This window comes from Coffea arabica, chromosome 1e (assembly GCF_036785885.1).
Source record: "Coffea arabica cultivar ET-39 chromosome 1e, Coffea Arabica ET-39 HiFi, whole genome shotgun sequence".
NCBI classification, from domain to species: Eukaryota; Viridiplantae; Streptophyta; class Magnoliopsida; order Gentianales; family Rubiaceae; genus Coffea; species Coffea arabica.
This window is the reverse complement of record NC_092311.1, coordinates 3,934,669-4,006,757: the sequence shown is the minus strand read 5'-3', so window position 1 is coordinate 4,006,757 and position 72,089 is coordinate 3,934,669. Positions and strand designations below refer to the sequence as shown.

General features: G+C 35.3%; 6 protein-coding genes across 9 annotated transcripts in view; all 6 read right to left on the bottom strand.

Annotated features, from left to right (window-relative positions):
• The window catches only part of LOC113698007 (epi-neemfruitin B 7-O-acetyltransferse L7AT-like), a 6,773-nt gene extending 4,120 nt beyond the window's left edge, over positions 1-2,653 (bottom strand). For 2 of the 4 annotated variants that reach the window (XM_072051673.1, XM_072051670.1), the window contains exon 1: positions 2,114-2,653. The gene's annotated coding sequence lies outside the window, so the exon portion shown is untranslated. The other 2 variants (XM_072051671.1, XM_027217670.2) reach the window with 2 other exon arrangements.
• A 10,654-nt stretch (positions 2,654-13,307) lies between these two features.
• Positions 13,308-21,332, bottom strand: LOC113697953 (putative disease resistance protein RGA4). The gene is made up of 9 exons (XM_027217591.2): positions 17,856-21,332; positions 17,123-17,263; positions 16,491-16,747; positions 16,153-16,379; positions 15,908-15,977; positions 15,762-15,827; positions 15,457-15,581; positions 14,733-14,778; positions 13,308-13,731 (listed from the first exon to the last, which is right to left on the bottom strand). The coding sequence occupies exons 1-2, from the start codon at positions 21,330-21,332 to the stop codon at positions 17,219-17,221; spliced, it is 3,522 nt and encodes a 1,173-aa protein (XP_027073392.1). The 3' UTR covers positions 13,308-13,731; positions 14,733-14,778; positions 15,457-15,581; positions 15,762-15,827; positions 15,908-15,977; positions 16,153-16,379; positions 16,491-16,747; positions 17,123-17,218.
• A 14,148-nt stretch (positions 21,333-35,480) lies between these two features.
• On the bottom strand, positions 35,481-41,959 carry LOC113697948 (putative disease resistance protein RGA4). The gene is made up of 2 exons (XM_027217579.2): positions 41,784-41,959; positions 35,481-39,181 (listed from the first exon to the last, which is right to left on the bottom strand). The coding sequence occupies exon 2, from the start codon at positions 39,139-39,141 to the stop codon at positions 37,054-37,056; it is 2,088 nt and encodes a 695-aa protein (XP_027073380.1). The 5' UTR covers positions 39,142-39,181; positions 41,784-41,959; the 3' UTR covers positions 35,481-37,053.
• Positions 35,569-36,909, bottom strand: LOC140015578 (protein SUPPRESSOR OF npr1-1, CONSTITUTIVE 1-like). The gene has a single exon (XM_072068271.1). It carries the CDS (start codon positions 36,907-36,909, stop codon positions 35,569-35,571), a length of 1,341 nt encoding a protein of 446 aa, XP_071924372.1.
• A 10,264-nt stretch (positions 41,960-52,223) lies between the features above and the next one.
• Positions 52,224-57,706, bottom strand: LOC113688065 (putative disease resistance protein RGA1). The gene is made up of 3 exons (XM_072051751.1): positions 53,983-57,706; positions 53,222-53,363; positions 52,224-52,416 (listed from the first exon to the last, which is right to left on the bottom strand). Exon 1 carries the CDS (start codon positions 57,468-57,470, stop codon positions 56,145-56,147), a length of 1,326 nt encoding a protein of 441 aa, XP_071907852.1. The 5' UTR covers positions 57,471-57,706; the 3' UTR covers positions 52,224-52,416; positions 53,222-53,363; positions 53,983-56,144.
• LOC113688071 (putative disease resistance protein RGA3) lies at positions 54,957-55,994 on the bottom strand. Its single transcript, XM_027205713.1, has one exon. The coding sequence runs from the start codon at positions 55,992-55,994 to the stop codon at positions 54,957-54,959; it is 1,038 nt and encodes a 345-aa protein (XP_027061514.1).
• Positions 57,707-72,089: the final 14,383 nt, after the last annotated feature.

The window sequence follows — 72,089 nt, the reverse complement described above, 5'->3', positions numbered from 1 at the left end:
AAAAGTTAAAAAAAGAATTATTTTTCTTTAACCCTAAAGACTAATTATTTAATGCCACAACCACTCACTTTTATCTCTTTTTTTTTTCTTATCAAGTTTGCATTTTTATTTTCAATTCTCTTAACTTCTTTCAAACTCCAAACTTCCTTTTTAAAATTGCAATCTCTAAATTTCAAAAACGTAAATTAAAATTTAAGTTCACAATGTCTAAATTCTCATAGACGCGAATTTTGTATAATTTTAAAATATTGTGGTATTTTTCGGTTGGATTTAAAATTATTTTTTGGTAGATATAATTGAAATTGAAATGAAATTTATTTGTTTCAACTTATAATTTAAAATTTATTTTTGAAAATTTAAGTTATTCAAAAATAATAAACTTTACATCATATAAAGTTTTAAATTAGTCCATAGCATATCTTATTTTGTGCATATATATATATAAATTAATTTTTTAAAAATTCATTGAACTAGGGTTGAACCGGTCCGACAGATTGAACCTTAATCCGAACATTTCACCAGTTTAATTAACTGTCCGAGTTTTAAAACATTGGTTTTAAAACTGCATGATACTAGTTTTGGTCAATGGCTTGTGACGCTGACGGCCATTCTTCTTTTTTTTTTTTCATGCTGACGGCCTTTAGTTAATTTAAGAAATTCCGTTTACTAGTACTCCACTATATATTATGTTTTAGATATTATCTGATCATAAAACAAATAAAAGCGTGACCGTACTCCAAAAAAAATTAAATAAATAAAAGCGTGACCTTTCAACTTGGTCGCGTATTCGTAATAAGATGCCCGGTGGCTGCTTCCTCGAAAATGCATCTTCATAATTTGCTCTTTTTTTTCACCACTTGTCATTACTTTACATAATGAAAATTCTTCTTTATTACTAAGGTAACTAAGGCTAGACGTTAACAAGGAAATGACAAATGGACAGCGACTTCTTCATCTCGTGAAGCAAGTACTTCTTGGTTACTTCAGTAATTAAGAAACTAACTGAGAATGAATTATGTAAATCTTGTTGGTAAACTAAAACCAAGCTTAAGAGTTTCCATCTACTTGTCTAGTGATTTTATTGGACTCAATCTTTTATCAATTTTCGTATTTAGTAATGGGTAATTTAGTGGCTTATTAATTATTTCTTATTCTGCAAATTTGGTTGTAGGTTTTGAATAAGACATTAGTTAGAACTTCTTTTTTATGTCCGGTAGAAAAGTGTCCTCCGTCACTCGTCTGCCCTGGTGACTTGCCATGTGATTACCATCGACTTTCAATACTCACCGGGTAACAGAGCTTCTTCTTTGCTTGAAGCATCTTCAAGAAATAAAGAAATGAAAGTAGTTTTCTGATTGATCATTTTTTAATCTCAATTATTAGGTAATCCTCTTTATTAATTATAAAAGGTGCTTTTTTTCCGTAAAAAATGTTAGGTTTATAAATAGAGAATTGTATCTCACATTAGTTTCAGAAATGGAAAAAAAAAAGGTCACTTAATATGTAAGGGCTAGAGCTTAACAATTTAAATTTTTGTGTCAAGATGGGATTTTTGACTTATGTATTGGGCCTTTTTAATGGGTTCTTTTGGATATTTCCTCTAACAAGTGAATTCTTGGACAAGTGAACGCTTAAATTTTCTTCATAATACAGATCAAATAATGTATTTCCACAGCAATTGGATGCACTTCGCTGGAACTTGCTTGGTTTTATCTTGTTTTTCCAAAAAAAAAAAAAAAAAAAAGACTATCTCTGATCTCTGCATTCGAATGAAATTACAATTGTGTGAGTCAGTGACTTCAATTACCACTTGATTTATATGTTGCTCAATAAAATAAGCAAACCTCAACAAAGAGCGGTGGTATACCAGATTAAGGGCCTGGAAGCAGTGTGATAACCGCACATGACACTTCGGTTCTTAAATTCTAAATTAGGATACTTTAATCTTTTAACTATACCATGATTCTTAATTTAGTCTCTAAACTCTAAATTTAAAAACCACATATACAAGGATCTCTACCACAAGGTCCACTCGAAACCAAAGCTTAGCTTACATCTATACCCAAAACCAAATCAAATCAAATAAAGAAAACTTAAAAGATGCAATAGTTACCTTGATTAAGAGATAGAGGAAGGTCTCCTAGCTCTTGAGAAGCACTTGCTTGAGCTTGATTTCCCAAGTGTGATCGTTTGTGAGAGAATGAAAAGAACGAAGAAAGCAAGGGTTTTTGCTAGGAGAAAGGGAAGAAGAAAAGATCGAGAAATTTCAATTTGGTAAAATGACGAATAATGATTTCCCGCTAACTCTTTTATACTCTCACCAATCTAATTTTTTCTTTCTTTCTTTTGCACTCCAAGCTTCAAGTTTCCACCACTTCCATGTCAACCCCCCAAAAGTTCCCAACTCCACCTCCCAAGTCCTCAAGGAGAAGTGACTAGTGGTAGGCAGCACTTCTTTTTTTTTTTTGTTCTCTAGGAATAAAATTAGCTGTGAAGAAAAGGTCTGAACTATTATAATACAACATGGCTTGGGTGCAATAAACCAAAGCAAGTCAGTACGACACACTATAAATTACGAGCACCTCTCCTTATAAAAGAAGACAAAAGGGAAAACAAGGGCTGGGTGGGTCAGCAGATAGATCGTGAAGAAGGTCGGTTTAAGAGGGTTCTCCACTTGCAATATTGAATGATGATAGCTTTCAATTCTCAAATTGGATGTAATTATGGAAGTGGAAATCTTCAGCTTCCCTATTGCCAGGTTAAAATAACAAGAAGGTTCTCTTGGTCACATCAATTCTTTAATGTGTTTTATCTACAAAAAACAATGAAATTGGATGTTGTCTGCATCAGTTTTTTCTAGCGTCATCTTTAATTAATTTCATCCCCTTCTCTCCTCTCCTTCAACCCCCCAACCCCTTACTTCGGAAGTGTAAATTAGAAACTGAAAATTTATTTAGATGAATATTGTAGTACCTTCGGTAATATAATATGTGTGATAAAAAAATTATGAGAAAATAAAATCACCTTGACTAAAACAAGTCCAGATCAAAACAACAAAGGCTAAATATAGAAAGAGCAGTGAATGAGAAGGTTTGAAGTCATGCATATGCGATAAAATAGCTTACTTAAACGCAGCAAATATTTGAATGAATATGAAACGTTTAATACTAGTAGGTTAAACATCATTGGACGTCGACATTATTACAAGCCTGAAACATCCAATAAATTGCTAACTTGAAAGTCAAACTGTGACATCAACATGGGCGCTACCAATTTACTACTGTTAAATACAAGTTTGCTGTAGTTAATAGCATTCAAATAAGTTGTACCCCGAAAGAAACCAAAACTTGAAACTGTTTAACTCACATATACTAATGCATGAAAATGTAACTGCAATCAAGGACTTGTTTAGGATAGCTGACTTTATGGAAAAGTTAAAAGTTAGGTACTAAGGTGAAAGGCACCGATCAAGTCGTCAAATTGAGTTCATGCACCATTTTAGGTAACTTCTTACAACAGTTTTTGCAAGAAAAAAGAAAGAAAAATAGTACTAGCATTTTTTTTAATTTTATGAATTTCTTCTTTTTCTTTTTTAGAATAATGAGCCATTATCATGAAATTGGATTTGATGCAGGCAGAATAGCGAATGACTCAAGACTAGAAGAATGGACATTTTGTTTGCACGCCCTCGTGTTAGGTTATTCACTGCAAATGATTTAGAGAAGTACAATATAATTACATATGGACAACCCTTGTGGCTTGCCATGTGATTACACATGGACTTTAGATGCTCATCGGCCAATGTTGCTTCACCTTTGCTTGAAGCATCTTCTCGTGCAATTTAAAATAAAGAAATGAAAGTGGCTGTCTGATTGCTCATTTTTTTAAAAGGCCAAAAACCCAAAAAAAAAAAAAAAGTAGGGACTTATTCTGGATCGCTGGCAAATGTGAAAACCGCTATAGAGGCCAAGAACAAAGAATAATGAAGTGTCCATCTACCAATGCGAGTGGACAGATTGGACGCCCCGCAACAACTTCCTCCAAATCATAATTTGCGTCTCTTTATTTTTGAATTTGTTATTATTTACACCAGAAAGCATCTTCTTGATTCCATCGATAAACAGTAATTAAGAAATGAAATAATGAAGTGAAAATGGCTAATGACATCTTCAGACCAATTTTTTAGTCAATTATTCAAGTGGAAATCGCTTGATTAATTAAGGCATTAATATAGAGGCAATGCTTTCTTCTCACGTACTTAAAGAATAAAGAAATGAAAGTGGTTGATCATTTGGTCATCTCATTAATTAGTCAACGAATAGCAATATTTCGTTTTTGGTACTATATCTTTCAATACGAAAGCACAGTTTGCAGTAGTGTATGGTAATCCCTGTAGATAAATTTACCATATTATTATTTTTTCGATTATCAAGTAAATCTCATAAGATGGTGTGTTTTGGTGTTCAGATATTTGGAATTACAAATTAAAGATAATATCTATTTTCTAATTTGGGTTTTCGAATTGAAGGATTCAACGTTTCAGCCACAAATATCAAAGGAAAAAAAAACCGTATAGAAGAAGCTCAAAATAAAAGCATTGCGCCAAACTCAAAGGGGTGAGTACATGTTTTAGACATTGCCAGGATAATGTATAAAACTGTATTTTATCAGTTTATTCTTTTTCATTTTTTTTATTACCTCCCAAGCTTCCCCACAGCCCTCTCACGCTGAACTGCCTAACCCAGACTTTGATCGCTAAATCTAAATAATAGAAAGAACGGTAAGGGTCCTTTCTTAATCACTCCATCGGGCCAACCACAATGGTTTGATCCTTTTCATCTCTCTATATTAATTTAGTCCTCTTGGCCAAGTCTACATCGGCATTAGATCCTTGGTGGCTAGTTCCTTGAAATGTATTTCTTAATTCGCTTTTTTTTTCTTTTCGTTAATCTGTTATTGTTAATTAAGTGATTGAGACAAGAAACCAAGAAATGAGAGGGGGTCAGGACTTCGTCATTTCATCAGACAACTTCTTGATTACTTTAGCGGGTGTGGAAAAGTTTGTAAAATTAATTTGAAGAGATAAGGAAAGAATTTATTCCGCATGATTCGTGCTGAGTGGGAAATTGTCAATGTTTTTAAGTGCTTGGTAGTCTAGAGTTAAATTTTTGAAGAGTCAAAAGAGGGCTTTGTTATGTGTTTACTATTTTGTTCTTTGTTCAATTTTCCGATGTAACTTTCTTGGATCAGTGCTTCTCACAGGCCGCCATAAAGACCTGTTGGACAGATTGGATTCCCCGTAATTGCTTCCTTTGCAGTTCTCAACCTTTTTCAGTGGCGTTACTGGACGAATTGGACGCCCGGTGGTTACTTCCTCCAAATTGCATCTTCTTGCCTTTGTATTTTTTTTTTTAGTTTTATTCTTATTGTTACTTTATTATTTGCAGTTACAAATCATCTTCTTGATTACTGAAAGAATGGATTGTGACTATTTTGATAGGTGTCGAACCTGTATAATAATGAAAAACCTATTCAAATGAGATACAAATTTTTGCGTATAGGATGAGTAGAGTCAAATCCACAGGGATTAGAGATAACTCGTTTCTTTAAGAATTTAAGGTATGGGGGATTTTATAAAAATGAAAATAATTAAATTACTCCAATAAAAAGAACTAAATAACACTTCGCTAAAATTAAATCAATAATAAATAAACTTCAATCAAGAAATAACTTCGGAAATGGTTCGCTTAATTGATCATTGATGCAATGATAATTTCATTTACTCACTGATAAAAAAGTTATGACTGTCAAATATGCGATGACAAACAATTTCTCCTAATTGTGTCACTGATCAAGGTACGACTGTTAATTACTTTCTTAATCAAGAAATAGCCTTAGATACGATTGCTAGAGTTCAATTTTCCAATTATTTTAAGAATTAGAGAAATTCCATTCTAATCAAATAACAAGCTACGAGGATTATTTTAAGTTAACCTATATGTTCCTCTGATACAAACCTAATCAAACTAGCCACCACTAATTTAAAACAATTAAATAATTACGGATTTAACTGGTCTAAATGGTTTTAGGTTATTAGATTAAATTAAATATTAGGCCTTTGATATTCAAATAACAAAATAACGATAAAAATTAAATCAAAGAGCATACGAATATCAGTAAATAAAAAGAAATGAATATAATTAATTCGATATCACATTTTTAAATGAACCAAATCCTCCGTTACTCCTTGATTGGAAAAAAAAAATTTAGCTTATTGTTAAGGGAAAAGACACACGTAAAATAATTGAATTTATTGCTGCCATTCTCCCCAACAAATACGATAAAAAAGAAAAGAAAAGAAAAGAAAAAGATGTCTCCCCTCGTTTCTTGGTTGAAAGAAAAAGATGTCTCCCCTCCGTTACTCTTTAGGTTGTGTTTGGATTGCATTTTCCGTCATTTTTCATGGAAAAATTACTGTAGCGATTTGATATATGTGAGGGAAAAAGGTGATAGGAAAATGTGATCACGGAAAACGACAATATTTTCCGACGGAAACAAACAATCCAAGCATATAATGATGCTAATTTTCCGGACTTTGTTTCCTATCTCCACTAAAAGTTTCTCTCATCAAAGAAATCAAATTCCTACTAGGTAGTGGACTCTTTCCAAAAAGTCGAGATAGGCCAACTAGACCGATGTCCTAATAGAAGTAGGAGACTACTTATTTGGTGAAGAGACGGACTTCCACAGCTTCAATTTAATATTGGAATTCACGTGTCAAATTCCGAGTTTTCAGACATGCAGAATTAGACCTTGACGTGCCCTTGGTGAATTGCGCAAAAATATAGTAAAATCCATGTTTTTAATCTTTTTTGGCTCCGGATCCCTGCAACCAATACGATTATCAAATATAAGTAGAATCTACCAATTAATGCAATATTTGGTCAAAATTAAAAAAAAAATAATCATGAATTTTATGACAAAAATATAACATATCAACTTCCTCCATACCTAAACTATGCATGTTCTCAAGCATCTCACAGCAAAAACACAATCAAGATAGCAAGTAACTCACAGCATATCATACTAATATAAACATCCTACCCTTCCAACAATTTCTTCAAAATTCGAATGAACCAAACTCAACAAACCTTACAAAGGTTTGAACATGCACACTCGCCACTCAATAGTGTATAGGGTATCATATAACTTTCAAATACACACCACGGAGTGATATTACCATAAGTTTGTTCATATATCACATTTTCACCATCAAAAGTGAATTCTATACAAGAATCGAAAGGACTTTTATAAGATTCTAACGGGGCTGGGGTAAAGGACAGGATATAAAGGTAAATTGAGGCATAAACATGTCAAGGGAATGTCAAGAATTCATCACAGGAAAATTTCTCAAATTCAATCTTCCAAGGCTTAGCATCCACCTTCATCAATTTCGATAAATGTAAATATTTTTCAGCAATTTGCTTCTATTACTTCAACACTTATGCACAAAAGCTTGCATCTCTCCATTTTCTTTCTTTTGTGCTTTTCCATCTTTTTTTCTTTTTTTTCAACTCTCTCTCTCTCTCTCTCTCTCTCTCTCTTACTTTTCATGATTCCTCAGCATATTCAAACACTTGTGGACCATCTCACTTGCTCTATTGCCTTGCAACTATACACCCAGCTTTCATGCCATCAAATTTAGACATCCCTTTAACACAATGTTCGAAAAAAAATCAAAACAAAAGGTCTTAGGGGCAACAATTTTGGTTATTAGACAAAGAAAAGGGATAAAGGCTCAAATGGTCTCACTAATGGTAAACAAATGAGGGGCTAGTCCTTTAAGAAAGTCAAAAGGGATTAAATCCTAGGTACCCTTGTCACTTTCATGCATCAAATTCAACAAAATTGTGATTTCGATATGTTAGGGTGGTTATCTAAATTTAACCACTGGTGAAAACCATCACCTTTAAACCCAAGATTTGTATGGCGATTATTAAGAAATACATTAACTGTAAAAATAGCGGAAGTGTACCTGAATCCATATTGATAAATTTGACACTTGAATCCCTAGAGATTTTGGGGTGGTCTTCCAGGTCAACAGGTATTCACCGATCCTTTGAGAGAGGCCTTTAGTTTCTCTCTAGTATCTTTCCCGACGATGAGATATCAGGGAAGAGATATTTTGTGGTATTAGGAAGTACGACAACTAAAATGATACCTGTGACCTGGGGACCATAACCCTATTTATAAGTAACATTCCTGTTACCTTTTGGAGCCCTATTTCAGCCCATCATTAAAATAGGAGCCCATAAGTTTCTACACATTAAAGGGCCCACATCCTATTAGATACATTAAACCCAAACTATATTTGATCACTTTAATTGGGTTTAACCTTAATTGACAGTTTGCAATACATAATTATTCACATATAAGTCCAATGTTGGATTAAGGATCCAACACGATATGCACATAATACCAAGTTCTAGAATGACAAAATCATGTGCCACAACCACTCAACAAATGAAATTAGAGCAAACACAAATGAAATGCTCATTAATAGACCCAACAAACTCACAAAGTGGTTAAACTTTGTCAAATTCAACACATTTATCATTCAAATCTGATAGGGTGCGATTTTATCATTTATTTTATTATTAATTTTCCCTATTACTTGACCTGATGTGGATTTATTATTGGATTCTACTCACTTTTCATAATTTGCAGTTATTTCAGGGAGTAGATCGAAAACACCACAATCAATGCTAATTTGACAGTTATCGGGAAAGAATTCAAATAGAAGGCTTGCAGGGGCATTTTTAGAACAAAGAGACGCAAGCCCTTTTTGGTCATTTGGCCGAAGTCTTCTTTTCCGTGGGAGCCGCCGCACAAAGGAAGACAATTAGATAGGAATTGGATTGAGTAGCGGGGGATCATTATCTCCATCAGCTTAGTGTTCCTTTTGGTTTTTCTTTCTCACGCATGGCAGGACTGCTTAGTAGTTTCAGCTTTGACTTTTCTTTTGGGCACTACTAAGCTTAGTTTTTAATGTTTTCCTTGGAGGCTTCTTAGTAGTTTTTGTCTCCTGGGATGTCAGGAGCAATTAGGGACAATTGAATGATTTTCCCGTGGCTTTTCTCCCAAACACAGAAGATGGCCGCAGCTTTTGCTTCAGTTTCGTATGTTTTGTTCTCGTTAAACATGAACTAATTTCTCCACTCTAGTCAAGGAGCAACGGAGGCTTTGGTTCGCCTAAACTTGTGAGATTGATTTAATTTTATCTTTTTCTTTTATTTATTGGTATTCGCATATCCCTTAATTGCAGTGTTCATGATTATTTAATTAATTGATTGTCTTGGATCCGGATAATTAGTTAACTTGATAATCTATTGTCAATTAAGGTATTAAATCCGTAATTGTTTAATTACCTTGAAATAGTGACAACTGGCACGATTAGATTCGTGTCAGGGGGATACGCGGGCTAATATGAAATAACCCTGGTAGTGCATTATTTGGTTAGAATAGGGCTATTCTAATATGTAAGACAATTGGGGAATTAAATCTTATGGGCGTACCTAAGGTTATTTCTCAATTAGAGTAGTGGTTAACGGGCGTACCTTAATCACCGGCACAGTAAGAAGGGGTTGACTGTCATCGCTTGTTTGGCAGTTATAACCTATTTATTAATAAATAATTAGAATTGCTTGTGCATCGATGATCAATTGGGTGAACCATTGCTGAAGTTATTTCTTGGCTAGATCCTTAATTATCACTCATTTGATTTTGGTAAATTATTATTTAATTTCTAGTTGGCTGTTTTATTTTTATTATTTTACTTTTAGTTGAATTGCTTAAATTATCACCCCTGATATAAAAATACCCCTCTTGTCACTGTGAATTTGGAAAGAAGCAATTACACCCAGTCCCTGTGGATTCGACCCTACTTACCACTATCTACAGAAATTACTTCTAGTTTGAGCAGGTTTTTATTATTGCACAGGCCGACACCTTGTCAAAATCCATTGCCAAGAAAAATAAAATGCTCAACTAGCATAAATTTGCTATTCATTCTCACATCTTGATTGCATACATTCATCTTAACCACCATACACTACTAGCAAAAAGAAAAGAAAAAGTGAACAATTAGTGCCTAACTAGCAGTCCAAACTCCTTCCCCACACCTAAATCTTACATTGTCCCCAATGTAAAAAATAAATAATAAAATAAAAAGAAAGGCGATAACGACACTTCTTTGAATGTGAAGGAGGCAACGCATGACTATGGATTAGAAGCAAAAGTTATACCATTTGAACTTTTTTTGTCGTGAAATATTTGTTGTAAAATTCCTGTTGAATGGAACCAGATCAAAATTCATTTATTGATGGCTTTTGGAATTTAATTCAAAAAAAAAAATCAAAACATTCCTTTGGATAGCTTTTAAGAATTAAATGAAAATAGCAAAAGAAATTTTTTGAAGAGTAATCTTACGTATTATGTTTTGTAATCTTAAGAAAAAGATCTCACACTATAAACCTTTACAATATTCATCACTCTCGCATAAAAACCCCACACTTTCCCACTTTCATTTTGAGTCAGAGAAAAACAAAATGAACAAATGGCTGCAACAATGGAAAACCTTTGTTATTGTGTTTCCTTTTTTTTTTTTTTTGTGATTTGTGTTAACTATTTAGATTTTTTTTTTATTACAAACAACCAAACAATGAAACATTTAAGATGAATTGCCATAACCATTTGCAATAAAAATAGTTACATTTGATATTGAGAAACTTTCAAACTAGTATGTGCAGAAACTTCATACTTTACAAAATTATGATTCACTAATTTAGTACGCTGCTATCGTAGAACACAATATCCAAGCTCACTATGATAATATTAGGCAATTTCATGATGGATTTATCAAAATTTAAGTACTATAAGGATTGAGTTAAGAGTTGGATAAATGTAGATTCTCTATTGGAGATCAGAGATTTGTCAATTGATTGTTGGATGCAAGTTTCAAACTGTTATAATTTTCAATCATTATTATATTAACAAGTAAAGGTAATTAATAATATGAAGAACTTGTATGAAATTTTGACAAACCACCCTGTTGTTTATTCTTATACTTCCTTCATATTAAATCAAATATTTCCATATTAAAATTTTAAAGTGTTTGTATCTATGTTTGTATACATAGATAATTTCATTATGAATTTATGCAATCATATAAAATATCTATTTCATTTGAAACTCAATTGATGACCAAATAAAATGCCAAAAAAAAGAAAAATAAAATTTACTGTTCAATCAACTTAACATTTTAAAGGGATATTTAATTGATTGCTTAGTTATCAACATGAATGAAAATTAGACATGATTAGATGAATTGTGCCAAATTTGACCAAGTATGTAAAAGAGAAGAAATATGTTATAAATTAGTAGTATGTATAAATAAAAAAAAAGAAATAAAAAGAAGAAGACAAGTTTATATCAACATATTTAGTATGTATAATACAATTTCAACCCTTTTTATGTCCAATTTCGTCATAAAATCCCCGAAGATACCATTTGAAACTTAAGGGCTATAATGACTGAAATTTCAAACTTTGGGAACTAAAATGAAAAGCCAAAATATTTGACTAATAGAAATTTGATATTTACCGCTACGAATGGTTGAATTTCGATAAATTATCCTAAATTTGCTCAAAATTAGAAATTTTCGAGACTACATTTGTTTTTATCAAAATATTATAGACTAGTTTGGCATACTAACTAAACATCGGAACTAAAACTGCATTTTTCTCTAAAAATTATGTAAGAAAATAATTGACAGCTATGTTTTTTCATCTGCACTAAGTACGTTTCACTCTTTAGCCTCTTTATGAAACAATCTGCCCATTCCTTTTCTTATAAACTAATTCTAAAAATTTCTCTATTTTATTGTCAACTATTTCACTCCAGTAGCTTTACAACACAGTCGAATTGTCAGCAGGCAAACCAACATCTTGCCCTGGCTATTCATTTGGTTCAACAATTGCATAGGTACAACTCAGAGCACCTAAACAACCTCATCAGGCCTCAAAATTGCATTAGCTTGGCTGCATAAAAGCCCCATTTTAAGCATATTGAATGCCTCTAGTATTGTAAAATCTCCTCCTACACAAAGGTCAATCATTTTGGCAACTCTAAGCAATTGTACCTGCATCCAACAATCAGCCATTTTTATTTTTATTTTTTTTGGTTAACGGCACTTGTCTATCCGACACCTACTTCTAGTCTAGCCTATTTTAAGGGAGAGTGCCCAATTGAGCCTATGAAAAGCCGATGGGACTAAACCACCATTGGACCAGACGAATGCACTACACTATTCAAATTCTAATACCAAAATAGGGCTTAACTCTATTTCTTAGATCAACTTCGACACTGAATTTAATTCTAAAACAACTAAAATTGGCTTGGTTTATTTTTTTTTCTACAAGTTGATATTAGACCCATGAAGCATTTATTTGGGGAAAATGTACAATAAAACAGAATACACGGGCTTAAAGTTAATTAATCCCAAAGTGCTCAGAATGGAACCAAAATACCCAAATTGGCCACTGGTCTCGGCCATGCAAGCGAATAGTTCCTTGATACTTGTTCCATAGTGCTTATACTTCGTATAGCTGTATAAACACATATGCATATTGCATTCGGAAGACTTCTTACGGCGTAAGAGAGCAATTTTCTGTCAACATCAACTAGTTATAAATACAAATTCATACAATTTGGCACGAGAAGCTATTGCTTGCTGCATGTTCCAACATAGCCTACGAGACATTCTTTGTCTACGACGTTGACGTAGATGACATTTCGACTAGGAGGCATAAATGGTAACACAAACTTCTTTACTTGCCCATCTCCGTATATATCCAAGTTATCAAACACTCAATTGATTTAATCTTAGCTTTAATAAGATCAGAGGACGTTCTTTTATTTTATTATCATTCTTTGCTACATCAAGAATCTTTTCCATTTCTTCCTTCTACTCTGTTTTACAAAATTTTATCAGGAATCTTTCTCATTTCCTGCCTATATTCTATTTTGTATAATTCTATTTGCAATTTAAAAGGAACTATTTGCACCGTCACAATAGTTCTAATAACTCTCTCAAAATTCTAATTTTCTTTGTTCTTTGATTCGTTGAATATTTACATGCTGTTATAGACTTATTTGTCATTCGTTGTTCAATCGCCCCATGCTATTATAGTAATGACACACTGCTTCCAGTCAAATCAAACAAATAATCTACTAGAAACAGAGACAGATGCAGTGCAAAGCATCTTTGATAAATCTTGCCTAATGCATATTGGCTCACTGACAAAAGTTTTTACCTCATCCAAAAAAAGAAGCTTTCTCACCAATCATCCTAACACATTCCTAATTGGTCAAGTGTTCCCAGGAATGTACATTATTCAAAAGAAGGGAAAAAAAATGCAAAAGTGAGAAATCAAGTTTCAGCCATGAAATCAGGTATATCAATTAGCTTTTGCCGCATCAACTGCATTAACTTTCTAGTATCAAATTCACTGACAAGGCCTTGCTGCTGATCTCCAAACTTTCAATCTTGATGGTGCCAGGAACAGGACATATCGTCACCTTGATGATGAACCCATGCTAAGGCAATCAAGGATGTAGTACAACAGCTTGTTATTGCGCTCAACATACTCCCTCTGGAACCTTGGACGGGGTCTGCAAAAGGTAGCATATAAGTACTTGTCAGCGTCAAAATCCTGGGGACAAATTGTGTCAAATGCAGATATGCTTTTTCAATATCTAGAAAAAGAAAAGACATGACTCATGCAATCTTTCATTACTATTCTTTACAACCTCCGGACATCAATCTATCCACATACCAGGTAAAAGCAAAGAAAAAAGACAAAAAATTGTAATTTGCTGATAAGAACAATATATACAATACGTATCAGCGTGCTGTCACATGGTCACAAAAGAAATAACAACAGAGCTTAATGACAAATCTAAAATGAACTTTGCTGCTTCCCAAATCAAAACCAAACAAAGTTTCTAAGTGACAAAATGAGATTAGAATGCAGAGGATACTATGCTAGGTCCAATGTCAGATCCAAATCTCCGCTTTTGTATGTTTCCACCTCTGAGACGAGAAAGTTTCCCCATTTGATAGTGTGTGGGGCAAGATAGCAGAATGCATATTATTTTGTAGACAAAGATAGAAAAATCAACCAGGAAGAAAAGAAAATACTTTTTTTTTTAAATTTCTACCTTGTGTAGTAGCCTTTGGTAGCTCAAACTAAAGACAACAATATGGCAGGAACCAAAAATAGAAAAGACGTAAATTTTTCTCTAGTACCAGGCTACTAGCCAATAACTAATCTTCCGGACATCCTTTACTAACAAAGACTTGGCTTTAATGTAGTTTAGAAAAAGAGACTTGAGAGCAAGTTCAAACAATAATACAAAATTATCTCAGAACCGTACACACATAATCAAGAGAAACTTATCTGCATTATCTATTAAGTCTAATGAAACCATGAACTCACTGATTTGCAACTCTAGAAAGCATTTTATGGGCAACAAGACCCAAATTACAGCTTGCAAGCAAATAAGAACCACATGTGAATAATCCTTTTCCCGGATGACTGAATGGTAAAATTCATATGCCAAGTAACAACCTCATTGGAAATTGAAGCATGGTCAGGAGAGAAAATCAGAACCTGTGCCTTAATAGTAGCCTTCGATAGCTTCAACTGCTTTCATAACCTGAAATATCCCATCACAGAACTTATAAAAATCAGAAGCTGATACATTAACCGATTTCACAATTTTGGTTCAAAATAATCGAATGACAAAACATTGTCTTTCATAAAAAAAAAAAATGTACACAGTTAAAAATTCATATAAAAAATATACAGAAAATAAGAAAATGGAAAGTAAGGAGGGCAGAGTTATGAAATCACTGTCGATCTTGGTAAGCTATGGTGGTTGTGTAGCTTTCAAGACCCTTAGTATCTGAGCCATCATAACAGAACATTGTTACTCGGTGTTGTTTAATCAGCCTTTTCTCCTGTTTTTTGCTTCACACTTCCTTCAATTGATTGCCTTGGAACCACTTGTTCTCTAGTTACCCATTTTACCCAAGCATAAGACCTAAGTTTCACAATAAAATTTTCCCCAGAAGAAAAACAGAAATTCAGTTTAAAATTAAGAGATTTATATCTTTTTATTCCCAAAATACACCAGTCCTAAATAAAATTTAAGACACAAAAATTTTTTAAGTGTACTGAATTTCAAAAGCATATGTAATTCATCCATGAGCTCCGTTCAATTTGGTGAGCACAAACTGTAAAACATTACATTACAAGAAATTAACATTCAATGAACTGGAAAAAAAAAAAAGAACTTTCCAATGTAGTTCGGTAGTTAGACCATAGAGATAACCTAATATAAAGTAATATTCACGCCAAAAGAAAGGGAAAGGATGTTTAAGGATTGGAAGGCGCGCAACTTTAGCTTCTACTGCCATTACTTTCACTGAATGAGAAATTTAGGACCGATGAGGCAACCTGAACAAAGACAAGCAGGAAAAACACAGTAGTTAACAAATGGCAAACACAAAAGATGGCAGCCTAAGCAAAACCAAAAGCAACAAAACATATATCAGAAAACACACGCATAAATACAAACCAAGTGCTGTGAAATAACCAAGGCAGGAAAACAAACTGAAGAAGTCAGAGTAAACTTACGGCCGCAAAGAAATTAGCATCATAACCCTGAAGAACACCCAAACAAGCCCACCCAGTGTAAAAATCCTGGAAAAAAGAGAAGATGAATCTATCAGAAGCCCAAAAGTAATCAAACAGTCATGAGATGTGAAAATAAGGGAACCAACCAGGAGAAATCCTGTGGTGATTGCAATGGATTAATCGAAATCTTGGACCCGGTAGTTGAAAGGGAAGCAGCTAAAAGAGGCGAAAGAAATAACGAAAAATGATTTCTGGAAGAGGAAAAGTAACAAGAGTTCTATGATCTCTCCATTAAATGATTAATTTTTTTTTTAAAAAAAAAAGATGAAAATGTCATAAATTTGGTCACCAGATGCACTTTTACTTCCAAATAAAGCTGAAGAAAACGTACTATCAGGATGTACTTATCACATCATTCTGATGCATCCAACTCTTCGCCTGAAATCCCTTCTGAACCAATAGACCAACTCCAGTTTGATTGAAATAAGCATTGTATGTTGATAGCTCTCCAGTGTCAGCTTCCATGCTTCCCCCCTCCCCCTCCCCCCAATTTATTCTTCCTCCATATCACACTTTGCAGGCCTGCTACTAGCCATTTTCAGTTCAGCAATCAGCATGCTACACGACAGGAAAAAAAAGTTTTGGTAATTGATTTACTAAATACATATCAAGAATGCAGATTAAAAAACTACCAAAACTTCCCTGAAGATGAACAAGCTAAATTGTTACCTTCCTTTCTCCAGTCTGAGTAGGAGAAGATGAAAACCTTATGTTTGAGAAACTTGGGGAGAACCAACTATTTATGAAGCCTCCATCAAAGCTAATGATATCTAATGAGATTAATAAAGATCATTGATAATTGCCTTCATCTTCAAACCCTGTCTGGTCAATGAAAATAACTTCTGTCCCTTGGTATTCTAGTAAGAAATGAAACAACAAACGATGCTGTCCTTTGTCCAATAACATAAGCTATGCCTCCTAAGACTCTGGAAAGCATCACAATGGTACATTTCAGTATGCCTCCAATTATAATAAACAATGAAAGCAAAGAAAACTTATGGTCTGGTAACTAGTCAAGAAAATCGGAAAAGACCAGATTCTGTCCCAATCAAAAGACATGTTTAGCACCAAGTAAATATAAAAATCTTAAAGAGCAAAAGATAAGCTGTAGGCATAGGGTAAAAGTTCACAAACAGATAAAAGTACAGGAAAATGCCCTGTTTTTAGGCCAATTACATGACCCAAGCATACTAAAAAGCAAACTTGCACCAATTCCTTGTACTTTTACTAAATTGGATGGAGGTAAGAAAAGAGTTCTTGGGGAGAGAAATGCTGCATTATCACTTTTCTGCACAACATACCTCCTGACCTCTTCTTTTTCTTCAACAACGATGGGAAACACCATGAAGCTGATGTTTGAGCACCATGAATGCTTTTTCATTCATCGTCCCTGCCTGCTAGTTCATTGTCGTCGATTCTTCTTCTTCGCTCTCACTGCTTGCCTGCATGGTAATTGTGACGTATAAACTTCTGAAACTTGTGAAACATAACAAACAACCATCCAAAATTATTGTAACTTGAACATCAAATTGTATCTTGATTTTTCTTCGCAAATGTTTCTTGATTAGCTTTAATGTTGTCCATTCAGACTGGCAATATCGGTGATAGAAAAATGATGAATGCTCCCATGCACATCTAGCATTGCACATGCAATGGAACATTTGCTAACACATTCAAACAAAGAGGCTAATTGTGTATGCACCGTTGCTAATAATTTCATGCTTGGCCAAATAGAAGGTAACAAGTTGAGTTTTTAAGATGTTCAAAATCTTTCAATGGCGAGATGCAGAGAAAATCCAGAATTTTGGCCTCTTCCAATTTGCTCAAAACCAGGCTTTGTTAAAACTAATCTTTGAAGAGAAACCAAGGTTTGCCCAAAAGAAGAGAATTAATTACGGAGAATAACTTTGCAGGAAAGAGATGGAGAAAAAGAGTACAAGAGACTGAAGAGCAAATATATGTCAATGAGATGCAGATACAAAAAATTTATACACATATATATATGAGTGTGAACTTTAGATAGGAAAATCTTACAAAATAAGTTGAAATCTCCTCCTCCAAGTAGATGCCTCTTTGGGAAGTGTATCGTTGTCTTAGTAGAGGACATTCATGAACTTCAACACTTGTTAACTTGGTGAGGCGTCTCATGGCGGCCTCGGATGGTAAAAACTTGTTTTCGCAATTCGATAGCGATAGGGTTTCAAGGGACACAAGGTTTCCAATCCAATCCGGTAGCACTTCTATTCCTCCAAAGTTGAAGAGACTTAGTGAAGTGAGGGTAGTCAAGTATTGAAGCTGGTGTGGCAGGGACTCCGTGTGAGGCATCCCTTCTAATCGAAGCTCACGGAGTGTTGATATAGATCTTAAACCAAACCAATCAAAATCATCGACTGAGGAGTCATCTGAGGAGAAGGGACTGTTGATGCTCAATCTTCTTAAGCTGGCGGCAAAAGCAAATCCTTTGAACCTGTGAGGGATCAATTTGGGACATCTGAATAAGTTGAATTCCTCGAGAGAAGGCGTCTCCTGCAAATTAAGCGAAAATGATACCAGATTGGGGCACCACTTCACCAACAGGGACCGCAGAGACCGGCATGACTGGAACATTTTGTCGGATATAGTGGTCAACCCTGCGCAATTATAAATACTCAATTCCTCAAGGCATGGTAGGGGGCATTTCTGTCCATTTACTCCTAAACTAATTAATCTTGGGCAACTTGCGATGGTCAATCGCTGCAAACTCGATCCAAACAGATCCAGATCCGGCAGCTCCCTAAGATTGTCGCAAGAGTCGATACTCAACACCTCAACAGAAGCAGTGCCGTAACCCGTTTTTATACTTGTTAGATTATCACAATTCTCCACGTGTAGACTTTTACACGAGCATGGAAGAGTGATCAGCTGGGGGCAACTTTCAATGCGAAAATTCCTCAGCACGGGAAAGACATCTGCTTCTGCTTCACCTATTGTTGACCTCACTTGGTCTGCATCCTTCCACTCTGCCAAATTCTCCATATACCTTACACGGACTTCTTCAAGGGCAGGAAAGAATTTTCGCCTTCTACTGCTACTCCCTGATGCTCGTGATCTGCCCTCCTCCTCATTAGCAGTAATACCGTAGAATTCATCTCCAATAAATCGAATGTTGTCCAATCCCTCCAAATAGAGACGTTTGAGGGATGGGAGTTCACTGCATCTCTTGCAGTCTTCTATCCGCAATGTCTCCAATTTTGGCAAATTGATAAGCCATTGTGGAAATTTATTACCCATAAAAGAACGAATTCCCAACTCTTGCAAATTTGGGTGAGGTTGGAGACCTTCCAACACATCCTCCTCGCGGTTATCGCTTTCCCGATCCCCAATCTCCCATTCAAACGCCAAGCGAGACAGATCTGGCTTTTCGAACAATTTTGCTTGTTTAGCTGCTTCTTTGCCCTTCACTAGTCCAAGATTTCTTATAATCAACGATCCTTTCAGATATTTCAAGGTCCCAAGCTCTTCGATGCCACAACCCTTCTCCTGACTTACATTAAAGAACCATAGAGTTTGAAGACAAGTCAATCGTCCCATCTGCTCCGGCATTTTCAATGCTGCATCATCATGGTAGTAGTTTAGATGTCGCAAGCTGATCAAATCGCTCATCCGTTTTGGAAAACCTCCTCCAAGTGCATAATCATTAATCGTTAGTGTCTGCAAATTATATAACTTGCAAAGAGATTCCGGCAAACTTCTGATTCCAGAAGATTTAATGTCGAGCAACCGCAGACGTAGTAGTTTGCCAATAGAGCTCGGCAGAAACTTGGCATGATATCCAGACAATTTGAGAACATGCAAGTGCTTGAACCTTGACAACATGTCAGCAGATATGCCACCCTCTAGATGGAGAAATAACGAGCGGATTGATGCTGCTTTATTCCTTCTGACATTTTCTGCCATTTCTTCATATGAGTGTAATGCAAGGTAGCGATCCTGGCTGCTGGTTTTAGGATTGAGAACTGATTTTGCAAAATCATGCACGAGATCATGCATTTTATAATATGTTCTCCAAGACTCTTCTACTTTTTCCAATAAGGAATTTTGTAACAAAATCCTCAAATACTCGCCTCCTATTTCCTCCATCAATCTTTGGTTTTGGCGATCTGGTTGAACAAAACCTTCCGCCATCCAATGCTGAATTAGTTCATCTTCTCGCAATTCAGTGTCCTGGGGAAAAATTGAACAATATGCAAAACATTTTTTAACTGATGCAGGTGACAAATGATCAAAACTCACCTTAAGTATTTGATCAATCTCATCTTGATCTTCATCAGTTTGACTCTCCTTCACGATAGATTTCCACTCCTCTTTCTCCTTGTTAACCAACAAACCTCCAATTAACTTTGCTGCCAATGGTAAGCCATCACATTTTCTTAAAATCTGATTCTTTATTGCTTCCAATTCTGTTGGTGCTTCTTCCCCTGCAATTACCATTTCTTTCAGGATAGACCAGCACTCATTGTCTGGTAGCTTTCCTAAGAAATAAGGACCATCATTCATCTTCAGAGGTCTAGACACAGCATTTGCCACTGGTACCAGACGAGTGGTGACAAGACACCAGCTTCCTTTGGCTTCATTGAGTCCCATCAAAGTGTTGAAATAATCATTCCACAATCCTTGGTCATGATCCCACACATCATCAAGAACAAGGAAATATCTTTGTCCCTTGAGCTTTGCTCCAATTTTTTTAACGATAACATCCCTGTCATCCACTTTAACTTCTTCTCCTGTCAATTGTACTAAAATGAGCTTGAACAGCTCCATTATCTTAATTTGATCTTTAGCCACACAAACCCAAATTTTTTGGCCAAAGTGCCCATCTATTTTTGGATTATTGTAGATTGATTTCGCCAGAGTTGTTTTTCCCAAACCTCCTGAGCCTGTTATGGGAATAACAGAAAGAACCTTTTCAGATGGGCTCGATAACATGTCCACAATCTTTGATTCATCGTCAACTCTTCCTACAACATTTGGAACGAGAATAGAGTCGGTTTGTCTGCTTGTTGTGGCACCTGTAGCAGCAGGGAGTGCGGCTTCAATTTGGAACCGGAAGACCAGTCCCACATCATTTGCTTGCCGATTGATCCTTTCTAGGTTCAAGTTGATGTCCCTGATCTTTGAAGCCAACCTTGAACGAGAACCAATTGTATTAAAGTGCGAGAAGAAGAAGCATACCTTTTTCTTGAGTTGATTTCTATACTTCACCTCCCGACGAAGATTTTCATAGTTGAGCTCGTCCAGCACATCCTCCGCTTTAAAAAGCTCTCCTTCAAGCTGCTCGAGCCAATTTTTCACCCCGAGGATATGCATTTTCCTGTCCGCATCAGCCAGGATACCTCGGATGGTTTCTGCAGTGTGGCATAGTCTCTCCAACTCCTCTCCGAATCCAAGAACCAAACTAACACGATCAGCGGCAAGGGAAATAACCGTCTCCAATGCAACCTGAATAGTAGCGCTAATAGCTGCATCGGCCATTTTTTTTCGTGCTTGGGATTGAAATTAGAAGAAAAGAATCAATTAAGGTGGTGATCAGGATGGATTTTGGAATGAGATAAGAAGGAATTCTTCAGCTTCAGCAGCTAAAAGCAGAAATGTTTGGAGAAGAAAAGAATTTGAAGTGCTTCTAAGGTAAGACTTCTAGAGCTACTGCTTTATTCTATAGTGCGAGCCTCAAGCATTGAAAATTAAACTAAACTGTAGTAGTAATTCTATTAGGTAAAGGAACCTGTGTTACAAACAAACAGGGAATCTTCTTTTTGGACCAGCTACTTTGCTTCTTGGCTGGTTAAGAATAAAGACATAAGTGGATGGTTTATAGCTTTGTGTCTCAATAAACAAACTTGTGATCTCAAATTACTTGAACGTGTATTTTCTGAACGAAATAATCGTCAGATATTTGCTTCTATTGTAAAATCTTCAGACTTGATCCTTTTAAACTTTATAAAACCAAGGATTTTGTATCCACTTTCATGGGGAATTGAAGTCCCATTTTCGACCTACAATCCAATTCTCTTTCCTTCTTAAATTTTTTTTTTTTTTTTTTTTTATCAATGAAGTCTGGGGATTAGTAACTTGAAAGATGCATTTGCTTCAATCTTCACATCAAAAGGACATCCACAGTTACATATCCCTTGTTTTTGTCAAACTGTTTCACTTATGAAATTTGATAAGGGGTAACCATAATGTGACTCTCATTTGCATATTGATTACAGCACAAATTCATGCTTATTTCGTACATACAAATGTAATTTGCTGCATTCACACTAACCAGTGAGATATTTATGGGTAACAAGAAATAATGAGCCGTCAATTCGTGTAGAGCAGTGCTTCGTTGGCATAGCTGGATGCTTTAGGTTCCAAAGGAATAAAGGTGCTTGGCTTGTTGCTGGGGTCTTCACCTTTTTCTCATTGATGCTTTTCCAAAGTGAATCTTATTAGGCATAGCTGCATGAGGCAAATTAAGGAAAATATTAACCACAATGTGACCTTTATTTACATATTGATGACAGCACAAAGTCGTGCTTAAATTGTACATTTGTTGCATTGAAGGTGTACAATCAGTGAGATAGTTCACGTAGATGCATGTTTACTTCTAATATTAACAAAAAATAACAAGAATCGTGTGATGGACTATAAAAGCCCTCAATCCGTGTTCAGAAGCGCAGGTGATTTGCTTTTGCCATTGAAGTTGCTTTGCATTTTCACCTGAATTTTCTTAATCAGTGTTGTTGATGGGGCCTTCATCTTTACTGATTGAATGCTGGAACCCTTTCATCGGAATATATCTGAATGAATTGTTGGAAAAGAGGGACAATGACCTATGACCACAATCAAATTGGAAAAAGACTAAATGGGAATTCACCTTGGAGGTACCGCTTCAATGAAGCAAAAGAAAGAAACAGAGAGAGATAGGAAAGAAGGATCATATGCAGAGTAGCTACACATTGAGTGATAAGCTTCAACTCCAACTCGAGAAATATTCATCTGCCACCCTGGAAAGTATGTACTTTTGGGATCATATCAGAAGCAGCAGCCCAATTAGATCCATGCAATATTGTAAGCTAAACAGAAGGAAGGGGTCAGTACAAACAAAAAAGAAACATCATCCTACTTGAACCGATCGATAAAGCTTTTCAATGCCTTGGTTCAATCTTTTAGTAAATTGTCTCACCAATGTACCCACAACACCATTTAGACATTTGGCGTTGATTTGGTATGGTGGAGAAAGGAACAAAAATATGCTACTATGTTGCAGCCACTGATTAAGCACAAGCAAAGTACCATCTGATTACGAGTCACCAGTCGTAACCTTTCAACAGTGATTTCACAGCCTTGGTGATAAACTAAGAATTGTTCAAACCAACAATCATATATTCTACAACGATAGAATATACTCAGTATTGAACTTCAATGCACATGATCGAGTTCATAATGAGAGTAATATATTGAACATTTTAGTCCACAACCAAAGGCGTACAAACGTGAATGATGTACGCGAGGTCGAATGCGAAACTTTACAGGTGATGCAGATGCCAACACCCCCCAACCCCGTGAGCAACTCTAATCAAATTCGAGCTGATCAAGTCGAATTTGAACTCAAACATATTTAGCTCGTTAATTCACGAGCCAGTTCGATTACACGCACACATCTATATACATATATGTTCCTAATATTTTATTATTTGTTAAAAAATTATTATTTTATTTATTTTTTAAAAATAAAATAATATTATATATATTTTTTTTAAACTCGAGCGCAAACTTTACATTTTAAGATTGTCGAGTTCAAGTTTTATAACACTAAGTTGAGACCCGAGTCAATTAAACCAAAACTTGACTCGACTCGATTTACCTCGTTTGCACCCCTAATCCAACAACATTTAGTTCGCAGTGCTCGTTTTAGGTTCATTCAGAAGCCAGAATTAGTTCTCCTTGTTTACTCATCCTATCATGAATCAGTGATAACTTCAGAACAAACTTCGGTAGCTGTAACCAATTAAGATAAAGTCCACATCATTCAGGGAGATTCTTTCTACTACAGCTCAGCCAAAAGCGAACATGTCAGCAGTTTCCAAATACAAAGAGTTATAAAACAACGTTCGTTCTACGCTTATTACCGAAGATTTGTGTTAAGCCAGAAAAAGAATCAACAATAGTGGCAAAACTTTAAATAATCAATCCACCAAAAACAAAGAACTAATTCAACTTCATGAGTTCGGCAACATTTACATTAAAGAATTCATCACTATACACATTTCCAAATCATGCTTTTAGGACAGCTCCTTCTGTGATTTTCCAGCTCCTTCTAGGACATTCCTTCCGTTATTTTTGTCACAAACCCTGCAATAATAAATTATTTTATAGCTCACTAAAGATAACCAATGATGAATGTAGGATTTTGGTTTGGGGAAGAGGGGGGCGAAAGATCAAACAACAAGTGACAAAAAAAAAAAATCAAAACAAATAATGCACATTAACTTGAAATAAAAAATTTAAAACCAAAGTTTAATAGACGATAACTAACAACTATAGCTGTCAAACAAACCCATTTAATTAAGTTTACCCATACCCGCCCATGAATAGATGGGTCTGGGTATCTTAAAATTTTACATATGGGTTACCCAATAATACCTATTTAATAAATGGATATTACTGGGTAACTCATCAAACCCAATTAACCCATTTAGAATTGTCTTCCCCAAAACCTCCTCTCTTCCCCCACCCATTTTTTTTTTTCAAAATTTTCATTTTGTCATGATGTTAACTACATTTGTTTCATTATTATTATTATTTGTTGGTTTTATCTTATCATTTTATTTTCTCTTAGTTTGTTAATTTGCTCATTTTTCAGTATTACCAATTTTTGAAAAGTTTTAGCCTCTTTTCTTACTTTTCCAAAATGAAATTTTAAATTTACACATGAAAAAATGTTAGAGGTTCAAAATTTTTGGATTAAGTTTTTATGTTAACTTTTATAGTACTTAATTCAAAATTTTATATTCTTATTGTTTAACTATTAAATAGTATGTAATTATGCAACATAGAGTACAGATGGAAAAAATTGATAATTAGTTTATTGAGTATTATAAATAAATATTTAAAACTAATGATGGGTGCAAAGAATGATATAAATTGATAACTTAGTTTGCAAAAATGAATTTAAATGAATTTACAAAAAGCTAAAATAAATGGGTTATAAATGGGTAATTGGATTACCCAATTTTTGACTTACCCATTTATACCCATCTAATTAAATGGGTATAAATGGGTTGACTCACTTATACCCATTACCCATTTTATCCAACTCAAACCCGTCCAAATCACCCATTTTGACACCTCTACTAACAACTAAATATTTTTAATAATAAAAGATAAAGTCCAAAGCAAAATATGAAAATTAACTCACAAACCAAAATTAGATAAATATTAACTAAATTCAATAAAAAAAATTAACCCTATACAAATTAACATAAAACTTCTAAGACATAAATTTAGAATAAGAACAATTGATAAATTAATAATTGTCAAAAAATTTCTAAATCACAAACCTAAAATTATGATATTAAATACAAAGCAATTGTAAAGAAAAAAAAATTAGAGTTGCCTTGGAAAAAAACGATGGAGTTTTAGGAATGGTGGATATTTGAGATAAGTTAAACGAACCTGGGAAAGGATCAATGCTTACTTGGATGATTAGATCATTGCTTTAAGTGTTGGCTTTTGACTAATATTTCATGTCAATCATGTATAAATAGAATTAAAGAACGTTTGACTAATTAAGTTAGACAAGTTTCCTTCAATGTTGTTTGGGAACTTAGGAAAGAAAAGAAAAGAAATGATTTTTTTGGTTTTGTTTGACACTTGGGAGGAGTGAAAGGAGAGGGTTGTCTACCTTGTTACTTTTACAACCGTGTCCTTATATTAAAAAGTTCTTCTAAAGTAAATAATTGCAACAAAATTGACAGCTTCGGGTTTAAACGCCTTTAAGCCAAAGGAAATTTAAACACCTTCAGGTTTAAGTCAACAGCTTATTAATTTACTCCTTCTAAACTATAATTATCATACAATTCCCAGTGTTCTACCATATTGCCCCTAATTTTTCACCTCACATCACCGTTTAAGTTTATATATCCAAGTTGGCCAAAATTAGGAATTTTTAGTCCAGTATCTTGGGGGATTGAGCCATATATATATATATATATATATATATATATATATATATATATATATATATAAACATAAAGAATGTTTGACTAATTAAACTAGACAAGTTTCCTTCAATGTTGTTTGGGAACTTAAAAAAGAAAAAGAAAAGAAATGATTTTTTTTTTTTTTTGTTTAAGACGAGAGAAGTGAAAAGAAAGAATTGTCTATCTTTACTTTTACAACTGTGCCCTTATATTAAAAAGTTCTTCTAGAGTAAATAATTGCAATGAAACTGACAGCTTCGGGTTTAAACACACACCTTTAAGCCAAAGGAAATTTAGCAGGTCAAGAGCTTGTTAGATATTATTGAAGAGGGATAATTTTGAAAAATTATTGAAGCTGTATAATTATTCATATAATCAGGTAGAAGACCAAGAATGATCTATCAAGTACTTAAGAAAAAGCACAACCAGTATCCAGGAAACAACTAAAACATGTGAAATTTTAAATTTAATTCATTAAGCAAAAAGAGGGCACAAATAGTTTCTCTATTTTCGGTCCACCAGAGTGTTAGTGGTCAAGAGAAGGAAGAGAGATGAATTTTTTTTATTGATTGGGGCTTTTATAAGGAAGCTAGAAGTCAAGGAAATTTAACTTTGCCTAGAAACTTTTTACGGGTAAAACTGTCGAAGTATACTTTAGGCTTCTCCATTTCCTACCATTTCAGCCCAATTTTGGGCGGAAAATATTTTGACTCTGGAGGGAAATCGAAATCTGCCCAATTCTTTTATTTTCTTTCCCACCATTTCTCCCAAATGACAAAAATTAATATATATCCATCCAAAACTTTTCTTTTCTTATCATTTCTTGCCTCCCAAATGCAGCGCTAGTCCCTTGACAAGAAAAAAAATGGTTCATGATGTAACCAATTGAAAGTCCTCAATCCACGTCGAAGTGGAATGCTTCTTTTCCATTTGGATTGCTATTTTCTAGAGTATTTGTAGAAAAATATGCTATAGCAATTTGGTATACATGAGATAAAAAGTAATTAAAAAATATGCCTATGAAAAAAGATAGAAATTTTTTTGAGGGAAAATGGCTTTCCAAACAAGGCATTGAAGGACATCCACAATTACATATTCCTTGTTTTTGTCAAACTGTCTCGCTTGTGAAATTTGATAAGGAGTAACTTTTGTGGCTCGAGAAAATTTATGGCCAAGAAATTAGCCATAATGTGACTCTCATTTGCACATTGATTACAACACAAATTCGTGCTTAATATTGTACATACCTGAATTTTCTTAATCAGTGTTGTTGATGGGGCCTTCATCTTTACTGATTGAATGCCGGAACCCTTTAATCTGAATATATCTGAATGACTATTGGAAAAGTGGTGTAACTCAAAGTTCCATCCAGGAGGGACAATAAACTATGATCACAATCGAATTGGAAAAAGACTAAATGGGAATTCACCTCATTTGTTAGTCCTTTGGAGGTACTGCTTCACCGACCAAATTCAAATTTTGCACCAATTTGGCATCAGCATGAGTACCAATGTCTTACCAATTATCACAGAAATTGAGTGGAAGAAGAGTCTTCCGATGAGTTGGGGAAGGAATGGTTCTTAAATGCTCCGTATACAAACGTTAATGGTCCATAATATTAGTTCCATTATTTGCATATGTTAATTACAACACAAATCCATGCTGGAATTGTACATTGGATGCACTCAAGGTGTACAACCACCCTAATCACATGAGATATTTATGCTTACATTAACATCCCCATGGTCCAACTCAACTTCGACTACTATGTTTCGGTACAAGAAATGATGATAATTATGTGACAAATAAGGAGCCTGACAAGAGTATATTTTACATGTTTTTAAGTGTATTTTACTGGTTAATTTTAGTTTGTTTTACCTAGTTTTATAACTAATTAATTAGGATTTTGGTAAAAATATACATTTTGTGGTTTAAATGGTAAAAGTTGCATTTCTATGTATTTTAATGGTAAAAACTTTATGTTTTTGTAGGTTTAATAATTCAATCATCAGAGGGTATGAATTGAGAAGATAACTAGATGATTGATGATGATTTGAAGTGATGAAAAGAAGACATGAAGTGCAGCAATCAAGAACAAAAGGAAGCAAATTTTTTCAGTTTTAATATATTTCCATATTTTGGCAATATTTTGAGTTACAAGTATTGGATTAAGAGATATATCTACATTCGGTATGAAGACATTGAAGTCTAGTTCAATCGTCTTCATCATCAGAAAGGCGAAATACTGAAGCTTTCAACTTTGCCTAGAAACTTTTTACGGGTAAAACTGTCATATTGTGAAAGTATACTGTAGGCTTCTCCATTTCCTACCATTTTTTACTCTGGAGGGAAATCAAAATCTGTCCAATTCTTTTATTTTCTTTCCCACCCTTTCTCCCAAATGACAGAAATTGATATGTATCCATCCAAAACTTTTCTTTTCTTATCATTTCTTGCCTCCCAAATGCAGGGCTAGTCCGTTGACAAGAAAAAAAATGGTTCATGATGTAACCAATTGAAAGTCATCAATCTACGTCGAAGTGGAATGCTTTTTTTTTTTTTCATTTGAATTGCTATTTTTTAAAGTATTTATAAAAAAAATATTATAATAATTTAATATATACGAGATATAAAAATAATTAAAAAATGTGCTTGCGAAATTTTTTTAAGCCAAAATGGCTTTCCAGAAAAAGGTTATCAAAGTCGGATGCTTTTGCATTGGAAGTTACTTGGCAATTTCACCTGAGTTTCTCAATCATTCTTTGGTGCTGGGGCCTTCTTTTTTTCTTTTTTTTTTAAATTTTTTGAGTAAATGCTGGAGCCCTTTAATCTGAAACTGTCTGAATGGTTGTCGGGAAAATAAAGTGTGATGGCAAAGACATGGGAAAAAGGAAAATGGTCATTCACCTAATCTGTTAATCATTTTAGAGATAGATAAACTTAAAACATTATCGGATGCTTTTGCATTGGAAGTTACTTGGCAATTTCACCTGAGTTTCTCAATTATTCTTTGGTGCTGGGGCCTTCATTTTTTAAAAAAAAAAAATTTTGAGTAAATGCTGGAGCCCTTTAATCTGAAACTGTCTGAATGGTTGTCGGGAAAATAAAGTGTGATGGGAAAAAGGAAAATGATGTACCCATAAAAAGAGTAACTTTTCTGCATAAATTGATGTACCCATAAATCAATACTATCCTTTACTTCAAAGGAATGCAGAAAAAATGGTAGCTCAAGACATTTACTTCAAAGTTAGATTTCAAATGACTACGATTTCTAAGTTTAGCGATATGGTTTTGCTGCCAAAGTTGAGCTTCAACAGTCGGATGCCGAAAGTTTCACAAGAATTGATAGGTTGCAATTTATTCATTTATTTTATTATTAATTCCTCCTATTACCTGACTTGATGTGGATTTATTTGCTGGATTCTACTCACTTTTAGTATTTGACGTTTATTTCAGGGAGTAGAATATGAATATGATAACAGGTGCCAAATTGGAAAAAAAAGATTTCAGATGATAAAGCTTGTCCCAGGGGCACTTTTGGAAGAGGAGATGTCATGCCCATTTTGGTAAATTTCCGGAAGAAAGGACGGACGGAGGGCTCTCCTCTCCTGGTGAGCCGCCGCAATAAGAAGGGGGAAAAAGGGATCAAAAAGAGAGCTGGCTTTTGTGATGGATTTTCCGTCTTTAGCTTACGAAGAATTGTTGACTTTTCTTTGAAGCTTTACTTTTTACTTTTGGGATTCCTGCGCATGGCAGGGGAGCTTAGCTCCAATTCTTGACTTTTCCTTGTTAGTTTATTGTAGTCTTGCATTGGCTTGTCTCCACGCATGTCAGGAGCAAGGAATTGAAGCCCACTTTCTTTGACTTTTCCTCACTGTACTTCTGGAGTGAATTTGCTTTACGAATACTAGGAACAATTAGAAAGCTTCAATTGTTACCCGTGCCTTACATTCGCTTTCCAAGTGTTTGACGAATTGCGGCTCTTGAAATGCATACAACGGCCGTGACTTTTGCTGGAATTTCCCGCGGGCTTAGTTCATCCAATATGAGCTAATCCCCTCGTTCTAGTCAAGAAACGACGGATGCTTTGGGACACCTGTAAATTGTGAGATCGATTTAATTTAATCTTTCCCTTTTATTTATTGGTATTCGTGTATTCCCTAATTACTATGCTTATGATTATTTAATTAGTTGATTGTCTTGGATCCGGATAATTAATTGGTTTGGTAATCTATTGTCAATTGGGGTATTAAATCCGTAATTGTTTAATTACCTCAAAATAGTGACAACTGGCACGATTAGATTCGTGTCAGGGGGATACGCGGGCTAATCTAAAATAACCCTGGTAGTGTGTTATTTGGTTAGAATAGGGCTCCTCTAATACGTAAGGCAGTTGGGGAATTAAATTCTACGGGCGTACCTAGGATTATTTCTCAATTAGAGCAGTGATTAACGGGCGTACCTTGATCACCGACACAGTAAGGAGGGGTTGACTGCCATCGCTTGTTTGGTAGTTATAACCTATTTATTATAAAATAATTGGGATTGCTTTGCATCAATGATCGATTAGGTGAACCATTGCTGAAGTTATTTCTTGGCTAGATCTTTAGTTAATATTTCCTTGATTGTAGTGGATTGCCATTTGACTTTTAATTACCTACTTTATTTTATTTTTGATTGTTTCCTTATTTTAATTAATTGAGGCCTTTAACTATTGTTATCCTGAGTTCAGTAAATTGTGGTTTAATTTCTAGTTAATTATTTATTTTTACTTTCTCATTTGAATTTATTTAATTATCGTCGTTCCTACAAAATCACCCCCTGTGTTACTTTGGATTTCTTAAGAAACAAATATACCCAGTCTCTGTGGATACGACCCTACTTGCCCTGTCTACAAATTCCTAATCATTTGTGAAAAGGAATAACCATTCCATTCGGGTATATCGGATCAAGCAAACTCTTCGGGAACAGGGTGAATCAAGTAACCCATTGCACACCTAGAGTCCCTGCTCCAGTACTTGGAATTGGGTTTTGGTCATTTTAACTGGCAATTAGGTTTAATTTTATTATTGCACAGGTTGACGACCTGTCAAGAATAATTATGCGACAAATTATGAGCCCTTAATCTGTGGAAGTTTTATTTTTATTTTTTTATTTCTATTTATTTATTTTGTGAATCCACAGCAGCTACACTAATTCTACATTATTATATACTAAGGGAGAATCCGACTCAATTGCATTTGAAATTAACTAACCATCATGATAAATCTGGAATAACTGTTGGAGTTTGAATTCACTTGATCATTGTTGTTGCTGGGGTCTTCATTTTTTATAATTGAATGCTGAGCTTCATATCTTTTGACCGAATGCTGGGGCCTGTTGTACTAAGTGCTTGAATGGTTGTTCTAACACTGGTGTAGGTTCCACCCCAGATAGACAAGAAACTACACGTTCCTAATCAAATTGGAAAAATGCATACGGCAGCTCACCTCATTTATTGATGAGTACTTTAGCAATAAACTCAAAAACATTCGTGTAGTAATTTTTTTTTTTAAAAAAACACAGTAAGAGTGGGATTTAAGAAGTGAGTCCTTTGAAAATAAAATCAAAAACATTTATATTGTTTTTTTAAAAAAAAAAATCACATGAATGGTAGGATTTAAGAAGTGAAGTGAGAAAAGACAAGAAGTGAAACTTGGACCTCTGATTGTTGGAGTTTCAAACTTAACTACTAGACCAAAACTTTATAGGATTTAAGAAGTAGAGTAAGGAAAGAGGAGATATAAGAAGTTTTAACATTAACCACTAAAGCAAGGCTTTCTAGGATTTAAGAAGTGTAGTAAGGAAGAAGGAGATTTAAGAAGTGGAGTGAGCAAAGAGGAGAATTGAACCCTGAATCTCTAATTTCTGACTTTTCAACATTAATCACTAGATCAAAGTTTCCTCGTTTATATAGCATTATACACACATTCACACTTAGGCCGTGTTTGATAACTCAATTTCACACGCGCACACATAGAGCAAAGAGGAGAATTTCAAAGCTTGTTCTTAAAAATAAGTGATAAGCTAGCTATTCACTTATCATTGAATGTGAAATACACTTAAAAGTATTTGATTTAGTATATAACATTTTAATAATTTAATGAATTCAGACTTTAGATTTTAGATTTCACTTTTCAAACTTCAATTTTATCAAATACACCCTTATATATATACACACACATACATACAAATATCAGATGTTACAATAACCAACCCTGATAGTAAGAATGCACAGTGTAATTGTGTGGTTCGCTGCTGTATTGTTTTAGAAAATTAAAGTTCAACCACTTGTTTGACACTACCAAAGATGTGGAGTTCACTTTGAGGGGAGATTGACGTGCCATTGTCACTATCTTTTAATAGAAAAAAAAAAACTGATGGCCGTAATTTGGCAAAGAATAACAATGATGCATTTGCTTCAATGTTATCCAAAAAATAAATAAATAAAGAAGCCTCAACACTTCCATTTCTTGTTTTCGCTATAATGTTTGGCTAATGAATTTTGACGGAGAATATCTTCAACGGTGCATTTCTCTCAATCTTATTGAATAGATAAAAAAGTGCCTTAACAATTATTGGGCATAATTGCTTGAGACAATTTATGGCAAAATTTTTAACCATAATGTAACCCTTTTTTTTTTTTGCATATTCATTACAACACAAACTCGTGTTTAAATTGTACAGTCATTGCATTGAAGGTGTACAATTACCATAATCTTATTGTATATATCTTAACAACCCTCGGCTCCGCCTCAACTTCTAGTATTATGTTCTATTCACAAGAAAAAAAAAAGGTTCATGATGTGACCAATTGAGAGTCCTCCGGTCGTGTAGAATTGCAATGCTTCGTCGGCGAGCTTGGAATCGGATGCTTCCGCATTGGAAGTTGCTTGGCATTTTCACCTGAGTTTTCTTAATCATTCCTGTTGCTGCTGGGGCCTTCATCTTTATTGAGTAAATGCTTGCTGGAGCCCTTTAATCTGAAAAGATCTGAATGCTTGGCATTTTCACTTGTCCGTTGCAGCCTAATGGGACTTTATATAAAGTGTGATGGCAAAGACATGGGAAAAAGGAAAATGGTCATTCACCTAATCTGTTAGTCCTTTTAGAGATATACTCAAAACATTTGCTTCAGGGGTATAAATATGGAAGTTAAAAACTTAGTGGCTGTCAGAGTTTAAGCTAAAGATGTTCTTAATTAATGGCTCATGTACGACCGTTAATGGTCCATATTATTAGTTTCACCTTTGAAGTTAAGATCACATAATAAATTAATAAGGATTAATCTTTCCTACTTACAGTGTATACATTATCAGCATTAGATGAATGATAACTACATAAAATTTAAATTTGAAATTTAATTTTTGCACACGTGTCATGAATCTAACGGTGAGAGTGTATACACTGTCAGTGTATATAAGATTTATTTAATTAATAATACGAGTTAATTACAATTTATCTTGCTAAGGTATGCCCTATTTTTCATTTTACCCACTAATTTCTATTTTGTAACACTTAACCCCCTAACTAAGAGGAAAAAAAATCCCTCTACTATGTTGATATTTTCTTCATTTTTTTCCCTTCCCTTCTAGTTTTTATTCCAAATTACTCTTTTTAAAATTTTTATTAATTTTTATTCTTAAGCAAATAAAAAAATTTTCACACCAAAAATTTATAAAGCTGAAGAAACAACATAAATTTTTTTTTTGTATAATAAGTTAATTACAATTTACCGGCTTCTTCATGACCTACATGATGTGGTGTCAGTTGGAGATACACCCCTTGTGGGTACAAGTACAAGAATAGAAATGAAATCCTCTATGCCTCAAAAGTCACGGTTTAAAGATGTTCCGCAATTTAAAGATGTTTTCGAACAGTTTAAATGGGAGAAATTACATGGTAGGATCCCCTTTGTACATCAAAAGCCTTTTCTTCATTCAAGTACAACATGCAATGATGACAAAAATGAAGAGGAGGAAGGTGATTCACAATGCGAAAAAGACAAAGATCAAGACCAGAACCTAGTTCACGAGCAATTTACCCAAATGATTCGAAGAGAGCGAGGAAGCAGCTTTCAAAAAAAAGGTAAAACAATGCAAACACGTCAAGATGTTAAACCAAATTCCCATGCTCACTCACAATCCCACAAGATTATTCCAGATTTTTCCATATGTGCGTTTTATTGTTGATCCTTAACTGTTTCTTTTACTTTAACAGAGGTCAGGTTTGGCCCTCCTCTAATTCGCTGTACTCTTTTTCGATATAAATAAATTAAGGGATGGCATCCCTACCCCAATTTGGGGCTTTGCCAAAAAAGAAAAAAAAAACAATTTACCAGCTTCTTTTATTCTCCAATTTAAGAAATTAAGAGGAAATTTTATTTATTTTTTTACAATCACACAATGAATTTTATTCGCATACATTAATTGCAACACAAATCCATGCTTAAACTGTACTACGTTTGTTGCATTCGAGGTGTAGAACCACCCTAATCACATGAGATATTTATGCTCGCATTAACAACCCTGTGGTCCAACTCAACTTCGACTACCATGTTTTGGTACAAGAAATAAATAATGATAATTATGTGACAAATAAGGAGTCCTCAATCAGTCTAGTGCTGGGCTTCAATTCAGTAGGAAATTGGATGCTTGGCATTTTCGCCCTAGCTTTCTTAATCATTATTGTTGTTGCTGGGGCCTTCATATTTTTATGATTCAATGCTGGGGCCTGTTACTGAAAATATCTGAATTACCGTATGAATTATTGCCAATGTTGTACTTATTTCTCAGTACATGGAATGGTAAATGCATATATTTAAGTTAGCAAAGGAATATTTTGATCTTCGGATGCAAACTTCTAAAAGATTCTCTGTTCATAGTTCATAGTAACGTGTCATCTGGCTGTAATGGGTTTGTTTGTGACTGTAAATTATTTGTCAAGATTTATTTATTTATATTATTAATACATTTTTAACTATTTTTTTTATCTCACATACATCATACATCAGATTAAAGAAACGTCACAATATTTTTCAAAAAAAAAATTCCAAATATTTGTTGCAAGTTTTTGGTTTACAAATAAATATATGTTGCATGATTTGATAAAGAATAGCTGTATGAAAGCCTAGACTAAATTTTGTCGGCCACAACAATTCTAAGTTTGGTCAATGAAGGCGGCCATTAGTTGTTTCGGTAGAATACTTAAAAGACATCGGTGGGAAATTTGGATGCTTTTGCAATGGAAGTTGCTTGGCCCTCGATCACTGTTGTTGCTGGGGCCTTCATATTTTTCTGATTGAATAATTGTGTAAGTTCCACCAGAGAGGGACAAGAAACTTTAATGAGAAGAAGTAGAAAAAGAGTGAGGCAAAAAGATGGATAGAATAAGATGGTGAAGAACAGTGATATCCAATAATGAGAAGCAATTAATCAAAAGTTTGCAGTGAAATCTTACCGGATGGCTCAGAAAGATGGCTTTTAATCAATTTCAAGCTCTGTAATATTAGAGATCTTTGGCCACTCGGAGCCGCTACGAGGAGTGCATCTTTCGGTTAATAGAGGACAATAACTAATTTCCAGACGTCTTAATTTGAGGCGTTTCATGGCATCTTTTGGTAAATATTCAAGCTTTAGGCAATAGTATAGGATTAGGTCTTCAAGATATGCAAAATTCCCAAGCCAATCTGGTAAGGCTTCGATTGCTTCGAAGCCAATTAGACATAGTGATGTGATGGTAGTCAAGCATTGAAGCTGATGTGGCAGAGATTTCATGTCAGGCATTCCCCATAAAAACACGTGTCGGAGTGTTGGTGAAGATGCTAATCCAGCCCAATCAAATTCGATTACAGAGACATCTGAGAAGGGACCAATCTGCACTTTCTTTAAGCTGGTAAGATAGCCAAATCCACTAGGCATCTCAGCAATCAAGTTGGGACACTCGAATAACGAGAAGCTCTCGAGAGAAGGGGTTCGTTGCAAATCAAGGGGAAAGGAGACCAGATTGGGGCAATCGACCAAATTCAGCACTCGGAGAGACGTACACGACTCGAACATCTCCACTGGTAACCTTGTTAATGCATCGCACCCATTGACAGTAAATTCCTGAAGAGACTTAAGCAGGCCTTTCTGTCCTCTTAATGTTGTTATATTATCGGCACCCCTCAATTCTACACGCAGAAGAGTTGGAAAAAGACAGAGTCGCTCAAGCATGTCAGTGGGTAGACTGTTACAGCCATCAATACTCAAGCTGCTCTCTGGTCGTTTCACTAATTTTAGAGACTCGATGCCTTCATGACCGCCACTTAATTCAAGGGACGAGAGATTGGCTATATTGCTCAAAACCTTTTCTGCCAGCAAAACATGGCAATTCTTTTTTATTTCCAATACATCAAGACTTGGGAAACGACCTTGAGTTGGAATGGTGGTCAGTTGTGGGCAATCTCGAATGCGAAAATTCCTCAGCACGGGAAAGACATCTGCTTCTGCTTCACCTGTTGCTGACCTCACTTGGTCTGCATCCTTCCACTCTGCCAAATTCTCTATATCTACTACAGTGAGTTCTTCAAGGGCAGGAAAGAATTTTTGCCTTCTAGTGCTGCTCCCTGATGCTCGTGATCTGCCCTCCTCCTCCTCATTAGCAGTAATACCGTAGAATTCATCTCCAATAAATCGAATGTTGTCCAATCTTATCAAATAGAGAATTTTGAGGGATGGCAGTTGTCCTAATGAGGGGAGTTCACTGCATCTCTTGCAGCCTTCTATCCGCAATTCCTCCAATTTTGACAAATTGATAAGCCATTGTGGAAATTTATTACCCATAAAATATTGAATTCCCAACCTTTCCAAATTTGGGTGAGGTTGGAGACCTTCCAACACATCCTCTTCACGGTTATCGCTTTCCCGATCCCCACTCTCCCATTCAAACGCCAAGTAAGACAGATCTGGCTTTTCGAACAATTTTGCTTATTTAGCTACTTCTTTGCCCTTCACTAGTCCAAGATTTCTTATAGTCAACGATCCTTTCAGATATTTCAAGGTCCCAAGCTCTTCGATACCACGACCCCTCTCTTGACTTACAATAAAAAACTTCAGAGTTTGAAGACCAGTCAATCGTCCCATCTGTGCCGGCATTTTAAATTCTCGAAGATAATCATAGTAATTTAGATGCCTCAAGCTAATCAAATCGCTCATCCGTTTTGGAAAACGTCCTCCAAGTGCATCATCATCAATCGTTAGTGTCTGCAAATTATATAGCTTGCAAAGGGATTCCGGCAAACTTCTGATTCTAGAAGATGAAATGTCGAGCAGCCGCAAATGTAGTAGTTTGCCAATGGAGCTCGGTAGAGACTCGACATCATCGCCAGACAATCTGAGAACATTCAAGCACTTGAATCTTAAAAGCATGTCAGTAGATACGCCGCCCTCTAGATGGAGAAATAATGTGCGAATTGATGCTGGTATTGTCCTTATGGTATTTTCTTCCAAACCTTTAGAAGAGTCCAATGCAAGGTAGCGATCCTGATTGCTGCTTTCTGGATTAAGAATTGATTTTGCAAAATCATGCACGAGATCGTGCATTTTATAGTATGTTCTCCACGACTCTTCGACTTTTTCCAGCAAGGAATTTTGCAACAAAATCCTCAAATACTCGCCTCCTGTTTCCTCCATCACTCTATTATTCTTTAGAACAAAACCTTCCGCAATCCAATGCTGAATTAGTTCATCTTCTCGTAATTGAGTATCCTGGGGAAAATTTGAGCAATATGCAAAACATTTCTTAACTGATGCAGGTGATAAATGATCAAAGCTCACCTTAAGTATTTGATTAATTTGGCTTTGATATTCATTCAAAATACTCTCCTGCACAATGGAGTGCCACTTCTCTCTTCTGTTGGTATGCAACAAGCCACCAATCAAACTTGCCGCCAAGGGTAGGCCATCGCATCTCCTTAAAATTTGCTTCTTCAGTGCTTCCAATTCTTCTGGTACTTCTTCCCCTGCACTCATCACCTTTCCTTTTATGATGGACCAGCACTCATCACCTGATAGCTTTGCTAAGAAATAAGGACGATCATTCATTTGCAAATCTCTAGGCACAGCATTAGCCACATATTCTAGACGAGTAGTGAGAAGACACCAGCTTCCTTTGGTTTCGTTGAGTCCCATCAAAGTGTTGAAATAATCATTCCACAATCCTTGATCATGATCCCACACATCATCAAGAACAAGGAAATATTTTTTTCCCTTGAGCTTTTCTCCAATTTTTTTAACGATAACCTCTCTGCCATCCACTTTAACTTCATCTTGTGTCAATTGTACTAAAATGAGCTTGAACTGCTCCATTATCTTAATGTGTTCTTTAGCCACACAAACCCAAATTTTTTGGCCAAAGTGCCCATCTATTTTTGGATTATTGTAGACTGATTTCGCCAGAGTTGTCTTTCCCAAACCTCCCGGGCCTGTTATGGGAATAACACAAAGAACCTTTTCAGATGGGGTCAACAGCATCTCCACTATCTTTGACTCGTCGCCGGATCTTCCTACAACGTTCGGAACGACAATAGAGTCGGTCTGTCTGCTTGCCGCGGCATCAGCAGGGAGTGCAGCTTCTTTTTGGTGCTTTCTGACCAATCCCAAGTCATTGGCCTGCCGGTTGATCCTCTCTAGGTTGGTGTTGATGTCCCGGATCTTTGAAGCCAAGCTGGAACTAAAGCCAATTGCATTAAAGAAGGAGAAGAAGAAGCATACCTTCTTCTTCATTGGTTGATTTCGGTACTTCACCTCCCGACGAAGATTGTCGTAGTTGAGCTCGTCTAGCACGGTATCAGCTTTAAAAACCTCATCTTCTAGCTGCTTGAGCCACTGTCGCACCCCTTGGGTATGCATTTTCCCGTCAGCATCAGCCAAGAAATCTCGGATCATTGCAGCAGTGTTGCTTAGTCTCTCCAACTCCGCTTCGACCTCCCGAACCATACCAATGCGGTCCGCAGCAATGGAAATAAGTGTCCCCAAGACGACCTCAACAGTAGCACTGATAACAGCGTCAGCCATTGTTTCTTGCTTGGAATTGGAACTAGGATCGAAAGGTTTTCTGATATCAGAGATGGAAGGAATGTTTCAGCAACAAATGGCAGAAATCAGAATAGAAGCCAGTCAGAACAAGAGAGAGATGATTAAACGATTCCAGTGGGCTGATGTATAAGAGAGATTCAGATTAGTATAATTGTGATTAATCAAATTGCGTGGGGCACCTCAAAATAATTTTAGCGCAATCTGATTTAGTCACTGATGGGGGCCTTAGTTGTGGAAGAAATTAAACCACTGTGGTCGGATGAAAAGAAAATTGGAACTATAAATTGTAGCAATCTGAGTAGGTGGTGAAACTTTTATAAGACCGTTCCTCAATTAGGGAATTAAGGTAGCGAAAATTAATGGGACCAAAAAGTTTATATAGCAAATCAATAAACAAATCAGACCCTCTTTTTAAACCAGTTAATTTGCCTCCTGTGTAGTAGAAATTTTGAGAGGTGTAGCGGATGGTTACCTTAGTGTCTTGGTAGTGAGGCTTGTGTTCTCAAATTACTTGCTTTTGGTCAATAATGAAATCTTGAGATTCTTTGTCCAAATTGTAGAACTGTTGATTATTAAATCTTTTAAATTTTGCATAACCTTGGATTGAGTCATATATATATATATAAACATAAAGAATGTTTGACTAATTAAGTTAGACAACTTTCCTTCAATGTTGTTTGGGAACTTAAAAAAGAAAAGAAAAGAAATGATTTTTTTGGTTTTGTTTGAGACTTGGGAGGAGTGAAAGGAAAAGATTGTCTCCCTTGTTAGTTTTACAACCGTGCCCTTTAATTAAAAAGTTCTTCTAAAGTAAATAATTGCAACAAAACTGACAGCTTCAAATTTAAACGCCTTTAAGCCAAAGAAAATTTAAACACCTTCAGGTTTAAGGGTCTGTTTGATAACATAGCTGAATCTGAATTTTTTCAGACATTCAAATGTTTTGAGTGTTTGATAAATGAAAATCTATTTGCTGAACTTATTAAGCAATGCTGAACCTGTGTGTATTTTTTTCAATACAAGAATCCTAACTGAATGCTTAATTCTGATAAGAATCAATAGAATTACTTCAACTACCTTATTTTATTTACCAAATCTACCCTTATTTGTTAATTATATTCAAAATTCTTATCTAATTAAACAACCTAATATTCTCTATCTAACGATTTTTAGTTTCTCTTTTCTCCCTTTTTAATGACTTTCACATCTTCTCCATATTCCTTATATAATATATTTCATCTTTTATATTAATTTGATTTAAAAATAAATATTGTCATTTTCATACCTAACAATTTTAAACTAATCAAATCATAGATTCTATTTCTTTTTTGAATAAAAGGATATAAGGGCAAAATTGTCAAATTAAACTTATTAAGCATTCAGTAATAAATATTTATCAAACAGTATAAATAGGTTTAGCATTAAAATTCAGACATTCACATATTTTTTTCAATGCTTAAAATTCAGCAAATTAATTGTTTCAGTATTCAGATTTCAGAATTCAGACTTCAAAATTCAGATTCAGTTTTATCAAACGGAACCTAAGTCAAGAGCTTATTATTTTACTCCATCAAAACTACAATTGTCATATAATTCCCCTAGACCAGTGTTCCTCCATGTTGCCCCTAATTTTTCACCTCACATCACCGTTTAAGTTTATATATCCAAGTTGGCCAAAATTAGGAATTTTTTGTCAATGTTTGTCGAGTCTACATACCTGATTTGTTCTAAGTTGCATCAGTATTTCCTTTCGCACATTCTGACTTTGTTTAGATCGATACCCATTGGGTCATTCAACATAATTTGTGCAACAAATCCTTTGAGGCATGATCAATTTTGTTACATGGTAAATAACATCAACACCAACTAATTGTCATTGTTTTTGTTGGATGTGAAACTGATTTGAATCTTCGTGTGATTTCTTATCCATCTGAAAGTATTAATGTTAGTGTATTTGTTTTTATGAGTCAGTAGGTAACTAAAATAATAAATTTGTTGCTAATCAGACAACCTTACTATATATACGAGGTCCTTAAAATATGATCATAGTTTGCCACCCAATACTACTTGGAAAAAAAATCAATTATTTCATGTCGTATGCTGCCTTACGAGTATATAGCTCCATCTAAAAGAACCGGCAAAAGTTGTTGTGAGGGATTATGCCAAGCCATTAATTGGTGATAATCTGATCATAGTTGTGAGTGATTAAGATCAGCACTAAGTGCAGCATAAATTGATGTCTAAGATGATTCAACGGGAATAAATTATCAATTATCCAACTTGTTTAAACTTTGATCTAAATGCAAATTAACGAACTTTCCTAGCAATACATACATCATAATCTCTCATCCTACTTGTCCAGGATTGTTAAATAGGGATAATTTTGAAAAATCATTGAAGCCGTATAATTATTCATATAATCAGGTAGAAGACCAAAGAATAAGCTATCAAGTATTTAAGAAAAAGCACAATCAAGTATCCAGAAAACAACTAAAAAGAGTATAAATTTGATTCATTAAGGAGTTTTGAAAATTCATATGACAAAAAAGAATTCCATCATACACCCCATGTCAATGTATCCGTAATACTATGAAGAAACTATGAATAGAAGAGGAGGTTACCTGATCTTGAAGTAAAAAGACGGCACAAATAGTTTCTCTATTTTCGCTCCACCAGAGTGTTAGTGGTCAAGAGAAGGAAGAGTGAGATGAATTTTTTTTTATTGACGGGGGTTTTATAAGGAAGCTAACAGTCTTCACCTTTAATGATAATGACGATAATTATGTGACAAATAATGAGCCCTCAATCCGTGTGGAGTAGTGTTTCGTTGGCAAAGTGGGATGCTTTAATTTCCAAAGGAATTGGTGCTTAGCTTGTCGCTAGGGTCTTCACCTTTTTCTGATTGAATGCTTTTCCAGGGTTCTACATTGCCCAATTAGTACTTTATAATTAACAGTTATTTTGGATCTTCTTTTGGATGATCAGCTTCGTGTCTCATTCATGAGGCTTAGTATTCTGGTATCAGTTAAGGTGATGATCAGGACGCCTTTTGCAATGAGATAAGAAGGAATTCTTCAGCTGCATCACCTAAAAGCAAATATGTTAAGGAGAAGAAAAGAATTTGAAGTGCTTCTAAGATAAGTCTTCGAGTGCTCCTGCTTTATTCTACGGTGGGACTCATTTTTATTACAAACAAACAGGGAATCTTCTTTTTGGACCAGCTACCTTGCTTCTTTGCTGGTTAAGAATAGAGACATAAAGTGGATGGTTCATAGGTTTGTGTACCAAACTTGTGATCTCAAATTACTTTTTTTTCGGAAACGAAATAAACACACACACTGCTAATTTAAACCAATGCAGGAGTCATCGGAAAATCGATCACGAAAGCAATCTAAGGAGGACCCACAAAGAGACCATGTTCAGTCAATTGGTGATCTCAAATTACTTGAACGTATATTTTCTGAAGAGAACAATCATCAAGGAATTGTAAAATAATCATCAGTTCAGAATTGATCCATTTAAGCTTCACAAAACCAAGGATTTTGTGTGCACTTTCATGCGGGATTGGTGTCGGATTTTCGACCTACAATCCAATTTCCTTTTTCTAAAAAAAAAAAAAAAAAAAAATCGGTCGGTGGGGTTAGTATCTTGAAAGATGCATTTGCTTCAATCTTGACATCAAAGGGCATCAATAATTACATATTCTTTGTTTTTGTCAAACTGTTTCACTTTGATAAAGAAAAACTTTTGTGGTGCATTTGTCTCAATCTCATTAAATGTGTAAAGAAAGCCTGAATAATTACAGGGCATAATTGCCCGAGATAATTTATGGCCAAGATTAATTAACCATAATGTGACTCTCATTTGCATATTAATTTGCTGCATTCACACTAACCACAGAGATATTTATGGGTACAAGAAATAATGAGCCGTCAATTCGTGTAGAGCACTGCTTCGTTGGCAAAGTTGGATGCTTGGCTTGTTGCTGGGGTCTTCACCTTTTTACAAAGTGAATCTTATTAGGCATAATTGCTTGAGACAAATCTTATTTACATATTCATTACAACACGAAACTCATGCTTAAAATATTGTACACTCGTTGCATTGAAGGTGTATAATCACCATAATCTGTGAGACAGTTCATATGCATCCATGTCAACTGTCCCAAGCTCCAACTCAACTTCCAATACAATTACGTTTTATTAACAAGAAATAACAAAAATGGTGTGATGGATTTATAAAAGCCCTCAATCCGTGTTGTTGATGGGGCCTTCATCTTTACTGATTGAATGCCGGAACCCTTTAATCTGAATGTATCTGAATGACTGTTGGAAAAGTGGTGTAACTTAAAGTTCCATCCAGGAGGGACAATGAACTATGATCACAATCAAATTGGAAAAGACCAATTTGTCAATGTATTACTTATTTTGCTAGTTGGCTGGTTTTGCAAATAGAATTATCTAGTGGATGATGGAGTATATACCGAATGAGTGCTAGTTTTTTTTTTTAAAAAAAAATCCTAAAAATGATGTTTTTCAAACTTCTTCCCAAAGGGTGAAAAATATATTTCGTAATTGCAATGTTTGAGAAAAGTTGCATTTTTCTTAACCCTTCCACCCATTCCTATACCTTTCCTGCTATCAATTATCAGATACAGGATTTAAACCCTAAATCTAACAATCATAAAAACTCTAAAGGCTCTCTTTTGGCCACTAGACCGACCCCAATTGTTAAAAAATTGCATTTGCTAAATCCCACTTTTCATTCTTTGAAGGCATAAATTTTCCATTTTTGGAAAAAATATAGTTTTAGTCCTCAATGTTTAGCCCATGTACAGATTTAGTCCTTAAAGTTTTAACAACAGCAAACATGATCCTTAATATGTAGCACGTCTACAGTGTTAGTCCATAAAATTTTAGCAAGAGCAAATCTGGTCCCCATTATATCCAATTTGAATCTGGTTTAGGACATTTGAAGAATTTTTATCTCAATTACTAACAAAATAGAGCCACGTTTAGTCATTTGCCTATTAATTTAAATTTCAAAATAAAGAAGCAAAAGAGTAGCTAACTTGAAGCATCAAAATTGAAAACTAATAACTCATGTGCTAACTAATTAAATAGTTAAAAGAAGGAAAATTTTTAAACTAAAACTTCAATGTACCCAGTTCATCGATCCAAAATTCATTTTCATTGACTATCCCTCGTGTCTCCAAGCAAAAAAAAAAATTGTAATACCTAATTTTAGTTATAGATTAACAAATTTTCTTTCTTTTTCTCGTGATTAATTAGTTATTAATGTGCTAGCGTGCAAGTTATTCTTACTGTTCAAGATTACTTGTTATTTCATTAAATTTTAAGAAGTTTTTCAACAAATATGTGACCAAACATGACTGATTCGATCAATATTTAGAAAAATTCACCAGTTGTCCTAAAAATGCTTCAAATTGATAATATTGGAGATCGGATTTGCTATTGCCAAAACTATAGGGACTAAAACTATACATATACTAAATATTGAGGACCAGATTTACTTTTATCAAAACTTTAAAAACTAAAATTGCATGTAGATTAAACAGTAGGGACTAAAACTATATTTTTTCTTAAAATTTTAAACATTGCATTTAGCGTATGCCTTTCCTGAAAAAACGCATTCAGTGATTACGTTTGTTTGAAAACCGTCACGTTTTGGGAACTGGCTTCAAAAAGTAGCCTGATTTATGGACGATGACCTCCGTGTCTCATTCTATTTAATCAGTTACGCATTCTTAAAATAAGAGCTCAACATCGTCCACAAAATGTAACGCATTCTTAAGTTGAAAAACATGTAAAACACTTAGAATTACCTTTGTATCTCAGGCTTGTGATGTCAAATTACTTGAACCTTTATTTTTGGAAAGAGAAAATGGAATCTTAGATATGAAGTATTCTGAATAAATTGTAAAATTGTCGAGAAGTGAGCCTTTTAAACTTTACACAACTAAAGATGTTGAGCTCACTTTCATGGGGGATTGGCGTGCCATTGTCGTTATCTTATTATTATTTTTTTTTTTAAAAATGATGAATGAATTTTGGCCAAGAATAACTTGAATGATGCATTTGCTTCCATCTTATCAAGAAAGGGGCATCAACATAATTACACATCTCTCGCCTGTTGCTGAAGTGCTTGACTAATGGCGTTAGACAAAGAATAACTTGAACGATGGTGCATTTGTGTTAATCTCATTGAATAGATAAAAAGTGCCTTAACAATTGTGCTCTATAATGTAACTCTTATTTACATATTCATTACAACATAAACTCATGTTTGAATTGTACATTCGTTGCATTGAAAGTGTACATCGCCATGATAAGTGAAATATTTCACACACATATTTCTAGTATTATGCTCTAATAACCAAAAAGGATAATGATTGGTTGGCATTTTCACTTCGAGTTTTGTTAATCATGTTGTTGTTGTGGCCTTCATCTCTTTACTGACTGAGTACGTTCCAATCCGGAGGGACAATAAAGTATGATGGCAAACATGCGAAAGAGGAAAATGGCAATTCAACTCGTCTGTTAGTCCTTCTGGAGATAAACTTAAAACATTATTGTTTAATCTTAATTATTAATCCGAAGTTTTAAACTAGTGGTAAAGCCAAAATCTTTTCCGGCTTTTAAACAAAAAATGTTTTTAAAAAGCTAGGTTTTTGTTTTAGCATCCGTGTTTTTTGAGTATTTTAGGAAGATAAATAATTTGTAAAAAAAAAAAATCTACAGTAACTTGCTAAAGATACTCCAAAATATCCAGAAAAAAAAAAAGAACACCAAAACAGTACCTCATTTCACCTCCGCTTTGTGTTCGAGGAAGAGGGCGTGGAGGCCAATGTTTTGAAAACCGAACCGGACCGGCTGGTCGAACCGCGAACCGGCCATGGCACCGGGTCCAGTTCAATGCCATAGTTGACTTTGTCAGAAAACCGGTCAAGAATCGGTCGAACCGTAAAAACCGCGATTGAACCGCTATTGAACCGGTTTTCAACCTTCCTTTTTTTTTTTGTTCGACCAGGCCATGGCACCGGTCCGGTTCAATGCCATAGTTGACTTTGTCAGAAAGCCGGTCAAGAACCGGTCGAACCGTAAAAACCGCGATTGAACCGCTATTGAACCGGTTTTCAACCTTCCTTTTTTTTTTTTTTTTTGCAAAATGCGGCTATCAAGATTCGAATAGAAGACCAATGTATTAACCGTTGCACCATCGCATCTTATTAGTTTTTTTTGATAACTTATTTATATAAAGCAAACACTTATATTTCTTTTTTCCATTTTTCTTACAAAATCTCATCCGCTCATGGCTCTTTCTTTTTAATTTTCAACTCTCTCTCTCTCTCTATCCTCTTTTTTTGTCACTCCCTTTTTAATCAAACCTCTTTATTTTTAATTTATTGATGTTTTCTTCCATCTTTTAATTTGGTTTTTGTCCATTAAATTGAAAAAAGTTAAAAAAGAATTATTTTTTAACCCAAATTATTTAATGCTACAACCACTCACTTTTATCTCATTTTTTGTTTCTTATCAAGTTTACATTTCTATTTTCGATTTTCTTGACTTCCTTCGAACTCCAAACTTCCTTTTTTAAATTACAATCTCTAAAATGTAAATTAAAATTTAAGTTCACAATATCTAAATTCTCATAGACGTGAATTTTGTATAATTTCAAAATATTGTGATATTTTTGGATTGGATTTAGACATAATTGAAATCGAGGTGAAATTTATTTGTTTTAACTTATAATTTAAAAATTTATTTTTAAAAAATCCAAGTTATTAAAAAATAGTAAACCTTTCATCATATAAAGTATTAAATTAATCCATTACATGTCTTATTTTGTACATATATATATTTATATAAATAATTTTTTAAAAAATTCATTGAACCGAGGTTGAACCGGTCCGACCGGTTGAACATCGACCCTTTCACTTCACCGGTTCAATTAACAGTCCGATTTTTAAAACATTGGTGGAGGCCACAGTAGATTAGGACAAAAAGTGAAAAAAAGGGTGGAAAGTGGGAGGGGGTAAGGGAGAAAATGTGGTTAGGAGTAGGGAAAGGAGGGACTATAGGGAGGCGATGAGACAGGTGGTCAGAGGAGAGGGAGAATTTTTTGGGAATATGTTTTTGACAAACACATTTGTATTGAGCAAACGCTAGGTAATTAAGGTAATTCAAATACGGTAATATGTTCCTTAGACGAGACACTCTATTACAATAGCATGAATTTGATAAAAACTACAATAATAATTTTTTATTTCATTTCCATGCCAATCAATTTTGAATTCAAATATAATAAATAGAAATAAATGCATTTATTTACGATTTTCTTTTCCAAATCCAAGTAACTTTACACTACCATGGCTGGAAAATTATCTATTCTTTTATTGCTGCACTGTATATATGTAAGTATGATAGTAATTTTGTTTACATTTTCTATATAATTATTCTTACATATATAAATATTAGTATTAGTACATTACATTAAATTTATTTGTGAAAATTATTTTAAAAAATTTAATATCTGCATTTTTTCCTTTTTTATTTAATTTTTTATCTTCTTTGATTAATTATCCTTAAAACCATCATTTTAAAAGCAAAAAAAAAAAGTTCGCAAAATGTTATATCTATAAATTCGTATAAAATCTCTAAAGAATTTTTAATAAATGAGGATACCTATAATCTCTTTCAATTTAAAATAATAGTTTTAAGGACAATTAATTAGAAGATGAAAAATTAACATTTTAAAAAATAAAGATTTGATCAAATATGAAATGATTTGACAAAAATATCAATATTATGAATGGTATGTATAATATTGATACTTCTAATTACTTCTTTTTTTTTTTTGCATGACAAACAAATTGTGATAATGTCACTAACATTGTTTGATTTTTAATTAGATACACGTACAACTTTTTGTTTTCTTTTAGAGTTGGGTGGCCTAAATTTGCATGCAAACCAAAAGTTATGTTTGCTAATTGTTAGGGAGGGGTAGGAGGGTAAAAAAATAAAATAAAAATAATTGTTTGCATAAATATTGGTTGCATACTCCATCATTATTATTTTTCGTGCTATTAAATTGAATTTGTTAGTATCTTAATGAAATTTCTCAATATGAAGTTACATGCACTGTTGTTTGAAAAACAAAAAAAAAATGTATATTTTTTTAATTTGAACTCTTTATATTATTTTGTGTGTTATTTTTGTTAACAATGGAGTGCAATGATTTACCACATATAAATTTTTTTCATCTAATTGTTCATTTTTTGAGAATTGAAATTTCATTGAAAGAGATAATTGAGTTCTTCTATTTTTTTTTCTTTTGTTTTCTTTTTTTTTTTATTTTTGAGACAGAATCTAATGTAAAGCATAAATGACAAAGATTCTATTATCCTAAGAACACCTTATTTTGATATCAATAGAAATATTTTTGACGATTTGAAAGTTTAATTAGGCTGTGATTAATCAAGAATTTATAATAAAATAAAAAAACTGAAATAGAATGTAAAGAGATACATTGGATTGAAGTGTTATATTTTATTTATTGGCTTCATAATTCAAACTTAATTAAGGTTAGACTTTTTTCCCTGACTACTACAATTATTCCTATGTTAAATGATTATTAGTGAGAATGGTATTTTGGACAAATAGAAAACTAAAACCAAATTCTGCTTAATCTCTAATGCTTAACATTTTGTCTTATCATCAACTATTATTTTTTAAAATCAATAGATATGGTATAATGAATTTTAATTATCATAATAAATTAAAAAGAGTATAATGAAATTTCAATCATCAATTAACAAGGACATAATTGAAATAACAAAAACGAAGATTACAAGAATACTTAAATTTACACTCCAAAATACCAAGACTCATGGTATTTTTTATATAGTAATGATAATGATTAGTATATATATCAATAAAAGGCAAACAAAAAGGGGGAATCAGGGGTGTGAATAGTGCTTAGGCCCCTCATGGGCACCATGAGTAGGTGGGTAGTTGCGTCAATTTGGAGATTGTTAAAATCTTAATCAATGGCCTGATACTTGACCAGTTGGGCAGGCAACGGGTTGTGTGTTTGTTGCTTGACTATAATGCCCTGATTATGAAGAGGTGGTTGACAATAACCCCTTCTATTCCTTTTCTATCCTTAGCACCAAAGAAATGCGCTGCATGAATTGCTGTGTTTGATTTTTTGTAACATAAACTAAGAAACAACACCTTAGTATAATGCTCCGATTATGAAGAGATGGTTGACAATAACGCCGTTCTGTTCCTTTTCTATCCTTGAACCAAAGAAATGCGCTGCATAAATTGCTGTTCCTTCCACGTCTTTTTCATATTTGGAAGCCAAAAAAAATGAATGTTTGAAATTTTGGCCGGTGCAGCCGATAGCGTGCGCCTTGCTCTTGCTGCTACTGCTGTAACCGATACGGCGTGCCGTCAGATTGAAGTAACAGTGAATATGTGTACAAACCTGTAGTTAACTACAATCCGATTAGGGATGGCAATGGAGGCGGGTGCCCGCGGGGGGCTCTCGGGGCGGGGGGTGGGGTGGGGGCGGGGGGGGAATTTTTTCCCCCCGCCTAGAAACGGGGCGGGGGGCGGGGGAGTATACCCCCGCCCCATCCCCCGCCCCGCCACCCGCAAAAAAAAAATATATATATATATATAAATATTTATATAATTATATATAATATGTAAGTTAATTAGTTATAAACTTATGATAATGATATTATTAGTTAGATGTATTATATAATGTATATTAGTTTATGTAATATAATTGATATTATCAATTATATGAATAATTATACATGTCTACTAATAGAATTTATTAATTAGTTATACTAAATTTTCCTAATACATTTATACTAAATTTCTAATAACACTTAATAGAATAACACTTTTTTCTCAAAAAAAAGCACAAACACAATAATGAATTAGTGATTGTATTTGTACTAAAAGTGAAAACTTGACTATTTTAGTTATATTTATTTCATCATATTGGATTGTATTCAAATAACTTATGTTTGATTGTTTTTATGAGTTTCAATTGTAAAATTACAATGAATAATAATTTGGTGATGTGTTGATATTTTAGTACTTGATTATTTATTAAAATTTAATAATAATAAAATTTTATTAACCCCGTGGGTGGAAGCGGGGCAAGGCGGGGCGGGAGGAGCGGGAAGCGGGGGACGGGGGGAACTAATAGGCAACGGGGCGGGGGGCGGGGGAGGGGTCCGCCGCCCCAACCCCGCCCCGCTGCCATCCCTAAATCCGATAGGTATAATATTAAAAAACCAATTCCAAAAGAAAATAAAAAAAAACCAAAACTCTCAAGTTAACTGTAATTTCAATATTGTAAATACAAGTTCTACACACATATACACTGTCCTTTTTATGTTGGCCGAATATCATTTTCTCAAAAAAAAAAAAAATTAGAGAGAACGATTTTTTTATATGTTATAATTTTTAAATTGTTTTCCTTTTTTCGTCAACCTAATGTCATGCGCACATGACATGTACCTAGATTCCACAAAAACTAAAGTGACGTTCTAATTTTGTTCCTATAATATACATATATATATATATATATATATATATATATATATATATATATATATATATCAGGTTGTCATTTTGGGAATAGTTTGCTTTATTTTTAGAAGGTGAGAAACTAATTTGCTTCATTTTAAAAGGGGTACTTTCGGAAACCTCTCATAAGGTAATGACAATGTTACATGGAACACTTTACTTTGACAAATATCACCTATCTCCTTTATTTTCAACTACTTTATCAGTCCATTTCAAAATATATTATTAAACTCATTTTTGAGAACGAAGATGTTTTCATGCCAAAATTGCCCTTGTGTTGTCCAACTAGTTTTTCAAAAGTGAAACTATAGTACTAAAAGCTTGAAAATAAAAAAAAAATAGTGTGCAGGTGTAATTTTGGTGAGATAAAATATACTAGCAAATGTTTTTAAGGTACAAAAGATTATGTTTGAGGTTGTTCAAGCTGAAAAAATATTTCATTTATTGTAAGGGTTTTCGTTAATTGGAGGAGTTTTATAAATTTTAAGAATCTTTGGAATTTTTGAAATTTTGTGTATAGGTTAATGATTTGAAAATAAAAAATGGACACAATGTCTAAAATTAAGTTTACAAACTCAGTTAAGGCATTTTCAAAGAAAAGTTATTTTGTTTGTTGCAAAGTGTTTTGGATGAATTTAAGGATTCTACAAATTGTTTAGAATATTTTGAATGTTTGAACTTTTTGTCCAAATTGATGGCTTGAAAACAAGAAAAAGATAAAATTACTAACCATATATTTAGAAATTTATTTGAGGTGCAAAAAGTCTTTTTTTTTTAACTGTAACAATTTTTGGATGACTCATATGAGTCTTCTAAATCATTTAGAGTTTCTAATTTTTTCTCCTTTTTTGTTTAGATAGATGATATCGAAAACTATAAAAAATCTTTCAATTTCATTAACATGTTGTGATTATTAAGAAGTTAATTTGGTTTGTCATGAAAGCTAAAGCTCCACAAGAAAGGGTAATTTTGGAATGAAAATGTCTTATCTCTTCCAAAATGAGTTTTTAAATCATATTTGTCGGAATAGGTTGACAAAGTTGGAAGAAGTTGAAAATAAGGGATGTAGGTGGTATTTTTCAATATTTAGGGATACCATGTGATGTGTCACAAACCTCAGGGGTGTTTTTGTAATTATACCTTTCAAAAATGAGGGACCCAAAAAAAAACTCTCCCTAAACGTGAGGGATGGAACCAAAAATTTTCTCTTTCTTTAGTCATATTTGTAAATAAAAGTAGACCATTTTTTTTTTTCAATGTTAAAACTTCTCACCTCTGGTCAGGCCTGCATCTTATGTTTCACCTAATGGCCAACTCATCTTGGTTAAAAGGAGAGGTATTTCGATCTCTACTTTTTTCATGCCAACCTCGTACTAAAAATAGTTTGCCCTTCACTTAATATCTTTATCATTTTTCTTTTTTCCTGAACTGGGAAATACTTCCATTATCAAGAAATCCCATGTTTTCCTGGTCTTTGTAGCCTGGCAGGCAGTGAGCAACAAACAGTCTTACAGCTGGAACAGAGGAATCATCTGAAGGATGCTGCTCATTTACGTAATCAATAGCCTCCTCAAATCTTCTCTAATGTATTCTCCCTACCTTTAAGCGAGGACATGGCCTAAATGAAAAGCAAATTCAAATTAGAATTAATAAATGCTAAGAAATGAAACTTCAACTCAATAAAAACTCATCTGCCAACCAGAAACCAACAATATAACAAACTAGTGATGGCAGTGCATTGAGAAAAACCGATACTGCAGCTTAAAAAACTAAAGGTATGTACTTTTGGGATCATATCAGAAGCAGCAGCCCAATTAGATCTATGTAAACTAAACAGAAGGGGTCAGTACAAACATAAAAGAAACATCATCCTACTTAAACCAATTAAAGCCTACCAGAATTCAAGAAGTTTCTCCTATTATGCAATATCGTGTGACAATTGGTGTGTAAACGATGGTGTCCTTTGTCCAATAACATAAGCTATGTCTCCTAAGACTCTGGAAAGCATCACAATGGTACATTTCAGTATGCCTTCAATTATAATGAACAATGAAAGCAAAGAAAAGTTATGGTCTAGTAACTAGTGCAAGAAAATCGGAAAAGACCACATTCTTTCACAATCAATAGACATGTTTAGCACCAAGTAAATATAAAAATCTTAAAGAGCAAAAGATAAGCTGTAGGCATAGGGTAAAAGTTCACAAACACATAACAGTACAGGAAAATGCCCTGTTCGTAGGCCAATTACATGACTCAAGCATACTAGAATGCAAACTTGCACCAATTCCTTGTACTCTTAGTAAATTGGATGGAGGTAAGAAAAGAGTTCTTGGAGAAAGAAATGCCGCATTATCACTTTTCTGCATAAGAAAAGAGTTCTTGGGGAAAGAAATGCTGCATTATCACTTTTCTGCACAACAAACCTCCTAAGCTCTTCTTCTTCTTCAGCAACGATGGGAAACACCATGAAGCTGATGTTTGAGCACTATCAATGCTTTTTTGTTCACAGTCTCTGCCTGCTTGCTCATTGTCATCGATTTCTTCTTGTTCGCTCTCACTGCTTACCTGCATGGTAATTGTGACGAATAAACTTCTGAAACTTGTGAAACATGACAAACAACTGTCCAAAATTATTGTATCTTGAACAGCAAATTGTATCTTGAATTTTCTTCGCAAATGTTTCTTGATTAGCTTTAATGTTGTCCATTCAAACTGGCAATATCAGGTGACAGAAAAATGAAGAATGGGTCCATGTACATGTAGCATTACGCATCAAATGAAACATTTTCCAACACATTCAAACAAAGAGGCTAATTGTGCATGCACCATTGCTAATAATTTCATCCTTGGCCAAATAGAATGTAACAATTTGAAGTGCAAGGAGTTTTTAAGATGTTCAAAATCTTTCAGTGATTCAGAGAGGCAGAGGAAATCTAGAATTTTGGTCTCTTCTAATTTGTTCAAAACCAGGATCTGTTAAAACTAATCTTTGAAGAGAAACCAAGGTCTGCCCAAAAAGAACAGAATTACAGGGATTAACTTTACACGACTAGTGAAATTTCATAGAAGAGACGGAGAAAAAAGAGTATAAGAGACTGAAGAGCAAATATATGTCAATGAGATGCAGATACAAAAAATTTGTATGCATATCTATGAGTGTGAACTTTAGATAGGAAAATCTTACAAAATAACTTGAAATCTACTCCTCCAAGTAGATGCCTCTTTGGGGAGTGTATCGTTGTCTTAATAGAGGACACCCACAAACTTCGACACGAGTTAACTTTGTGAGTCGTCTCATGGCAGCCTCGGGTGGTAAAGACTGAAGCTTTTCGCAAAACCATAGCTTTAGGGTTTCAAGGGACACAAGGTTTCCAATCCAATGTGGTAGCACCTCTATTCCTCGAAAGTTGAAGAGACTTAGTGAAGGGAGGGTAGTCAAGTATTGAAGCTGGTGTGGCAGGGAGTCCGAGTGAGGCAAGCCTCGTAATTGAAGCTCACGGAGTGTTGATGCATTTACCAAGCCAGACCAATCAAAACCATCCATTGAGGAGTCATCTGAGGAGAAGGGACCGATGCTCAATTTTCTTAAGCTGGTGGCAAAAGCAAATCCTTTGAACCTATGAGGGATCAATTTGGGACATTCGAATAAGCTGAATTCCTCGAGAGAAGGCGTCTCCTGCAAATTAAGTGAAAATGACACCAGATTGCGGCAATACCCAACCGACAGGAACCGCAGAGATGGGCATGACTCGAACATTTTGTCAGATATAGTGGTCAACCCGTAGCAATAATCAATGCTCAATCGCTCAAGACATGTAAGGGGGCATTTCTGTCCATTTACTCCTAGACTAATTAATCTCGGGCAATCTGAGATGCGCAATAGCTGCAAACTTGATCCAAACACATCTCTTGGCAGCTCCCTAAGATTGTCGCAAGAAAGGATACTCAACTCCTCAACAGAAGCAGTGTCGTAACCCATTTTTATACTTGTTAGATTGCCGTAATACTCCACGACTAGAATTTTACACGAGCATGCAAGATTGGTCAGTTGTGGGCAATGTTGAATGTGAAAATTCCTCAGCATGGGAAAGACATCTGTTTCTACTTCACCTGTTGTTGACCTCACTTGGTCTGCATCCTTCCAATCTACCAAATTCCTCATATCTCGTACATAGAGTTCTTCAAGGGCCGGAAAGAATTTCGTGTTCTAGTGCTGCTCCCTGATGCTCGTGATCTGCCCTCCTCCTCCTCCTCATTAGTATTAATACCATAGAATTCATCTCCAATAGATCGGATGTTGTCCAAGCTTCTCAAATAGAGGCGTTTGAGGGATGGCAGTTGTCCTAATGACGGGAGTTCACTGCATCTCTGGCAATCTTCTATCCGCAACTCCACCAATTTTGGCAAATTGATAAGCCATTGGGGAATTTTATTACCCATGCAATATCGAATTTCCAACTTTTGCAAATTTGGGTGAGGTTGGAGACCTTCCAACACATCCTCATCACAGTTATCACTTTTCCGTTCAAAGTCCAACCTTAAGCTAGACAGATTTGGCTTTTCAAACAATTTTGCTTGTTTAGCTGCTTCTTTGCCCTCTACTAGTCCAAGATTTCTTATCTCCAATGATCCTCTAAGATATTTCAAGGTCCCAAGCTCTTCGATGCCACAACCCTTCTCTTGACTTACATTAAAGAACTCTAGAGTTTGAAGACAAGTCAATCGTCCCATCTGCACCGGCATTTTAAATTTTGCATCATCATGCCAGTAGTTTAGATGTCGCAAGCTAATCAAATCGCTCATCCGTTTTGGAAAACCTCCTTCAAGTGCATAACCATCAATCGTTAGTGCCTGCAAATTATATAGCTTGCAAAGAGATTCCGGCAAACTTGTGATACCAGAAGATGAAATGTCGAGCAACCGCAGACGTAGTAATTTGCCAATAGAGCTCGGCAGAAACATGACATCATATCCAGACAATTTGAGAACATGCAAGTGCTTGAATCCTGATAACATGTCCGTGTCAGCAGATATGCCACCCCCTAAATGGAGAAATAACGAGCGGATTGATGCCGCTTTATTCCATCTGACATTTTCTGCCATTTCTTCATATGAGTGTAATGCAAGGTAGCGATCCTGGCTGCTGCTTTTAGGATTGAGAACTGATTTTGCAAAATCATGCACGAGATCATGCATTTTATAATATGTTCTCCACGACTCTTCTACTTTTTCCAATAAGGAATTTTGTAACAAAATCCTCAAATAATCACCCGCTATTTCCTCCATCAATCTTTGGTTTTGCCGATCTGGTTGAACAAAACCTTCTGCAATCCAGTGCTGAATTAGTTAATCTTCTCCCAATTCAGTGTCCTGGGGAAAAAACGAGCAATATGCAAAACATTTCTTAACTGATGGAGGTGATAAATGATCAAAGCTCACCGTAAGTATTTGATCGATCTCGCTTTGATCTTCATTCAAGAGACTCTCCTGCACAATGCAGTGCCACTTCTCTTTTCTGTTGTTAAGCAACAAGCCACCAATCAAACTTGCCGCCAATGGTAGGACATCGCATCTCCTTAAAATTTGCTTCTTTATTGCTTCCAATTCTTTTGGTACTTCTTCTCCAGCAATTACCTTTTCCTTCAGCATAGACCAGCACGCATCGTCTGATAACTTTCCTAGGGAATAAGGACCATCATTCATTTGCAAATGTCTAGGCACAGCATTAGCCACTGGTTCTAGACGAGTAGTGAGAATACACCAGCTTCCTTTAGTTGTACTGAGTCCCAACAACGTGGTGAAGAAGTCATCCCACAATCTCTCTTCACAATTCCACACATCATCAAGAACAAGGAGAAATCTTTTTTCCCCAAGTTTTGCTCTAATTCCTTGAACTATGGCATCCCTACCATCCACTTCAACCTTTGTTCTTGTCAACGATTCTAAAATGAGTTTGAACAGCTCCACTATATCTATTTTTCTAGCCACACAAACCCAACTCTTTATGCCAAAATTCTCATCAATTTTTGTATTGTTGTAGACTGATTTAGCAAGAGTCGTTTTGCCCAGGCCTCCCATGCCTGTTATGGGAATAACTGAGACAACTCTTTCAGATGGGGTCAATAGCATCTCCACTATTTTTGACTCGTCGCCGGCTCTTCCTACAACGTTTGGAACAACAATAGAGTCGGTCTGTCTGCTTGTAGTGGCATCAGCATGGAGTGCAGCTTCAATTTGGTACTTGATTACCAATCCCAAGTCATTGGCTTGCTGGTTGATCCTTTTTAGGTTGGTGTTGACGTCTCGGATCTTTGAAGCCAAGCTGGAACTAAAACCAATTGCATTAAAGAAGGAGAAGAATAAGCATACCTTCTTCTTGGTGAGTTGATTTCGGTACTTCACCTCCCGGCGAAGATTGTCATAATGGAGCTCGTCCAGCACGTTATCAGCTTTGAAAACCTCATCCTCTAGCTGCTTGAGCCAATCTCGCACCCCTGAACTATGTATTTTCCCGTCAGCATCAGCCAGGAAACCTTGGATCGTTGCAGTAGTTTTGCTCAGTCTCTCCAACTCTGCTTTGACCCCGAGAACCATACCAATACGGTCCGCAGCTGTGGAAATGACCGTCTCCAGGACGACCTTAACAGTAGCACTGATAGCAGCGTCAGCCATTATTGTTTCTTGCTTGGAATTGGAACTAGGATCGAAAGGTTTTCTGATATCAGAGATGGAAGGAATGTTTCAACAACAAATGGTAGAAATAGAATAGAAGCCCAGAACAGGAGAGAGATGAGTTAACGATTCCTGTGGGTTGATGTGTGAGATTCAGATTAGTATAATTGCAATTAATGCAACAGTGTACAGACTCAAAAGAGCTGACTTTAACTAAACTGATTGAGGGGCTGGCAACAGGAGACACAGATCTGAAATCTCACCCTGATTAATCAATTTATTCTGCTTTATCTACCTAGTTCATTTATTCAATCTGGCTGGTGGTATTAGAATATGCCTGGTGGCTACTTCCTCGAAAATGCATCTTCCTACTTTGCATTTTTCTTTTCTTTTTTTCCTCAATGTTTATTTGTTATTCACACTGCAAAGAATCTTCTCGATTACTTAAACAATTAAGCCAACTCTTCTTGACTACTTAAGCAATCAAGAAGGGACACAAAGAGATTTAGAATGGATGAGGACTTCTTCGTTTCATCAACCAACTTCTTGATTGCTTATGTAATTATGAAACAAATTGAGAAATGGAATTAATTAAATTTAGTAGACTGAAGATAACTTGTTGGATTAGCAGAGAAGAAAACTTAATAAAATTATGGACACTGCTAAGATTCTTCTTCACTAGTTTACACATTAAATTGTCATGTATTTGTGATCCGACATAGGATTTAGAAGCTCATTAGCTTCTTCTTCATAAATGCACCTCACAAAAACACCTAGAAAGAAAGGCCTTTCCAATTTGTCCATTTCATTCCGGTGCTTGGTATAATTCATTTAAGTGGGAAAGCTAATTTTTCTTAGAATGCTCATTCTAACTTTTTCTAGAATTCCATTCGTTAAAAAAATCTAAGGAACGCTCTCTTCACCTTCATCCTAGAATGCCTAAATAGTAGGATGTCAAATTTATCGTCACAAGTCTAATGCATCGCCATATCTTAAGCTATTTATAGCTCAATTAATATTTGAATGTAATTTTTATAATAATTAATTTTTCTTTTATACTAGGAAACAAATGTTTTAAGATACTTTATTCTTTGACTTTTGAACAATTGTTCAAGAATTTTTTTAAATCTCCTATCAAAATTGAAAATAACTAAATTATAATTGTCTAACTTCATGTAATTTATATTTTACGCCACTAATTATATTGGTAGTAAATAAAATTTTAACGTAAAAATCTATATATTAGAATGAATCTTCACTACAATTGAAGAATTTTGATATCAATCGTAATTTATTTTTAAATAAAGATATCAAATTTCACATAAATAGACAAATACTATTATAGAACAAATAAAACAAAAAAAAGATATAGGATGCCCTTTAACCTAATATTAAGTCGAATTTGTATTTAGTATATTTCATTCTAACATCTAAATTTGATTATACCAAAAATTAGAAACTGAATAAAGATTCCACTCTGACTTGTATATCAAACCTTGGAACAGTAACTTTCTTCCTACCATCCTGGTGGATACATATTCTGGTCGAAACCCTTTCTATTCTGTGCATTTCCATGTACCAAACAAGGGGTAATATTAAAGGAGAGAAAGTTTTAAGGCTACATTAAGATGAGGCCATCAAACTTGTTTGCTCAATGGCATGTGATTTAAGAAATTCCATTTGCTAGTACTACATTAAGATGAGGCCATGTTACTAGCTTTGGTCAATGGCATGTGATGTTGGTGGCCTTTATTTATTTAAGAAATTCTGTTTACTAGTACTATTGATAGGGTATAATTTGTTAGTAATTTTATTATTAATTTTCCCTTCTATCCCTGACAAATATTGTGTTAATTGCTGATATTTACTTATATTTGATATTTGGAATCAATTTCAGGAGGGAAGCAGAAAACTACCAAAAGGAGGGGCTTTCTAGAGCATATTACTTCAACGCAGCCCACAAGAAAGGAACAACAACTAATTTTCTCAATTCGGTGGGGGCCCACAGAACAAGGAGCACTAGTCATTTTGGTGTGTTATGGTGAATAACGTATGGCTATACTCCGCTAGTGTCGCTACCCAGTAACCGGGAGTCTTCACCACACGTGTCGGCTCTCGCGTCAAAAAGTGGCGATATCTATGAGTAAGTGGTCCTGGAGCTGTGAAAAGTTGAGTAACTGGGCTCTTTCATCTAAAAATGTCAGAGTTCACGTCAAAAGACTTGAATAGCTTGGGACTAAGCATTATTCGTGTAAAAAAAAAATCCAAAGAAAAAAAAAAGAAGTGAAAGGAAAAAAAATCAGATGTGGAAAATATATGAGTTTATGATCATGTTGGCATGCCGATCCTTGGTTTGTAATGTTGAAATTTTGGGTTGCCAGTTGACTTAATTGCCGACTGTTGCTAGTTAATATTTGGATTTCTTAGGTGAGTTAGCCATGAATTGGACGGGTCTATGAACATAGGAGCTAACCGGGAGAGATATGACTTGACACTTAGCCACTAAATCTTGATTTTGGTATAAGCACAGCTGGCGACGATAATGTGAAAGCTAGCCATTTTTTAGTTGAGTTGTCCCCATGCTTGAGGGCAAGCATGATTCAGGTGTGGGGGGAATTGATAGGGTATAATTTGTTAGTAATTTTATTATTAATTTCTCCTTCTATCCCTGACAAATATTGTGTTAATTGCTGATATTTACTTATATTTGGTATTTGGAATCAATTTCAGGAGGGAAGCAGAAAACTACCAAAAGGAGGGGCTTTCTAGAGCATATTACTTCAACGCAGCCCACAAGAAAGGAACAACAACTAATTTTCTCAATTCGGTGGGGGCCCACAGAACAAGGAGCACTAGTCATTTGGCTAAAGAAAGAAAAGCAACGTACAGAGACTTGAGCAAATCGGCAGGTTTCTCTTTGGGCAGCTTTGACTACCAATTGGGTGGGGACCACTGGAGAGAAGATTAGGTTCTTTCTTTTGGCTTTTAAGTAGAAAAGAAAAACGTACAGACAGACGGCTTTAGTTTTAGTTTTTTAGTTTAGTTCTAGTTTTCTTTCTTTTGACTGGCCTCTGACACACGCCAGGTATTCGATAATATTCTTCAACGGGAAGATTTTCTTATGAGGCATGGCTAAGTTTTTCTAGTCAAGGGGACAACTGACGATTTGGTTCGACAATTACTGTGAGATCGAATCTGTTTTAATTATTTTCTTCATTTATTGGTATTTATATGTTCCCTAATTTTAATTGCTATGGCCTTGTGTGTGATTGATTAGTGCACAATAATTAATTATTCATATAGGCTATTTTTGCTAAATAGGGGTAATTGAATCCGTAATTGTTCGTTATCTCTACCTCAGTAGCAACTGGCGTAATTAGGTTTATGTCAGGGGAGCATACGATCTAGTTTAAACAAACCCTCGTAGCGTGTTTGTTGGTTAGGATTGGACCTTTCTAATTATTAATGCAATCTAGAAATTAAATCCTACGGTCGTATCTAGGGTTGTTTTTGGATTAGAGAAATAGTTAACGGTCGTACCTTAACTATCGAGAAATTAAGGAAGGGTTGGTTGTTTATCGCGTGCATGCCAACTATAACTAATCTATTACTAAATGTTGGAATTATTTCTGCATCAATGATCAGTGCATGAACCATTTCTGAAGTGTACCCTTGCCTAGAGTTTTCCCTTAATTATTTCTCTTAATCAGTTATTCTCTGCAATTAATTTATTTAGTTAGCATTTAATCCAAAACCCCCCATACTTTGGACTCTAGAAGAAACGAATTATCCACAGTCCCTGTGGATTCGACCCTACTCACCGCTATATACAAAATCTGTATTTTTCTCGAGTAGGTATTTATTGTTGTACAGGTTCGACCCCTGTCAATTTTTGGCGCCGTTGCCGGGGACTGGTGCCAGATTAATTTGTTTCTTTTTGAGTTCATCGTGTTTTTATTTTTTTTTATTTATTTTTCTCTTATTTTTTTATATAGTTTATGGCTTCTAACACTCCGTATTTTGGTGATAAACTGGATTTTGTTTCCAGGGAAGGCAGTGAGGCTAGTTTTTTTGCTAAGTTTGCATATTCAAAGGCACTAAACTCTATTAGAGACAAAATGGCTGCTGCAACCTGTAAAATTTGTTATGCCAGGGATCATTCAACCGGTATGTACCCCGAATATCAAGATAATCTGAGTGTCCCACTCAATAATTATGAAGATATTTCACCCTGGTCTCAAACGTGGTATAACTCTAATCCAAACGGGTATGATCAAGGATGGTGGGATAACTCCAGTTATAATTATACAACAGGGCCAATAAATTTTCAGCAGTATGAGTCTCAAGAATCATCATCTATGTCAGGTATGTCTCTTGAAGAAATAGTTGAATCAATAGCTACTAATACATATCAATTCCAACAGGAGACACAAATGAGAAATGGGATGATGAAGGATGCAATGAGTAATCTGGAAGATCAAATGTGTCTATTGACATCCAGAATAAATCGATTGGCTTCTCAAATTGAAGAATTGCCCTCGGAAACCATTGTTGATTTTGAAAAAAATGAGAGTGCAATTTGTTTGACTAGTGATGAGGAGATGCAAGAGTGTCAAAATGAGAGATCTGCAGATGCAGTTGAAAAAGAAGCCGAAAATGAAGATATGGAACCCCAACCTTAACCCATTGAAGTGAAAGAATCCAGTGAATAATCATCAAATGTAGTGACACCACCTCCATTCCCTAACCCGCATTTTCCTAACTCTTACTCTATGATTTCTGTTAATGAGATTGATTTTGTTATACCGGAAGTTTTTTAGTCTCGTGGCAGAAATAAGTTGAGAGTGGAGATGACGAAATATCTTGAACCGATAAATGCGCGTGGTGGAGGAGTGAGTGAAGAATCGAGATTATTGTTGACCGGTTTGGAGCCATCTACTAGTTCACGGAAGATCGTAGCTCGTGTGCTCAAAGATTATTCCATCTATGAGGATTACCAGGATCATATTGAAGATGAAGCATTGAAACGAGCCACAAGATTTTATCCTCCGTGAACAAGCATAGCATGTCTAGCCAAAGACATTAAAGAAAGGCGCTTTTTGGGAGGCAACCCAATTGTTGATTTTGTTATTTTTGTGTTCAATTTCTTAAATATGTCGTTTCTCACTTGGGTACTAATCACTCTTGATGTTTCCTCATTATGACCAGAATAGGTAATCTTGGCGTGCCCACGCGAGGAGGGCACGCGTTAAGCGTCTAAATTCAAGTCTCATGGTTAGTGGACGTTTTACAATCTTGGTATGCCCACGCGGTGTTTGACGACCCAAAAATGAATTTAAAAAAAAAAATTTAAAAATTTTATTATTACCAAAAAAAATTAATAATAATAATAAATTTTTTTTAAAAGTAATTTCCAATTTGGACAATTTACGTTGGAGTAATTTTGAAAAAAAAAAAAACATTTCCCTTTTCTCTTTTCTTCTTTTTCCTTCTTTTCTTTCTTTCTTTCTTTCTTTTCTTTCTTTCTTCCTCTCTTCTTTTTTTTTTTTTTTCTTCTTCCGCACCTCCCTTGGCTTTCCCATCGCGGACCACCCCAGCTCGCGTCCATCGCCACCACCTCCAAGCTCCAGTTCTCCCGTCTCTTCCGTACGTCACGACCCCAGCACGCCGCACTGCCAGCTCGTCTCCACCGTCAGCAGCTCCAAAGGCCGCCACTGCTCCCCTGCCCACGGCCGTCCACCCATAGCTCGCTGAGCTCCTCCGTTCCAAACTCCACCCCACGCCGCCACAGCCCCCAAATCACTTTCTCCTCAGCTCGAGCGCCGCGCATCTCCTCCTTCGCTGACCAGTTGCGCACCGCCGCCTGCCCACGTTCCACAGCCACCGCCACCAGCCCCGCCACCAGCACGCCGCGCCGCTCCTCCCTCGCCCGCCTCCAGCGTCATCCGCAACCAGAGCCGCCGCCTCCTTCCCCCGCGCAGCTCGTCCAGCTCACGCCGCACCACCACCGCCACTCCACGTCCTTGTCTTGTCTCCGCCAGCTCCACCCCAGCGCGTTACCACCTGTCAATTTTTTGGCAGGTGGAGGTATTGCGATTCCTGCCTCAATTTGTCTTATTCTGAATCTTATATTGCCGAAATTTTGTACCTTTGCTTGGGCTTCTTGTTGGAAAATAGCAGGCAGTGATTTTGGGCATTTTCTGGGGTTAATTTTGGGTATAATTGAGTTAAACTGCTGCGATATTTGGGGGTACTTTGGGAGTAAGTTGCCAATTGCTTCTGGTTTTAATTTCTGCTCATTTTTGGCGCTGCTTGGGTGTTCGAATCTATTTTGTTCACTGGGTTGGTTATTTGCTTTAATTTCTCCCTATACACTCACCAGTGGTACTGGTGATGGTAGTTGTTTCACATCTGATAATCCTGTGTTCTGGATTGCCTAATTAAGCGGGTTGTGACTATTGGGCATTTGTGGTTGAGTCGTGCCTGTCTACCCTGTGATTCGTGGGTCAATTGCTGATTTTGGCAAATTGATTTAGGTAATTAATTGTCCACTTGGAGGCAGTTGTTACGATTTTGGGTTCCATTGTGTCTAATTTGCTATAATTTGTGTCTAATTATAGGTACTTTGTGTGTTATATTGGGCAGTGCCTGTAACGCTTAAATTTGTGCATTGAAGTTGGTTGCCTCTAATCGCCTTATTTAGGAGCATTTAATCCTTTTTGGACTACCTTGATTCTCAATTTGATTACGTTTGGAACACGGGCGCTCATTGATTGCAATTGTTACTAGTGTTAAGGGCTAGTGCGTCAGTGGCCTTGCTTATTTAGGTTGGGCATATTTAGTGAAATTGTTGGGTTGCATTACTCATGTTTTTGCCTGAATTGGATCCACATATGCTTTTTGTTTGGCATTACTGTACGTTGGGATAGTTCCCTAGTCTGTGGGTGGTTGAATTGTCCGTGTTGTTGGCTGGGTATTTCTCTGTACCTGTTGGTTGAATTGGAAGGCTACTGTGCCCCTTCTTTTGCTTATTGCTGATCGGTTGTATCTTATTGACTTGCGTGGGGTATTTGGAGCAGTTGTTGCACTTTTCAACTGTTTTGTTTCTGCATTGAACTCATTTGAAGCCTCCGATAATTCTCCATTGCATTTGCTGTCTTGTTGGGGTCTAGGTCTGGCGGCTTTTATGCAACATGCGGGAATTGCCCCTCCGTTCGCGCCCGATCCACCCCTGTTTTGACGACTTCAGGGAAGTACTGTTGCCCCTCTTCTTCTTTTTTGCTATTACATTATCACATTGAGGGCAATGTGTGATTTAGGTGTGAGGGGGTCAGTTTTGGGTGCTCGTATTTCTAGTTTTCGGTTCTTGGGTGTTTTCCCATTGTTTTCGGTTTAGGTGTTGTTCCTTTGTTCTTTTTAGGTAATTTTTCCTTTGCTTTTATTTTGGTGAATATGTCGGCAGCTCACTTTTTTATTGTTAGTTGTAGTTTATACTATGAGTTGAGTTTCGGTGGCAAGTAAGAGCATGCTGTCTTGGTGAATGTTTTGAGTTTAACGACTTGGTGCGATTTATGGCTAACTTGTTTAGGCAATGTAAATATTTTGCTGGCATTGTTGTGTGGATTGGTCTTATGTTGACTTTAGTTCTCCATATTTAGGACATGACGCAGGCTATGATCTTTAATTACTTGGTATTTTGGTGTGTTATGGTGAATAACGTATGGCTATACTCCGCTAGTGTCGCCACCCAGTAACCAGGAGTCTTCACCACACGTGTCGGCTCTCGCGTCAAAAAGTGGCGATATCTATGAGTAAGTGGTCCTGGAGCTGTGAAAAGTTGGGTAATTGGGCTCTTTCATCTAAAAATGTCAGAGTTCACGTCAAAAGACTTGAATAACTTGGGACTAAGCATTATTCGTGTAAAAAAAAAAATCCAAAGAAAAAAAAAAGAAGTGAAAGGGAAAAAAATCAGATGTGGAAAATATATGAGTTTATAATCATGTTGGCCTGCCGATCCTTGGTTCGTAATGTTGAGATTTTGGGTTGCCAGTTGACTTAATTGCCGACTGTTGCTAGTTAATATTTGGATTTCTTAGGTGAGTTAGCCATGAATTGGACGGGTCTATGAACATAGGAGCTAACCGGGAGAGATATGACTTGACACTTAGCCACTAAATCTTGATTTTGGTATAAGCACAGCTGGCGACGATAATGTGAAAGCTAGCCATTTTTTAGTTGAGTTGTCCCCATGCTTGAGGGCAAGCATGATTCAGGTGTGGGGGGAATTGATAGGGTATAATTTGTTAGTAATTTTATTATTAATTTCCCCTTCTATCCCTGACAAATATTGTGTTAATTGCTAATATTTACTTATATTTGGTATTTGGAATCAATTTCAGGAGGGAAGCAGAAAACTAGCAAAAGGAGGGGCTTTCTAGAGCATATTACTTCAACGCAGCCCACAAGAAAGGAACAACAACTAATTTTCTCAATTCGGTGGGGGCCCACAGAACAAGGAGCACTAGTCATTTGGCTAAAGAAAGAAAAGTAACGTACAGAGACTTGAGCAAATCGGCAGGTTTCTCTTTGGGCAGCTTTGACTACCAATTGGGTGGGGACCACTGGAGAGAAGATTAGGTTCTTTCTTTTGGCTTTTAAGTAGAAAAGAAAAACGTACAGACGGACGGCTTTAGTTTTAGTTTTTTAGTTTAGTTCTAGTTTTCTTTCTTTTGACTGGCCTCTGACACACGTCAGGTATTCGACAATATTCTCCAACGGGAAGATTTTCTCATGAGGCGTGGCTAAATTTTTCTAGTCAAGGGGACAACTGACGATTTGATTCGACAATTACTGTGAGATCGAATCTGTTTTAATTATTTTCTTCATTTATTGGTATTTATATGTTCCCTGATTTTAATTGCTATGGCCTTGTGTATGATTGATTAGTGCGCAATAATTAATTATTCATATAGGCTATTTTTGCTAAATAGGGGTAATTGAATCCGTAATTGTTCGTTATCTCTACCTCAGTAGCAACTGGCGTAATTGGATTTATGTCAGGGGAGTATACGATCTAGTTTAAACAAACCCTCGTAGCGTGTTTGTTGGTTAGGATTGGGCCTTTTTAATTATTAATGCAATCTAGAAATTAAATCCTACGGTCGTACCTAGGGTTGTTTTTGGGTTAGAGAAATAGTTAACGGTCGTACCTTAGCTACCAAGAAATTAAGGAAGGGTTGGTTATTTATCGCGTGCATGACAACTATAACTAATCTATTACTAAATGTTGGAATTATTTCTGCATCAATGATCAGTGCATGAACAATTTCTGAAGTGTACTCTTCGCTAGAGTTTTCCCTTAATTATTTCTCTTAATCAGTTATTCTCTGCAAATTTATTTATTTAGTTAGTATTTAATCTAAAACCCCCCATACTTTGGACTCTAGAAGAAACGAATTATCCCCAATCCCTGTGGATTCAACCCTACTCACCGCTATATACAAAATCTGTATTTTTCTCGAGTAGGTATTTATTATTGTACAGGTTTAACCCCTGTCAACTATATAGTGTGTATTAGGTCTGAACTGTTTTAGGTATCGATCAATAAAATAAATAGAAGTTTAACTAATTAGATTGCCCTATTTTATCTATCTATGTTAATTTAATTAATCAACTTGCTAATATATTTGCAATAAGATTACTCTATTTATTTGTTTATTATCTCCCACAAACACACACACACACTCATATATATATATATATATATATATATATATATATATATATATATATATATATATATATATATATATATGTATATGTATATTGAGTGATTACTTGATCCGTTCAATCCTACAACCCTGCATGTTGATAGTATCAGAATCATAAAATTCGGTTCAACAAGTCTAATGGTGTAAGATGATATCGTTGGAATGGAGAAGAAAAAGTTAACAAAATTAATTTAAAGAGAAAGAAAAGAAAATACTGAATCTTGTTCGGGCAAATGGGAAATTGTCAATGTTTTCAGTGCTTGCCTGCTTGGTAGTTTCAAAAAGCAAAAATTCCAAATAGTCATCAGAGTGATTTTCATGTGTTTAGCATTTTTATTTGTTTTTTTTTTCAAAATTTTCACTCTTAACTTTCTTGGATTAATGCTGGAGCCCGTTTGCCATTCAAAAATAAATAAATATTGCTTCTTCTTTGCTTGAAGCATCTTCTCGTGTAATTAAGAAATAAAGAAATGAAAGGCACACATGTTTTAGATGTTGCCTGGTCTGGAAAACATGTAAAAGTGTAATTAATCAATTTATGCTTGTTCATCTCTGTAGGTCAATTAATTGGATGCCTGGTGGCTAGTTCCTGAAGATGCATCTTCTTAATATGCCCTTTTTTTTCTTATTGTTAACTTATCGTTTAAAATATAAAAAATCTTTATTACGCAAATTATTAGGGCAAGTAACAGAAAAATGAGAAGGGATTAGGAAAAAAAAAGTGTGTGAAGGGATCAAGTCATTATCATTTCATCAAGCAACTTCTTGGTTACATTAGACTAATTGAGAAACAAAATCACTAGACTTGGTAGACTAAGATAAGTTTGCTGGAATAGAGTAGAAAATTTTAAAAAAATTAAGGGTTAATTACATTTACCTCCCCTGAGGTTTGACCATATTACCAAGCAGTCCCTATAATTTGTCCAAATAACGGTCTCACCCTTTGAATGATCAAATATTTAACAAAAACCCCCTTAATACCGAAAATGCCCTTATTGAGGCCATGTTGCATTAAAAAAGAACATATTTTTATTTTATTAACCCTAAAGCAATCCAAAAAAATAGAAAAAAGTTTTTGCTTATTATTTTATAAAAACCATATCTTTGCTTCCATAAATAGTTTTGAATCAATAATTATTTGAAATCTTAAAAATGAATATTAAAAATTAGATAAATTGAAAGAAAAATAAAAAAAGAAGAAATTATTTTAATTCCTGGAGTATGGTTCAAATTGAGGAAAACATGCCTTGTGCTCTCCACAACATGTCTTGAACCACAAATTCGAACCATACTTGAGGATTTAAAATAATTGCTTCTTTTTTATTTTTCTTTCAATTTATCTAATTTTTAATATTCATTTTTAAGATTTAAAGTAATTATTGATTCAAAACTATTTATGGAAGCAAAGATATGATTTTTATAAAATAATCAGCAAAAACGTTTTTCTATTTTTTTTGGATTACTTGAATGTTAATAAATAAAAATATTTTCCTTTTTTAATGCAATATGGCCTCAAAAAGGGCATTTTCGGCATTAAGGGGGTTTTTGTTAAATGTTTGATCATTCAAAGGGTGAGACCGTTATATGAACAAATTACAGGGATTGATTGGTAATATGGTCAAACCTCAGGGGAGGTAAATGTAATTAACCCAAAAATTAATTTGAAGAGAAAGAAAAGCAACTTACTCGGTATGCTTCGTGCTAATTGGGAAATTGTCAAAGTTTTTAAGCACTTGGTAGTCTAGAAACTCAAGTTTTAAACAGTCAAAAGAGTGCTTTTTGTGTGTTTAGTAATTAGTATTTTGATTTGGGTCCTTTTGAATTTTCAATTTTCCAGTGTATTTGAATACTATTTATATAGCCACAAAGAGCTAAAAATATTAGACCAACCAACACTACAGATCTACCTTTTCTTCGAGTGCAATTATTGGTTTCTAGACACTAGAAAGGATAGGTGGTTAACAAATTAGAGTATAATACATGCTAACCTTTGCTTCTTCTCCTTTAACTCGCCCATTGGAGATAGCTTCTACATGGCTTGCTGGATTAACTTGATTTGCTCGAAACAATACAAACGAAGCACTACTTCATGGCTACCAATAACAAATTTTTGTCTTCCCTTGCATTTGAGTGGCCTGAATTAGAATTTGAGTGATTTGGAAGTTGTTTTTGGTATTATTTGAATTGCATTTTCAGCTTTTTGATTCATTTCTATTCACTTTATGAATAGTTGAAGGGTTGATATTACTAATAATGATGGATTGTATGGACTATTTCAGATTTCTTTTTTTTTTCAATTTAATATTGTTATTTCAGTTATATGAAGGTGTCTTAATTTTTTGTATATTGAAAGTCCATTGTGTGCAACAGAAAAAGTTCTTCCCCTTTTGAATTGGATGTGTACAACTCATATAATTCATTTGACTAATATTTTGCAAATCATTTCAATATTTATAACTTTAAGGAGATTTTTCTTTCTAAATCAATCTGAATCAATATGGCGTGATGCAATATAGTGACCATAATAATTAACAATTATTTTCTTCTAAACCAATACATATGATACAATGAATTTTGATCATTAGAAATTCGTAATGAAACTTTGACCCATACTGAAGATTATATGAAACTTTTACCACAAATTAAGAAGGGCATAATTCAAATAACACAAAATAAGATGATGACAATGCTTGCACCCACACTCCAAAATACCAAGACGCATTGTACTTTGAAAGAAATTCTGTGAGGGAAAAGTTCCCTTTCTATTGCTTCCGTGCCTTCCATATATACAGGTACCGAGACCAGAGTCCTATTACATCCCAATTGAAAAACAGAGTTCTATCACACCTCAATGACAGAGGTCTAACATACCTCAACTACTCCTAAAGATATTACCGAGGAAAACGGGTACAGAGAGTAACCAAAGGTACCCAGATAGACATATACCTAATATAATCTTCAATACCCCCCTCAAGTTGGTGCGTGCAGATCACAAACGCCCAACTTGCGAAGAAGATACTCGAATTGTTGTCGCCCAAGCGCCTTGGTAAAAATATCGGCTAACTGCTCAGAACTACGCACATAAGTGGTAGTAACATTTCCACTCTGAACTTCATCACGCACAAAATGGCAATCCACCTCGATATGTTTTGTTCGCTCATGAAACACAGGATTAGCCGCTATATGCATGGCTGCTTGACTATCACAGTAAAGATGCATAAGACCAGAATGTAACACCCCAAGGGAAGCTAGCAGACCCTTCAACCATCGCAGCTCACAGATGGTCACAGCCATAGAGCGATACTCTGCTTCAGCAGATGACCTGGACACTGTATGTTGCTTCTTAGTTTTCCAAGATATAGGAGAGTTGCCCAAAAAAACAAGGTATCCAGTGAGAGAGCGACGTGTCAGAGGACAGCTTGCCCAGTCCGAATCACAATATGCTTGCAGTTGCAAATTGCAGTCCGATCGAAGGAGTATGCCTTGACCAGGGCTGCCCTTCAAATAGCGAACCATCCGCAAGGCTGCCTCCCAATGCTCCTCTTTGGGTTTCTGCATAAACTGAGCTAGAACATGGACACCATAAGACAGCTCAGGGCGTGTTAGTGTCAAATAAATTAACCGGCCTACTAACCGCCTATACTTTTCTGGCTCTACCAAAGGCATGCTGTCTGCCATTGCCAACCGATGATGTTGCTCCATCGGAATTCCTGTTGGCCGAGCACCCAATAACCCGGCATCAGCAATAATATCCAGTGCATACTTTCGTTGACAGAGAAAAATTCCAGCCTTATTTCTAGCAACTTCCAATCCTAAGAAATATTTTAATATTCCTAAGTCTTTCATATGGAAGCATTGACACAAATATTCCTTGAATTGTTGAATTGCAGCACTATTATTGCCCCCAATTACAAGGTCATCAACATATACAAGTATACTCATTTGAATGGTATTCTGACTCAGAGTAAACAATGAATAATCAGAATGAGATTGAGAAAAACCGTACTGCCGTAAGGCATTTGTGAGTTTAGCAAACCAACAACGTGGAGCCTGTCGCAATCCATAAAGAGACTTTCGTAGTCTACACACCTTTCCAAATTGTGGAGTTGTAAAACCCGGAGGCATCTTCATGTACACTTCCTCTTTCAAATCACCATGCAAGAATGCATTGTGAACATCCATCTGGTGAAGTTCCCATTCCTTTGCTGCCGCCACAGCCAAGAACGTGCGTATAGTCACCATTTTCACAACAGGAGAGAATGTTTCATGATAGTCAATTCCCTCAACCTGATTATTGCCAAGAATCACCAGACGCGCCTTATACCGCTCGACAGTTCCATCTGAGTTATACTTGATTTTGTATACCCATTTGCTGCCTATGGCTTTCTTTCCCGGTGGTAGATCTTCCACCGTCCATGTTCCATTAGTCTCAAGTGCATCGATTTCATTCTTCATGGCCTGGCGCCACCGAGAGTCCTTCACTGCCTCACTATAAAATTTTGGCTCCCTACCGGTTGTCACAGCTGCCAAGAAAGACCGATGATGCACAGAAAAATTATCACATGTTACATAATGCGCTATAGGATAAGGAGTACCTGAGGATGAGATTGGTTTGGGTGAACACGCTGAAGGGCTTATGCATTGAGCTGTGTACGTCACATAATCATTTAAGCGACTAGATGGGTGCTTTATTCGTTGACCACGCCCAAGTTGCTCAGCAACCAATCCAGCTTCTGCACCTGTGGTGCCCCCCCTGTCTTCGTTATTCTCATCATTGTGAACCCGATCCGTGATCTCCGGTAGTATACTCGCAACCTCTGTAAGCAGATCATCTTCCCTTGCATCATCC

Coding starts and splice junctions, on each gene's coding strand:
- LOC113688071 (XM_027205713.1), bottom strand. CDS start 55,994: ATGCATGATCTCGTGCATGATTTTGCAAAATCAGTTCTCAATCCTAAA.
- LOC140015578 (XM_072068271.1), bottom strand. CDS start 36,909: ATGGGTAATAAATTTCCACAATGGCTTATCAATTTGTCAAAATTGGAG.
- LOC113688065 (XM_072051751.1), bottom strand. CDS start 57,470: ATGGCTGACGCTGCTATCAGTGCTACTGTTAAGGTCGTCCTGGAGACG.
- LOC113697953 (XM_027217591.2), bottom strand. CDS start 21,332: ATGGCCGATGCAGCTATTAGCGCTACTATTCAGGTTGCATTGGAGACG. Junction 17,264..17,855: donor AGGAGATTTCAACTTATTTT/GTAAGATTTTCC, acceptor ATTACCATGCAG/GCAAGCAGTGAGAGCGAAGA.
- LOC113697948 (XM_027217579.2), bottom strand. CDS start 39,141: ATGGCTGACGCTGTTATCAGTGCTACTGTTGAGGTCGTCTTGGGGACA.